Source organism: Lactuca saligna, chromosome 3, assembly GCF_052625555.1.
Source record: "Lactuca saligna cultivar CGN05327 chromosome 3, ASM5262555v1, whole genome shotgun sequence".
NCBI lineage: Eukaryota > Viridiplantae > Streptophyta > Magnoliopsida > Asterales > Asteraceae > Lactuca > Lactuca saligna.
The window spans coordinates 76,649,886-76,721,974 of NC_136419.1; the positions used below are offsets into that span (position 1 = coordinate 76,649,886).

Consider the following 72,089-nt stretch of genomic DNA (forward strand, 5'->3'; position numbering starts at 1 on the left):
TCCAAAGCAAGAAAACGACATAGTTTTCGAATGTTAAAAACCTATCATTATATTTGGATATTATAGGTAAATGTTAATTTGAAATCTCCATGGTTAATATGGATCTAATATGTAATTGTGAACTTATGTTAAAAGTGTAAGTCATCTAACTCAAATACAAACATGGTTCCATCAATTTAACGCTCAAATACAAACATGGTTCCATCAATTTAACGATGTCACAACAAGGCTTAGAAACATTTCTCTTTCAACTAAATCTTCAAGTAAACTCATTCAAAACACCACACACTCACTCAAATAAACTCATTCAAAACACCACACACTCACTTCTGTTTGTCATAATTTTCAATGATATGGGAAGCATCCAACTTTAATAATTCTAAAGAACTTTTTAGTAGCATTTTCTTGAGTTATAAGCTCTTTATACATTGTAGCACCAACCGACTCTTCCTTTCTCTTTATGTTTCATTTACATAGATTTAAGTTTATAACTTCAACCTTATTAGATCCCCTAAAACTGTTTGGTGACAAGAAATTCCTTGCGAAATTCATGAGAGTTGAATAATGCATGCCATCTTCATTTTCTAAGTTTTCCGAATAAATAGAATATTAATGGCGTTATGTAAAGAATAATGTAACATCCCAGACTTTCAATAAAATTTTTCATTTTTAAGTAACGAAATCATTTCCATAAAATATAAAATTACAATCACATTTGTTTTCAAAATTCATAACATCTAACAATTTATTCATAATATCAGAGTCTCCTCAATAAAAACGTTAGAGAGTGCATGTCGCGCCATCACGTCGGGTTCTTGCCTTGAGATCCTGAAGTACCTGAAACAACCAACAAACTGTAAGCTAACGATTAATGAATTCCCCTTAACATACCCCACACAATCCACAAAAACACATAAATCATATCAGTCATATAAGCTACATAAGTCATGCATACAAACATATAATGATGCCCTCGAAACCCTCCAAGGTCTTACTCCGGGTGCCATGGAACCCCACATGGTCTTAGTCCACTGCCATGGGAACCCCCACATGGTCTTAACTGCGGATGTTATGGAAACCCTCCAAGGTCTTACATCGAGTGTTATGGGAACCCCCACATGGTCTTATATCCAATTGCCTCGGGAACCCCCCAAGGTTTTCCATACAAGTATGACAAAGACAATTAGCATACCACATACCACATAATCAACTAGCATACCACATAACACATAATGGGCCAGCCTTGGTGCCTTCGACCCATTGGTATGGTGAGGAGACTCACCTCAAATGCGAACTGTAGCTGAGTAGGTCCAAACTCTGAGTATCAGCTATGTCACCTCCCTAATCATGAACAACTCCTTAGATACAACTCAACCCTTCAAACCCTTAAAAGTCAACTCTGGTCAATGTCAAATTCAACGCTCTGTGTTGACCTAACTCGTCGAGTTATCCCTGTAACTCGTCGAGTCCATCCCAAAGCCAGAATTGCGATGTTGCGATCCAACTCATCGAGTTCCTCTGTTTTCCAACAGAATCGGGGTAACCTCAACCCAACTCGTCAAGTTCCCCTGTGAACTCGTCGAGTTCTTCAATCTGTCAACTCACTTAATTCATTGAGCCCTTTTTCTCGAATCCAAAGGTTCCAAACTTCATATCCCTAACCATAGAGACGTCTAGAAGGGTAAAGTTTCCAGCTTTACCCCCAAAGATCATCTAATAAGCTTTAGACCCAAACCCTAGCTCCTTTGAGGAGGGTCTTGACCCATTAAGTCTCTAACATTTGCTTCAACGTTCCATATTACATATTCGAGGTCCTAAGGTGGCTTAATCACGTAAAGTTTCCAACTATACGTCCATGCATGCTAGAAACACCCTCTAAGGTTCATTTTTGGCTTCATAATGGACATATTGCATGAATGGGACATGGAGGCTATTAAAGTTTGCAACTTTAATCCTCTAGAGGTCTTATAGAGTCCAGATCTGCACCCTCAACCTCTGGAAGCCTCTTTTCTTTGGACATCCAAGCCAAAGTCCCAAAACTACAAAAGATGATATCTAATAAGCTATATGTCAAGGTTATGACTTTATACCTCCAAGATGCAACCTTTGATGTAGAGTTTCTGGATTCAAGATCTCTCCTCCAAGATTGATACTTCTTTCTTCAAAACTCCCTTCAAAATCTCCAACAATCACTCTAAAACTCAATGCACAAGGGAAAAGACGATCTAGGGTTTCTTCTAGACAAAGAGGTTGGTAGTAAGGCCATCCCTAGAAGTTAAGTTCTTTAAATAGGGTGCAACACCCAAAAAAAATTAGAGTTTTCATTCCCAGCATCAACTCGTAGAGTTGGGGCTTCCAACTCGTTGAGTTGGATCCTTAAATTTCGCGGCCAAATGGATTCCTACACGACGAGTTGGAACTCCCCAACTCATCGAGTTTCAGTCCAAACCCTAAAATGTTGAAAATTGAGTAATACATGAACCAAGTGTTACAAATAAAATGTCACCACCATTTCCCACATCACCTATTGGCACATTATCACCCGTCTTTAAATTTGCATCATCAATAATCACATTAGGCATATCATTACCTGGATCTATAGATGGTGACACATAGTCTATACCACTCATAATTTTATCCCCAAATATATTATTATAATCTTCTTAAGTTATAAAGAACGTTTTTTTCTAATTCCTTTAACATTTGGGTTTTCTGACAAAACTTGATAAATTAATGTTAATTTTCAATATAACCATAAATTAGCTATTTGTAAAAATAATTTAAATTTATTATCTTAATTTTTCTATCCCACCATTCATCTGACCACTTAAGTTTTTTTACTTCCATTCCAACCTAAATTAGTCTCCTTAATTTTTAATGACTTCAAGAGATTATAGTCTTTTCGCATTTCAGCATACTTGTTCTTTAAAGCTTTATAGTTATTTAACTTTGTATTGGCGGTTTTTTCAAAAATTGGTTGAGATATTTCCATTTAATTGGAGAAGTATGACCATTCTTTATAATATACTTCTTTAAGATATAGAAAAAAATAATAATAATAACCGACTTTTTCGCCCATTCGTACCATTTCCGCATTATCATTATTGGAGGCCATGTGCTTTAAGTTTCATTTTGTGCAATCGATGATTAAAAATCTATACGAGTACATGGGCGAATAGAACAATGATAAGGAACTTAGGATGTTAAGGAACGGCCTCATTTCATATTCTCTTTATAAATTTTGTCAAAAAAAAAAAAAAAAAAATTCCAAATAAATCAAAATGTCAGATTCACAAATAACATCTAATCCTACATAGATTATAATAAATTAACTATGCATTATGCATCAAAGGGAAGAATTTCAGAACACCGTTACTTGTAGTGAACCACAAATTAAAACCCTACCTAAAAACCTTAGAGCGACCGGCAAGGGCCTAAACGAAAAACGACGTTGTGACGTGGCAAGGCGCAACGGCGTCTTAACGGGGGGAACAACCCCCCCCCCCCCCCACCTCGTTGCATCTCGTCCTTCAATTCTCGTGGTCATCAAAACGGGAAAAATTACCGTTGTGGCTTTTATGACCGTTTGCAAACGGTCCACACTCAAACAAAACAAAATTATATATATATATATATATATATATATATATATATATATATATATATATATATATATATATATATATATATATATACTCATTTTATTTTAAATTTTACATCTTTTTTAACATTCTATCTATACTTTTATAAATTTTCTTACTCAAAAAATTGAGCAAAACCCAAACACCTTCCCATCATCAAACTCAAACACACAACTAAACACAACCTCGCCTCTCGGATTTGTGAGTTATGAAGGTTGTTTCAACCATTTATCATCTCAAGGTTTACCACAAATCTCATACCAAGGCGCCGCTTTCAATCCCGCTTCACCGCCACTACAGTTTCCCAACTCACATTACCTTCAACAAAATTTATTTGGTCAAAACCCAAATTTACAGCAAAAATTTTTCCCTAGTTTTGCTTCGATGCAACAAACAACCAATCAACCATCGCCTACAACACAACAATCGGTTGAAGTGGAAGCGGGAGGTAGTAAAAGAGGGAAAGGCAAAGGAAAATCGAAAGGGAAATCGATAGCGGTTGAGTGCAGACGTTCCACAATGGTGGACACCGGATGAGGAATATGCTTTGACGGCGGCTTGGTGTACTACTTCAAAAGACGAACTTCGAGGAAATGGAATTAAGAAAGGAGCTTATTGGGGGCGGTGCTCGACAAGTTTCACGTTATTTTAAAGAAAAATCTGTATCGCAACAATGACATGTTGAGCAGCAAATGGGGTCAAATAACTAAGCGGTGCAGCAAATTCAACGGTATTTACAACCGGTTTCAGGCGCAACAGCAAAGCGGAACCAACGACTTTGATTTGTTCAAATCTGCTAAGGAACAATATCGGGTAGAAATGGGACATATTTTCGACTTTGAAAAATCATGGGAGTTATTGCGAGCGAATCCAAAGTGGAACAAAACGCCTACATTGTCGGAGGTTCAATCCAAAAGGTCTCGCAATTCTAGCTCGGTTGACGTGTTGGACGTACGGACTCACATCGACCTTAAAGTCAGCGCAGATGAGATCTCGGATGATATCCAAGAGATATCCCCACCACGACAGCCGCCCGGACGCGAAAAAGCGAGGCACGCTGCAAGACATGCGGAGGAGGTGGAGACGAGAGAAAAAGAGGTGGCGGAAATGAGAGCGAAATTCGACGAGCACAATTTATTAATAAAAGAAAAAAATGAATTGAAACGTCGTCATTTGGAGTTCCTGGAAAGGCATGTGTGGGAGAAGCAGAAGCAAAAAGAGAGGAAACTAATGACACATTAGTTATCAATTCTTCGGACGAGCAAGGAGGAGACGTCTGCTGATCTAGCGGTGTTACAAGCGATGAATGAACAAATTCAGAAGAAATATTTGGGTTAATTAGGATTGTTATGTGATTTTAGTAGTAATTTGAATGGTATTTTAGTTATGATTTTAGGTTTAAAATTATGTTTTTTAATTGTAATCGTAATTTTAGATTTCAAATATTATGTATTTTTCTTGTTTTTAAAATTTTATGTTTTATAAAATATATATATTCATGCTAGTGAATAAAAAAGCACAAAAAGTAAGATAAATAATATATATATATATATATATATATATATATATATATATATATATATATATATATATATATATATATATATAGGGAAAAGTGAATATATCCTTAAGGGTACATAAGCTTAGGTACCCAAACTCATAATAATACATTGTTTTGTTTGATATATTTATTATAATATTGTTAAACTTCAATCCTTAACTTGATTTATATTCAATATTTTTAAATTTTCACTATTATCTTCCTCTTACATCACATCTTTTTGTCGAACACTTACTAGGTTATATATATTATTGTTGAAAATGACAATTATGTAAGAGGAAGATAAATATGAAATTTATAAAAATCTTTGAAATAATTTAAGTTAGAAGTTGAATTATAAGAACATTGGACAATTACAAAGTCTATATATGATACAAAACGATATAGTATGGTAAGTTTGGGTACCTAAGCTGATATACCCTTAAGGGTATATTCACTTTTCCCATATATATATATATATATATATATATATATATATATATATATATATATATATATATATATATATATATATATATATATATATATATATTCAAAAAGTTGGTGTTACATCTTGTTGCCTATTTTCCAATTTAGTGTTATAACATCATTTGTTTATGTGGCATGTGAGGTGACACAACTTGATATTGCATCTTATTGCTCTTAAACATGATAGACAAGATACAAGGATGTTCCAATTTTGTTGGCAAAAAAAATTCCAAAATATATGAAAAGGATGCGATGGAAGGTAACAAGAGAAATAAATAGTTAAGTTCATGGCAATTGTAGAACCTACTGATTTTGTTCATTTGTGAAGCTTGTGTTTTCTCTACTACTATACTTTACCAAATGTTGTAAGCAAGCACACTACTAGAAAATAGAGCAATAGCGATAGAACTTTAGCGATGGAAAATTCCATCGGAAAAAAGCAACAAATTTCCGATAGGCAAATTACTATGATATTAGCAACGCTTTTGCGACGGTTTCGCAATAGAATAAAATTTTTCAGTAATCCGTTACAACATTCCGACGGTTTACCGATGGAAATCAACAAGTTTGAAATTTCGTCGGAAATCCGTTAGTGAAAGTCCATTTTCTTTTTTACTTTTTTAAATAGTCGGGGCAATTTGGTAAATATACATGAATGTTACTGAGAGAAAGAACGCATAGATTTTTGCCCTACGCTTACGCTATCTCTTTCTAGTTCACTCGATACTCTGCTCCTCCCACCGCATCTCCGATCTGCAAGTGGCCACTACCTCCACCAACGACATCACCTCCGACATCACCTCCACCGTCACCCCCCGGCAGCAAAACCATCGTCCTTGACGCATCATACCTTCTCCTTCTAACAGGCGGTCCTACCTGCAACCCACCTCTGTGAACGACGACCAGCATCGCATCACTATCTTGCCGCCACCACCATCGTCGAAGTTGTTGTAGCTGGTGAACCTTACATCGATTGAGTTTTACATTGGATCCGATTTCAACCTTTTCTTCTCCAAGTTGTGGTAAAAAAACCCTAACTTATTTTTCTATTAGATCGATTGAGTTTTAGGTATATATTTTTTTCTAAATTGGATTATCAAATCCCCAATTAGCATTAGAATATATTCAATCAGATTTGGTTGATAAATAGTAAAATTCAAATGCATTTCTTTGCCTGTTGAACTAATGTGTTTCTAGCGTGATGTTCATTAAGGTTGACAAAGTCCTTGCTACTAACTACCTTAAAATTTGGGTCTAGAGCTTCTTCTCTATGTTTTTATTTTTCTAGGTTTGAAGAGCACACATAATTGATAGTACATTTAATTCATAGTAGGGTAAATACATCAAATGATAACAATTCTTGTTAATATACAAATTGGTTTAAGAATGTAAATGGCAATGTGGGAAAATTCTATATGTTAATATACACTTTCCTGTTTTTACTTGTGGGTGAACATGCACTGATTATATTATAGTTTTTGTTCATTCATTTAGAGATTACAATCAGTAGTATCATAATGTATTTCCATCTCCGGAGATCCGTAAAATTTCGGTATATTCCCCCAATCTCTTCATTAGCCTTAAGAAGCAACAAACTAACAATCATGACCAATAAAAATGATAATTAGTTGATGTTATGTTTTTATGTATTTTTGCTGAAATCACCTTGTGTAGTTGCACAAGTTCTCTTTGTAAATCCTGAAAATTTGAGCCACTACTCATCATTGAAAGAATGTATCTCTTTGTAAAAATCATGGATTTCTCATGCAAATATCATCATATTTGTTATTAGAATCTGCAAATCCTCAAGCATTCTCCAAGTGTTCTTGACTTGGAAACCCCTATTCTTCAACCATCCATCTCGGGAAATCATTCTAGGTGAGTTCATACCCCCTCTTTTCACGTTTTCATCTTGTTTTATGGGGAAGAATACAAGTTACAACATCAAAACATGCTTAAGCTCAAATGACAGCTTTCAACAGAAATGTTATGGCTAAATCACAAACTGTTTTGACCATATTAAACTCCATAACTTTTAAAACTGTTCAATATGCAAATACTTCTACTTTATACCTTTAAAATGACTACTTGAACATGTTCATACGATTTTTCTACAATTTATGGTGATTTTTACAAAACTATTGAAAGACCCAAACTTTCATACTATTTCAAAAAAAATTCTTAAGTTACTTCCTTAAAACATGCTACATGCATATTTATAAAACAATATTTTATATTGATAAAGTGATTACAAAAGATTGGATACAAACCGACTAAGTATTATTACATTTCATGTCTACCCAGGAATCTACTATTCATATACATACATGAACATTAAAATACAGAGAAATACTATTAACTATTCTAAATCTTTCAGCAGTATAAAACTATATTGGATACTCATCACCTGCAATTGTTAAATATTGAGAGGGATAAGCGATAACGCTTAGTGAATTCAATAAATAGATACAATATAATCTTATTCCTTATATATACCAATATGACAGAAGCAAAAGGGAACAAGAACAACAATAGCATCTGCGTATCATATGTCACGCTTTCAATATCAACCCAGGATTTGATTCAAAGATTTACGATCAATGAGACATAACAATTTCAATACTTGATATGCATCAATAAAGCTTTGGCCCAAATGGCACAAAAGACATATAATTTCTGATTATCAATATGATAGATTTCAGGTTTTCATACCCTGTTTAGCATTTCGGTAGATTTCAGGTTTTCATGCCCTGTTTAACATTTCAGTAGATTTCAGGTTTTCACGCCCTGTTTAGCATTTCGGTAGATTTCAGGTTTTCACGCCCTATTTAATCTTCTGTCAATGCCATTTAAATATAATTCATTCACTTACGGGGAATATGCTCTACATGGCCAAAGGCTTCGTACCATTACCAATGTAAATCTAAGTCTTTTCACTGATCACATGGTCAAAGGTATTACTTTTGCTATCAAAATAACAGAATAAAAATAACACGGAAAAATAACTTGGAATAATAACACTGAGAAGCACATAGCACATAGCACATATAACACATAACATACAATTGTTCCTATATATTGAACTCACCTTAAGTTAACCGGGGGTTAAAATAGTAATTTGGACAACACTTCGGCTTTAAATATGACTTTCTATGTTGAAAATCGGGAGCTTAATTGAAAACTGGGCTCTGCGAAGGTAGGGCTTCAAAACCGAAAAGATAAAATTTTCGGGCTTCTCGGGGTGTGTTTCGGGTGCTAAAATTCATACCGAGGATTCGGGGAAAGTCAAAATAGTGAAAATATGGATTTAGGGGTGAAAAATGGCAAAAATCCAAAATTAGTTGGCAAGTCTCGCAGCCTCCCTTTATATAGGGCGCGAGGCCGAAGTCGGCTGGGAAGGAACCAGGCAGCGAAGCAGCTCGGTGGCATCAGCAACGAGGGGCAGCGAGGTCAAACGTGGCTCCTGCGAAACGGAGCACGTGGCTCGCATGCGAGAGGGGGGCGGCGGTGGCGAAGCGAGGCTCGGACACGAGTATGGGCAGGTGGCGCAGCGAGGCGAGGCCACGAGGCTAGCCACGCGAGACCGAGACAGATGGAGAACACGCGTCGGATCCAGACTCTGCCACGACTTCGGTGACGCACCTGCTTCGTGCGAGGTGACGTGTATGTTACTATTCATGCGAGATTTCTCGGTAATTGAGCCATGAACTTCTAAAATCCATAACTTTCGCATACAAGCTCCGTTTTTGACGTTCTTTATATGCACGTGTAGCTAAAATTACGCTATACAACTTTCGTTTAGACTTCGTCGGCTAATTTTGACTTTATTTTTAATATTATTATTTTTAACAGACCGGGACAGGAAAATCCGTTAAAAATTCATAACTTCTTCATCCGACATCCGTTTTCGTCAGACTTTTTACCGTTCTACTACAAATGATGAGCCCTTCAATTCTCGTTTAGGATGTATCGGTCAAATATCGCTCGATCTAAAATTCGAGTTTTTAGGTGTCTACTACTAAGTTGAAATTTCGAAAAATCATAACTTCCTCATACGAAGTCAGATTTTGGCGTTCTTTATATCGAATTTCTCGGTTTAATGAATACTACGACTTTCATTTAGATCACTAAGGCTAAAAAGTAGTTTATCAAAAACCCACTTTTTACGTCATTCGGTGTCGTGCCGGTTTTGTCGTAGATCTTCGGTTGGTCATAACTTCTTCATTATAACTCGGATTTTGATGAGGTTTTCGCCTACAAGTTTTTAACGAGATGATTTACAACATCAAATAATAAAATTTTACTTATTTCAAATTTTATATTTTCTCTAAATTTTCATTATTTGGATATTAATTGGAATCTCATAAGATTTCCAATATTTTATGAGTGATTCTAAATATAGTTTTACTTCATTTCTAGTAAAAACTAGTTGTTAGAACTCAACACTCAATTTTATTCACTTTTAATAATAACAATACACAATTTCAGAACGTGTATGTTACAACTGTCTATCACTGTAGCAAAGATTTCGGACCAGTCGGTGAAAATGGTCATTTTGACACTAGTTGGGAATGATTAAAAATCATAATAAAAATTTTGGGTCTACTAGACACATTTTTCTGAACTTTCGGAGTTCACAGATATAGATTTCGACTCATGATGATTTTTCTGTGATTTTTACAAAAACAATGAAAGAAAAGTAAAATTAGTTACAAACAGTTTACAGGTTATTAACACTTTGTAATGTATTGAGCAAAGTGTTTATCTATGATGACTACATATTCACTTTTGATTTCTGTTAAGTTACACTAAATAACAGAAATATCCATTCATTATAAGGGTTCTTAGTCATTACAAACATATTAGATGAACTTTAATATGTATAGTTTATGATTTGCTAAATTACTATTCACTATGAAAAGGTTCAATTCTCACTACAAACAAGTTTTTCATTACTACGTACATTCATGATAAGTTATAATAGGTATAGTTTATGTTACATCAACTCTATGAACTTGCTAAGGAAGGTTATATTCCTACTACTAAAAAAAGGTTTTCAATTATACTTTACGTAAACTTGTTAAATCTAGTTGTGAGACACTACTTTATTGTACTCTTAGAGTACTGGCTAAAATCTTGTAGTTATAACCAGAGTCTCTTGTAGGGAGAGCGTGATACTTGTATATAGATCTATATTGGGATTGACAACCCACACCTTAGATGCATGCAACAACTAGACCGACAGGTCTGGGGTGACAAATGTCATAACATTCTGATGCCTGAAGAACGTCGTCACAGGCTGCTATGTCAGTCAGTATGGTTATAATAACTCACATAGGGAAATAACAACACACATAGTTTACGGGGATCTCTATTTTCAAAAGGGGTTTTATTTTCATAAAACTGCATACACTATTATAAGTATGGTAAAATACTTATACATTTTGGTCTTTGGGTCTTAAGATTGCAACTCAGTTTATAAGGAAAATATTGGATTTTTCTTGTGCATGCTTTACATTTACAAAGAAAGGATTTCCACTCTATATACAAAAGCTTATGCATTCACCAACGAAATCGTTGACACTCTTTCAATATGTACTTGTATTCTCAGGTAATCAATAAAAACAGGTGACTGCCAGCTTTTGAGGATGGAACGCTTAGGCGTTAGTCAAAACTTTTTGTCATTATATTGTAATCGATTTTGAAACACGTACTCATTATATTTATAATAGTTGTATTTACTTTGAGCACTATTATACTCGTTGTTGTGATACTATACATGAAGTCCTCCACCCACAGACGTTTCCGCCATCCTTGGTTTGGGGGTGTGACAATTAATATCATGGAAAAGCAAGAAACAAGATGTTGTTTCTCGATCTTCTATAGAATCTGAGTATCGAGCCATGGTTATTGCCAGTTGTGAGATTGTTTGGTTGAGATGGCTTCTTGTAGATATGGGCGTTCACATCTCTCAGCCTGTCCCTTTGTATTGTGACAACGAGAGTGCGATAATGATTGTCAAGAATTCAGTGTTTCACAAACGCACAAAGCACATTGAAATTGACTGTCATTTCACACGTCATCATCTCCAGAAGGGCACTATCTCCCTTCCTTATGTTCCTTCCTCTTTGTTGATTGCTGATATTCTTACGAAACCATTGACTGCTCCTCGATTTCATTTTTTGTCTAACAAACTCTCAATGCTTATTGTTGTTACAATGTGAGTTTGAGATGGGATGTTAGCCTAATAAGATTTTGGTCTTTATCTTGTATTGGGTTTTATTATTGGACCTTTTAGCTATGCAACTCTAATTAGTTAGTCTATATATTATGTATTTCCCTTTCATTGTATTTATACTTATCTTTGATATTAATACAAAACCCTAGCCGTTATATATCTTTTAGTTATTAGTTTACAATTCGGATAGAAGAAGAAAGAGACTAATCTAAAACTTCGTATCACTAATTTTAAAAAGTGTAATTAAGTCCATTGTAATAATATTTTTTTTTTGTTAAACGACTGCTTCAATGCAAATAGCTTTTGAAATTGAAGTTTTTTTTTAAGTAAAACTTTAAGCTTGTGTAACCGAATGAAAGTTTTTCGAAAAAACTGCACAAATGGTCCTTGTGGTTTGCTAAAAATTGTCACTTTGGTCCAAAAAGTTTTGGACAAGCACCACAGGTCCAAAGTTTTCATTGTGTTGCGAGTTTGGTCCAATTTACTTTAAAAAATTTTGTAAAGATGATTTTACCATTCTTTTTTGTTTTTTTTCAGTTTTTTTATTTATTTAATATTTTCATAATTAAAAGAAAAATAAAAAAAGAAAATAATTCTCTCTCTCTCTCTCTCTCTCTCTCTCTCTCTCTCTCTCTCTCTCTCTCTCTTCTCTTGTTTCTTGGAACTCAGATGATGTTCTTCAAACTTCATACCTGTGGTGATGGTTCAAATTTTTTTAGACCAAAGTAACAATTTTCAGCAAATCATAGGAACAATTTATGCAGTTTTGTCAAGTTTTTCTTTAATCAAGTATTTTATTAAAACCTATCAAACATTCGCAAGAATATGCCTTGTATTTTGCTTTTTCTAGTTTTTTTAGCTAATCCTTATCTAACAAATTTAGGTGATAGCAAAACAAAAAAGAAATAGAAAAAACAAAAAACTGAACATGATAAGCTGGTAACCTAGGTGGTAGTGTGACAAGTGAATAAGATGCTTAGATTTTGATATCATCATCATCAGTCATCTCGTAGATGGAGAACAAAGTGAAAGGGATCGATGGGGACATAAAGCCAAGTAATCATCAAACCAACTTGTGTTCAGGGGGGTTTTATCAATTCTATCAATACATTTTTTAATAACTGATATATAATTTGTTGTGAATTTGTATTAACATTTATTATTTGTGATAAAACAAAAGTTAAAAAGAAACAATGCATACTTTTACAGTTTTTCTGAACAGGTTTTGGAATTATTTTACACGATTAAATTCGTTAACTATTGAAACAATCTGTTACTTAATAAAATAATCATGTATTTTTTAAACCTATCCGCGAAGAATATGTATGATATATATTAACTGTAATTTTCTATAAATAATATGTTGCACGATCTAAAATTAATTTGAATACAACTAGCTAGCTTCACATATCAAGTCAAATTAAATATAAATTAACAAAATTAAAGTTTATCATGTCGTTATATAAGATGGGTATACAATTAAATTAATGATATGTTATAATACCAAGTAGTCGCGTTGACAACTTAGTATATTTTTTTACTGAAAATTAATATAAATGTATTGCTATAGGTTACTTGGTGCCTAAGAAAAAAGTTTCGCTTTGTTTTATTTTTTGGTTAGAAAAATATTCTTTAATTTATTTATTTAAATAAATATATTTTAATGAATGTTTAACTTTTTAAAGAGCATACAAGCAATATTTAACATTGTTTATCCAAAATGTACTATTCGAATCCTATTATAATAACGTACATAGGATACTTACAATCTTACATACATGAAGATATATAATAATTATTACATTCTAAATTTATAGAGTCAAAGTAATCATATATAATAATTATATACAGAAGAGGAAAAGAAACTGATGCAAGAAAAACTATTTTCTAGAGGCCATATAAGTAAATAAATATAAATAATATGATAAAGACATGTTTGGCAAATTAGCCAAATGAATATTTCTAAGTTAGTTTATTAGGTTATTTTTTTAATTAAAAATTTGTTGTTATCTAGTTGTTTGTCAATAAATTAAGTTAGAATTAATAGTGTTCCGTAAAAAAATAGTTTATAACCTAGATTGCAATGTTAAATGATATAGATAGACATTTAATATTTACCTAAAAGAAAAAAAAAATAGATTTAATTAAAGGTATATTTAAAATATTTAATCAAATAGCTTTATAAATTTATCAAAAACTATCTCAAATTAACTATCAAAAGTTAGCTTAGTTAATAAATTAAAAATAATAAACTAGTTTTATTAATAAATTAGCTTAGTCCAACGATACCAAAATATTCAAATCTTATATGATCTATGTGGAAACAAACTAACAAAGTTGGTATGAAATTCGTTAATCATAAAATATAATTCTTTAGATACCATAAAAATTAAAATAACTAAATAAATAAAAGGAAAAGAGACAAAAGAGGTGTTGATCATAAGCCCCAAAGAAGAAAACAAAGATGTTTGGAATAAAAACATGGATTCTACCAAAAGATTCAAACGAGGGAATCAGATCGCCTTGAGATTGATGGAGAACAGGAGGATGTAAGTTTTTGAAGACGACCCACCACTTTTCAAAAGATGCTATTCGTTTTATCGAGATGTTTTTCGACGTTTATTTATTCATATATCTTAGACAAAATTATATAAAAATAATATAACATAGTATTTTATTCTTCTCAAACTAGATAGTGTTTTTTATTTAGTTTATTGAATCCGATATCAGATGTGGAGTTTAAATTCAAACTTGACAATTGGTGTTTCGGCTCATTGTCAAGAAATGTAATTTGACTATATTAGATATTTTGTGTTTAGTTTATTATTATTTTATTTTTTTAATTTATACTTTTCAAATGTACCCTTACGATTAGTTTTAGGGGTACTATAATAATTTTAAACATAGCTTTTGTAGTATCAACAGATAAGTTGCGTTTGTTTTGATACCCTTCGTATCACTTCTCTCTATTATCACCTCTACGAGAATTCTCTCTAATTGTATTTGCAATCTTAAATCGATTAAGAAAAATAGCTTCATCTTGCGATGTTCAATCGGCTTGAAGATTCACAGCAAAGCATATTGAAACTCCAAGATTAGAATTTTGAACATGTAGAGGATATAGATGACAAACAATATGCCCAATGTCATAGATGTAGGAAATTGTTTACAATACATGGTATAGTAATGCAATATAATTATGTTCTAATGTTTTTTTTATTGTAAGTATGTTACATGTAAAAATATGTTCTAATGTTTTTTTTATTGTAAGTATGTTACATGTAAAAATAAAAATGTTGTTAATTCCCAAACTTTTCCACCACAACAAATGACATAACACAAGAGTTTGTCGATTAAATTTGTGATTGAAGAGGGCTCACATTTGATTTCTTTAGCTGTCTAATATTTTATAATGAAACAAATTACAACAAACTTGTCAAATCCAAAAATTAAATAAAAAAAAATTTTAAAAATGTAAGCCGACACATATATTATATGGAATTCGACTTATTTAATGATTGGTCGACTGATTCGACAAAATGTTTTATTAATAGTCCCCTTCTTTCATACTCCTTTATTTTTTTTTTATGCTACCACCATTTCCTTTATCACCCACATGCGTGTTTGGGTTGACTGGTTGCGGGTTGGCGGGTCAAAATACATCAACACGAACACGACCCATTTAACTATACAGGCCACGGGTTGGCGGGTTTGCAACATAAACTCATATATGACCTTTCAACCCACTTATTTATATAGGTTCACAAGTTGGCAGGTTTGTGAGTCAGATTTGGGTTCGTGGGTTTGTGGGTTCGTATATCAAATTCCATAAATAAATTTGATAATTAAACATGAATAAATTATTGATTCAAGCATATTCGAATTTTAGACACGTAAGTCTTAAACATCCAATTAAAATTAAAAACATTCATAGAAACATATTCAAACTAAAACATTAATACAAACGTTAAACAACAAGCATGTTGCATAGGTCAAATGGTCAATAGCATCCTATCCTAATGTATAAACTGTATAATACTTAAGTTTTAATACATTATATATATATATATATATATATATATATATATATATATATATATATATATATATATATATATATATATATATATATATATATATATAATTTTTTATTAAAATTCTAAATGGATTAGCGGATCGATCCATATATTTTTTGAGAATCTCATATATGACTTATTTAATGAATGTGTTGGCAGGTTGAAAAACTCAACTCAACCCCGTTTATTTCGTGTCGTGTTGAAAATTATTAGGTCTATCTGAACGTGATCATGTTGCATCATGATCTTGTTGTAAATCTCATTTTCGATATTTACACATAACCTAATTAAAAACAATCGTGTCATTAAATTTATTTCCACTTGTCTCAGTTTCATTCTCAATATCTTTCATATTCATTCCACTTCTTTTTTTTTCTACATGTTTCTCGGTAAACACCAAGCACTTTCATTAAGTCATGTATATGGCCTCTTACCAAGTTTTCCTGGGTTTTCCGCCTTATTTACAACACATAGCTCCTTCAATGGTGTCCAAATTAATGTTTTCTTTTGGTTTTTTCCACAATCCTTACCTTCACTTAGGACACAATATGCTGACATTAAAACAATATTTTCATTGCAATCCAAATTTATGGCCTCTTGTATTTCCTCCAATATTTTGTGAGATTCGAATATTTTCAATAACACGAAATTGAAATGAAATTTGAGAAAAATTAAGAGCTTTCATAGCTTTGAAAGTTTTCATAATCATTTTAAAACGAAATTTGGATCTATGCTATCAAAGAAATCAAAAGGGTTTAAAAATAAAAGATTTCTAAAAATACAAGATTTCAACGTATTTCAACTGATACGACAAAAGGTTTTATTAAAGGAAAATTGAATAAAGATTAGATCTATTTTATATACAAAAAACCGACATGGAAAATAAAAAGTATGTATAAAATTAACTACTACATGGAAATCATAAAGGATAAGAATAACTGATACCTAATGTAATATATATTTATTTACATTCAATTTCACACATCAGCCCCTACACTTTCCCTACTCTTCCGTTAGAACAATTAATTTTAGTCCAATTACTTCTGTGCCATAATAATAACTTTTCATTTTTTGGGTGTTTTCTTGTTCCCTGTTGAATTTACAGTTGTTGAAACATGAAACCTACGATGAAGAGGTCGAGGTTGCCTTGTTTTTCTGTTAAATCCTCTCACACATATCGATCCTGAAACAAATTATACACAAATCCAACTTAATTATTATCACAACATTTACAAAAAAAAAATTCCAACAAAAAAAATTTATTAAATTCATACCTCTCCAAAAAATATGCTGAATATCACTGGTTGATAAGGCTGATTAAAGAAAAAGTCACAAGGTTAATAAAAAAGGTTACGACACAAAAATGTCCCAAATTTGAAGTCTTCAATTTTGGTCCTTATTTCATGGTTTCGCATTGATTTTTTTATATTTTGAAAAAAGTTTTGATTTTGGACTAGATAGAATATAAATCAGAAAGTAAAAGGACCATTTTTGTAATTTTGTCTAAAAAAAAGTTGTAAAATACGAAATGTGTTAAATCGCACCTTTAAATATCGATGTTGCGGATGTCCCACAAGCTAAATCTCTCCTTGCTAAATTCCATAGAAAATGTCTTGGAACATCCATTGGAACATCGCTAGTTTCATCATCAGCAAATACCTGAATAATAATTAAAATTAAAAATATATACTATATTCATGATTATGTTGAAAAAATATAAAAAATTGGAACTAAAAAGATATTTAAAAACCACAAATTTACCTCGTTAACTTGAAAATATGTCCCGTTGAGAGGAAATTTCCCTCTATTTGCAGTTCGACAAGGTATCTGTTCGTTAATATAATTAGTTAGAAGAAAAAAAATTAAAATTTTAAAATATAATGCTTTAATAGAGAAAATGGAAGTTTAAAGAAATCCTCACCAATATTGTTCCTTTAACTGTTTCTTCTTGTATATTTTTGGATGAACTGATTTCTGTTATTTTCAAAACCAATATTAATATTCTTGAAAAAAAAAAAAGTAAATCATTTTTTACAAAAAAAAAGAAAATTTAATTTAATACCTGGCCATATGGCAAGAAGATATCGCGATGGATCTTCTTGTTCCCTTTCATCTAACTATATTTTCACAAAAAAAAAAAAAAAAAAAAAAAAAAAAAAAAAAAAAGGTTAAAATTTTTATATTCCAAAAAACGTTATATTTTGAGCATGAAAAAAATACGTACCCCAGCCAAAATCGGATGAAAATCCGGGAGCTCATAGCTGTATTTATTAAAAAATGAAAAAAAAAATGTAATATATGTGTCGAGAAAACAAAAAAAAAAATAAAGAATTAAGAAAATATTAATAAATAAAAAAAACGTACACAATATGTATAGTCCTCAACTTTCCTGTATGCTTTATAGGTCTTACTCTTACACGAAAAGAAGCAGCTTCATGACTCAACGCAACAATAGCTTTTGACACGTCATCAGTCTCAGGAAACGACAAATTATTCTTCTTATTTATCGTCTCCTTCAATGTCTCCTCAAATTCCTGTGTGCTTAATCTAATGGTTGGAATTTCATCTTCTGATTCACAAAAATAATCTTCAATATCAGGCAATTTCACTTCCACATAAGGCTCTGGAGATGCTGGAATTTCAATTATCGGTTCACAGTTTTCCACATAGGAATTTGAATCACAGTCGTTCATGTCCATGTCAGCAACCACCAGTGGTGGTGGTGGTTGTACTGGCGGCAATGGCGGCGGCGATGGTGGTGGTGCTGGTGGTGCTGGTATGATTGTGGTGGTTACAGTACTACTTCCTTTTGGTCCCGGAAGTGCAAGCCTAGCACTACATTTGGAAAAAAAAAATTACAAAAAATATTAATTAAAATTTATATTATATTATTATTTATAGTAATAGATGCGACATACCTTGCAAAAGCACTTGCATAATGTCTGCATTCAGCTCGCATGGGACACGCGTTACAATTTGGATTTAATTTTGTGCAAAACACCTATAAAAAAATATTGATATTATAAACTTTATGAAATAAATGGAAATAAATAAAGAAAAGAAAAAAAAAAAAGATAAAGAAAAGAAATGAAAGCGTACCTTTCCAAATGTGATTAACTGATAATGTAACTCGTATCTATATATTCAAAAGTCAACACAAGTCTTTCAATTAGATTCGTTGTAAAATAGTAAAATAATGAATAATTAAGATTTGTATTTAAAGAAATTGATTATTATTATTATTATTACAATGTTTTTTGATCGAGAGTGCATAGTCGAGGGTAGAGGTATTTTTGAATTGTGTCCACCATTGGGTATCTGAAAATAAAATAAAATATTATAATATTAATATAGTTTTGTAAAATTAAATAATAAAATATGGAATAATACGTGAAACTTACGAGTTCAAGAGATGAATTTGAACTTGTTCTGGGAGAGGTTGAAGTGGGACCCACCCTAGACGTGTGGCCACCCGTCCAACATTTGTGTCAACCTTCAAGAACAAAATGGAAGGGTAATATTGTAATTTTGTAATTTGTAAGAAAAAAAAAATTGAAACACTTACAGGAAAAGCATTATGATGTAGCGTTAGAAGCCGTACACACTCCACGCTTTTTAAACCGATTCCCGGTATACTCAACAAGAACTCCCTACAAACATATATGACAAAATTACCAATCTACCCCTCTCTATATATAATTATTTTAATTTTAATTCACTTACTTTGCTTTATCCGGTGGGATATCTCTTAACCACTCGAGATCAATAGATCCATGGTCTTTAACCATTCGGTTTAAAAAGTCCTGAAAAAGAAAGGTCAAAAAAAGTCAACTTATGTTTTTTCTGTTTATTTAAATGTGATTAAATAATTTTTTATAAAAAAGTTGTATACTTTTATTCTTATGGCTAACACGTTATTCATTCCACGTTCAACTATAAGATTAGCAATTTCTTGAACTGGAGTATTATAAACTGCTTCCCAATCAACTGCATCCATGAAATCTTCATTAATTTCTTTTTTTCCATTTTGGGAATAAATTTCTCTGAATTTTTCCCAATCTATTTTCACTTCCTCTTTTTGTTCTTTCTTGCTTTTCTTTTTTCCTTTTTTCTTGTTGACCACTTTGACTCCTTGTTCCATTGTGATTTCGGATTCGAGACTAGAAATTGGAGCAACAATTCTTGCCTCTTCTTCAATAGTTGACTTTCCTTCTTCAATGGTTGACTTTCCTTTTTTGTTGCTCTCACGGTTGTTGACCACTTTGACTCCCTGTTCCATGATGATTTCGGATTGGAGACTAGAAATTGGAGCAACAATTCTTGTCTCTTCTTCAATGGTTGACTTTTGTTCTTCAATGGTTGACTTTTGTTCTTCAATTGTTGACTTTTCTACTTCCATGCTTGACTTTTGTACTTCAAGGGTTGACTTTTCTTCTTCCATGGTTGATTTTTGTGCTTCAAAGGTTGACTTTTCATCTCCAAGGGTTGACTTTTCTTGTCCAAATGTTGACTTTTCTTGAACATGGCTCTCATTTAGTGCTGACTCATCAACATTGATGCTACAAAAGTTATTGAGATAATCGGCCTCCTCTGTCTCTAGAACCTTCCGGAAAGTATTTAGATTTTCATCAACAAATGTTTTGTCTTCAAGATTTGAAGCCTCACTTTCTTTGCACTTTGACTTTTCTTCTCCAAGGGTTGACTCTTCTACAACTTTGATTTCATCTAGTGCTGATTCATCAATATTATAGAAGTTTCTAAGACAGTCCACCTCATTTAGGTCTAGAAGGTTCCGGAAACTTCTTGGATTTTCATCAATGCATGATTTATCTTCAAGATTTGAGGCCTCTGTTTGGCTAAGCTGTGTATTTTGAGTCACATTGATTTCATTATCATATGAAGTAATTGTATTTTGGTCAATTTTGTTATTATTAAAGAACCCTTCATATATTTCTGTATTATTTTTGACTGATTCTTGACTAATGTTGACTTCAAAATGGTCAACAACTTCTTTGTTCTTGGTTGGAATCATATTGATCTCATCAGCATATGAAATACTCATATTTTCCTCCATTTTGTTATTATTGGAGAACCCTTCAACTATTTCTGTATTACTTTTGACTGATTCTTGACTAGTGTTGACTTCTTCATCATGGTCAACAACTTCTTTGTTTTTTGATTTGCCTGGAAATCTTGCAGCTAGACACATGAAAGCAGAGCTGAAAAGAAAGATTATTGTTAAGAAATTATTCTTTAAGTAAATTACAAAACTAGTCCCTCCACTTTCTGATTTGTACATGTTGAGTCCAAAACTGATACTTTTTTCAATTTTGGTCCTAATTTCAAGGTTGTATATCGATTTTGGTCCCTGGAAAGCTGGAAACTTGAAATAAGGACCAAAATCGATAAGAAAGCTTTAAATAAGAACCAAAACTGAAAAACAGAAGTTTCAATTTTGGACTAAACATGGTAAAAATCAGAAAGCATGGGGACTATTTTTGTAATTCACTCTTATTATAAAAACATGCTAAATTTAGCAACACTTTCCTTTTTCTCAAACTGGAAAGATGAAATACTTATTTTAGACATTATAAATATCAAAAGGTTTTAAATTTTTTTCGAATTTGACAAGGGCAAACATTTATATTATTAAATAATCAATGGGATTGCATGTAGAAAATTATTTAATGCCAAATTATCAATGGCATCACATTTGACACTTTCCCTTTTTCTCAAACTGAAAACATGAAATACTTATTTTTAAAATTCGAAATATCACAACGTATAAAAAAATCGAATTTGACAAGGGAAAACATTTCTCTTGCTAAATAATCAATTGGATTACATGAAGCAAATCATTAAAGGGATATTTCCAAAATCACATTTGAAATTCAAGATTTGTAAAAAAAAAAAAAAAAAAAAAAAAACATATTTATACCTCGAAAGATGATCCGTTACATTTTGAGTTAAATAAACACCAACCACTGAGTCCACCACTGAACCTTTCCATGGTGAAAATCGCCTATTACCTGTTCAATTTGACCAAAAAAAAGACCAAATTTCAAGAAAAAGCACACTAATTTATTTCAAGAAAATGAAGATTTACCTTGAATAAGATGCATTTTGGCAATAAATGAGTCAACCCTTCCACGAAATACATTTCTTTGTCTTTCCCACCATTCTTTTTTATCATTATCCATTTCTTCAAAGGGTTGACTTCCATCATTCTCCATTACAATTTTCCAAACTCTCTCTGACTCTTCATCAAGGTCAACCTTTGCAAGAATCTTTTTTTCTTTTTCTTTTTCTTTTTCTTTCTTAGCTTTTGTCTTTACAAGGGCACGATTGTCATTATTTCTTACCACAATCGCCTTGCATTCAGCATTTATGTCTAGTTTTGCTAACTTCTTTGTTATATACTTTGTCATTTCTCTTATATACAATTTACTATCTGCATCAAACATAGTAAAACATATAAACCAACTTTTTTTCATTAATTTTGACAATGTAAAAGAATGTCTGATCAAGATTACCTTTTTGTTTGGGTATCAAACTTTGACTTTTACGACTTTGGTCTCTTTTCCTACTTTGACTTTTACGATTTCGGTCTTTTTTCAAACTTTGGCTTTCAAGAAGAGGGACCTCTTGTGATTGGAGCCAATCTAAAGCAGCAACAGTGTTTTCAACTCCTTGACAATGCAGGGGTAGTGAGGTAAAATTGTCAATTTCATGAATAGGAACCTCTTGTAGAGGGAGGCATTCAGTCATTTGAAGAAAATTTTCCTCTTGACATAAAAGGAATCTTTCATCATAAAGAGATGTTGCTTTAGAAATAGGAAAGTCAACAAGATTCTCTCTTCTTCGAGTCTGCAATATAGATCGCTTCTTTTTCATGGGTGAAAAAATAGGAAGAAGAAGAAGATTGTTTTTTGCAACTTTTTTCTTGAGTTTTTTATGTGGTTCTTTCTTCTTCTTGCTATTTTCAAGAAACTTGAGCAACCAATTTGGATTTATAGTCACCTTTTTTCTCATCTTTCTTTGTTTCTTGAAAAGTTTTGGAAAATTGGGTCCACTTTTTCTACTACTTTGTAGACACTGATCTAATAATCTACACTTCCTTTCGTATACTTGCATCATTGAATTTCTTTTCTTTTGGCATGTATAGACATAAACAAACCTTCTAACATGTTTTTTAGTTTGTTTCAACTTTTCTATAACCGAAAAATCCAATCCATATTGTTGCTTGTTGTTATTATCATCCAACAAATCCTCTGAAGCTTCAATTTCAACACTCTTCTTCTGAAACCTACTTCTCCTTTTTGTATTTCTCTTTGAAGTAACAATCCTACCAAAAAAGTCATAATCTCCATTGTCAAAATTGAAGCTCAGATGTTTATCATGTGATTTTGATTCTCCTTCAACTGGATAGTTTAAATCCAAACGACGTTTGCATTGAATCATTGGAATAAGAGCATTTCTTGAAACCCTAGAAGCTTGTTCCACATCTTCAATGTTATAATTCACTGAGTTTTGCATACAAATGGTTTCTTCATGTAATTTTGAATCTCTTTGGTCAACATAACTGGTTGACTTTTGCATACAACTTGTTGGTTCTTTGAATTTCTCCTTTCTTGAACGAACACTCTTTTCATGTACACGATTTGGAGTTACAGGTTTTGGGGTTTTGGGTTTTGGGGTTTTAGGTTTTTGGACTTTCTTTGGCTTACTATCATCATATACTTTAGGCCTATGTTTTTTCATTCGGGTTCTTTTATTTGGCTTCTTGTTTAAGTCAATGCCATTGTTACGCCTTTTCCTACTATCTTTTGTCTCAGATGGAGAAGGAACTGAAGGAATTGAGTTGTTGATACCATAGTTTGACTCATGAACACCATGAGCCTTATTGTCATTACATTTTGTCTCCTCTTGTATACAACTTGTGTTATCTGCACAAAAAGAAACTATTTCAAATTTTCAATATTAGACAGGTTTAGATATTAGAAGCATCTTAACTAGAATACAAGATTGCATCATATGAATCATATAGATTGTAGAATAAAGTAAAGAAAGTAGTATGCTTTGACTCTCAAAAGTCAAACGGGAAAATGGGCACTGAATTGCTAACAAATATACTAAACTGATTCAAAAAAAAATTGCTTACTTTGATCAGTTGTACTACTTATAGGATCCTTTCCAGCTACACCCAAAACAGAAGACCTCTTATTTCCATTATCTTCCAAATATTCTGTAGTACCCAAAGAACTTGTACATAGAAATTCATCATTTATATTTTCCTTTTCAGTCCCTCGTCCAGAAGTTGATGCTACCTGAGTGTTATGTTCAGACCTAGCTGGAACTGGCTTTGATGGGGTCAGAGGTTCAAAAACACCATATATCTCCATGGAATCACCCAACCATGTACCTATTTAGAAACCCAATTAAAGATAAAGTGAGAAAAATACAGTTGTATCATTAAAAACGATATCGTTAGTTATAACACATCCAAAAGGTTTTGAAAATCTAGTAACCATTGAGTCATTAACACAGATTTAAAACTAACACTTACAAGTTACACGCATATAGTTAAGGAATCAAAACAGCAGACACGCATGTAGAAAAGATAAAGTAGAGAGGGATAAGTGCTTTCAACTTCGAAGCAAACTGAAGTCACATTAAATCGATTCGAGCTATGATCACCCACAGACTGTCAAATTTGTTAACTTTTTCAACAAAACTACTGTCGAAATCGAATTGTTTGTGTTTTCATGGGTTTTTAGTGATTACCTAATCTACTTCGAGAATTATCAAGGGGAAGAGACGAAGAACAATGTGTGTGCAAATTCAAAGTAAGCTGTGCGAAGCATGAATTGAAGTTAGGGTTTAAATTAATTACTTACTAAGATTTTTGGAAGCGAAGATTTTAGCGAGAGTACACCACAGCGGAAAGTAAAGGTAAAACCCCAAGGTTTCTGATTTCGGTTGCAAAGATGAATGTTGGGGGATAATAATAAATGAGACATCGTCAACGCCTCAACGGGTTGGATTTGGATACGACTATTTTCACCCCCAACTACGGTTCCCTCTTCCCTTAGTAATATTTAGATAATTATTGTATTAGATATAAGTTATTTTGTTTAATTAATGTTAAAAAGATAATTACATGAATAGATAATTATTTATCTTATTTGCACATCGATCGATATGGTGGTTGTTTTTAAATAAATAAAAGATACGATGATTTGGATAGATAATATATTTTTTGATTTGTATATATTTAGTAATTGAGCTTTTTTTTTTTTTTTTTTATATTTACCCGTTCAACTTGATAAACTGTACATATTCAGTTCTTATGACGGACTACTCTAGATTTGGTGGTAAAAATAACTTAATATGGTAATATATTTCTTACTTTATACACATGTAGTCCTTAATATTTTTACACACATGTCAGCACCAGACACACCCTTGAGTATGTTGGCCGTACCACTTTAGTACGTTGAGCGTAAATCTACTTTTTGGCCCTATAAATATGTCTACAAACTCATTTCATTTCTCAACAAAATCTATTTTCTTTCTATCGTTTTCCACTTCTAAATTCTTCATAAAATCATAGGAAAATTATTATTTTAGTTATTATTATTGTTAGGGCTATTATTATTGTTATTAATATTTATAATGGTCATATTTTGTCTATAACTAACACGTGTGCAAAAGTAGTCAAGGAAATACCAATTCTCAACGAATAATCATCTCAACTATGCTAAAGACCCGGAATACTTGGTCAAATAACGTTCATAAAGCTGGTCATATAGGATCCCGGAAATATCGAACATCTTGTTGGCTTGTTTAGACTATAAATGGAAACTTGTAATCTGCACGCAACACAATGTTTTTTAGTCTAAGCTTACTCTACGAAATTCGTTACTCTTTCAGTAACACCCCGTTTATTAAATAAATAATTAGACAGATTAATGAATGAATAGTAGCCATAAAATCTGTAATTATATAGCAATGTGTTGGTTTCGAGGAGTTAACTATCATCGTTTAGAAGTTGGGGGGTTAAAATTGTAAGTTCGGATTGGTTTTGTAAATATTTCTGAAGACGATGGCTACTTGGTAAATTATTGGGACTTAATTTGAAAATATTTTGGAGGCTAAGGGGTTGTTTGGTAACTGTTGGACTTAATATGAAAAGAATTATGGGAGCAGGGGTATGAAGAGTAAATTATGGGCCTTGATTGAAAAGATCCTTATGATGAGGGGCCATTCCTATCATTATGGCAACAAATTTAAGGGAGTCGGGTAAATAACCCTCCTGAAACCCTAACCCTAAGAGGATGCACAACCGCCACCTTATGCCTCCCACCATCGGCCGCCACCCTCCTTCTTCAATCACTGGCGTCGCCACAACTGTTGGAGTCGGGAAAAAAAACACCACTATTCACCTAGTCGTTCTCTGTCCTTTGTTGCTGCTGCTTGAGTCATGTCCGTCGCCGTCCGCCAAACCCACTCCACTGTTACATTGTTGCCATCGCCGCCATATGGCTCGTTACTGTTGCTTCGGTTATCGTTTGCCATCCCGTAGAGTTATTGTGTTCGTGTATTGCTGCTCCAGTCGTAGTAAGCGTTAATGTAGCATTGATGTTCCGTCGTTGCCGTCCTCCGATTCGTTGTTGTCGCCGACGACACCGGCTGTAGGCACAGTTGTTGCCTTCGTTCGTGTCCGATGCAGGGGCAAGGCCCCAGTTAGTCCGGATTTCGATCCGATGCAGTCGGCAAGTCCCAGTATGTGCTTTATATGTTATGGTATGATATGTGGTAGTTTGGGGGAGCTCATTAAGCTTTTTGCTTAAAGTTTCAGTTTTGGTTTCAGGTACTTCCGCAAGCAAGGGGAAGAGCTCGGGTTAATGGCATGGCACACACCACAGCCACAGTTTTATCATTGGAGTTTTATTCAGATACTTTGATATGATATTGACTTTAGTTTTGAATTGATACATTTACTATGACATTTTGAGACATATGATTCATGGCTTTTATCTTATAATATATGATATTATGGTGTTTAGTAATATTAAAATAAAATTTTTTGGGTTGTATTTTTGGGATGTTTCAACTAGTGAAGCCTATAGATGGAGAACCACTTATTCTTTATTTATCAATATCCTCAAACGCGGTAAGTGTCGTTCTGGTTAAGGATCTTAACGGGGATCAACATCCTATCTACTATGTAAGTAAAAATCTCCTGGATCCTGAAACCAGATACTCTCACCTCGAAAAATTAATTATTACTTTAGTAACTGCTTCTACCAAATTAATACATTATTTCGAAACACACACTATACATGTAAAAACTAACTATCCTATCAAGAATGTCATGAGAAAACCCGAAATGTCAGGAATGATGGCAAAATGGTCGGTGAAGTTAAGCTGTCACATCCAATAAAATTCATAAATATTTAAAACTTTTTTAACATCCTATATACTATGTAAATAAAAGTCTCCTGGGTCCTGAAACTAGATACTCTCACCTCGAAAAAATACTTCTTGCCTTAGTAACTGCTTCTACCAAATTAAGACACTATTTCGAAACACACACTATACATGTAAAAACTAACTATCCTATCAAGAATGTCATGAGAAAACCAGAAAATGTCAGAAAGGATGACAAAATGGTTGGTGAAGTTAAGTTGTTACAATTGTCTAATTCCAAACTTTTGTAGATGGGGACTATTAACATGAACAGTCGCATGATCTCCAAACATAGATAACAATAGCAGGAGCAAGAAACTATTTAATTACCGTTCCAAAAATCGAAATCTATAATTAGAATACATGTGGAAATTAATAGTAATTGATCAACATCGATATTGCAAGACTAATCCTACAATTTTTTTTGTGTGTCAAATTGAAGATGAAACACATATCACTATATTTTGAAACAATCAATACCAATATAAAACACAAAGATTATCAAACAATTAAAGCCCAATTTTGAAAAAATTGATATAAAACACATAGAATTCCTATTGAATTTTAGAGCATATGACATACCTTGATCAAAATTCTCCCTAGTTATCTTTAATTTGGCAATTGGATTGAAGGAATGTCGATATTAGCACCATTTTCTGTTCACCCCTAGCGTACACATAGTCAGCAACATCGGTTGGAGGAGGGATGAACGACACGAATGGGTGTAGGAGAAACATATGTCAGAGGTGGGAGGCAAAGAAGGCAAGCATGGAAAAGGAGGAGAAAGGGCAAAAATCTGGGCAAATGAAGTTCTAGCTTGGTCAATGTTAATTTTCTAGTGGATGGAACAATTTTGTGTACCAAGTAAGACATGTTGACCGAATCATATGCAAATCAAACACTCTGATCGGACCGACTCAAACAAAAACGTCTGACCTAACTCGGTCAGCACCTAATCAAATAGACCCTTAATGAGATTGGAACATGAATTAAAAGGCTGATAAATGACTTAATTAGATGGAAAACGACTTAATGGCCTGGAAATTAACTTAACGACTAGAAAATCGATCTTGGAATCGAAAACCAGCACCTACATCGAAACCGTTTTTAGTTTACATTGGTCCGGTTCTCGGTTCTTCCTTTCTCATTCGACTGGTTCTCGATCTGGTTCGGGGCAATTTTGGAACCGTGCACATGCCTAGTCGCCTTCATCTAATTTTATTCAAAAGCCAAACTCCAAAATTACTCACTAGGCCTAATGCCTAATGTTATTATCTTAACATGTACTCAAGTTGAAGGTTCACTAAAGATTGATTTGGATATTTAAAAGACCACAAATCACGTTGTAGTTGTTCGTTGACTTTGACTTTGATATTGTATTGTACACCTCGAATTATAAATCTTCATAATTGGACTGTTTAAACATTAAACAATAGATTATGACCAAATCTCCAAAACAACTTTTAAAACGATTAGTTGTTTTTAAAAGATAACTTAATAAATTTTAGCCTATATAATAAGTGTTTTAAGCATGAAAAAAAAAGAGGTATGTAACCCGACTTGTCTAAAATATGAAAATAAAATGAGAAAGTAAGTGATAATGAAGTGGAAACTTAAAAGAATGTTTTGAATTTAGGTTTGAAGAAAAATCATTATATGAGAATGTATAGTGAATGATGAAAAATGATGAACATATGAATGCCTTTTTGTTGTTTTTGTTTTTGGCCTTTTGCCATTTTTGGATGGGCACAATGGACATATTATGAGTGTCCCTTTTTGATCATCTTTGTATAAGATGTTGCGATAAATGTTTGTATAAGATATTTTTCTTAAAAAAATGCTACATTACAAATGTAAATGGACGACACTCTTTGATAGTAATAAAACCATGGATTTTTATTTATTTATTTATTTATTATTTTTTTTGTTATATGCATGTGTTTTTTATGTATTCCAATATATATCTTTGTGTGTCCATTATTATATATATATATATATATATATATATATATATATATATATATATATATATATATATATATATATATATATATATATATGCAAAAGTGTAATATCAAAACAAATTTAGATATAAATATATGTTTCTTAATCTACTTATTTTTAACAATAATCAAGAAATTAACATGAGAAAACAAAAACTTAAACGAGGAGTTCATGTCAGATTACAAAATAATTTTGATATAAGAGATATACATCAAACCGACCAATCAATTAAACATAATTCAGACTTATTATTTATCCAATTAAAAGTAAACATGCTAATGTCATCCCCAAGAAATTAAACAATCATTCTTTCATTCTGAAACAATAATGCATTACGAGCTTTCAAATTTTTTCGAAAGATTGAATAAACAAAAGATAATTGAAGTTATTATTATTATTTTATTCCCAATGTTCACCTTCAACGACTTGAGTAAATCTAAACATAAAACTAAAGTGAGTTGACTTTGCAAGAAGGAGGACTAACCATTTCTACAACCTTGTTGCATAGTCATATGAAAAGAACACAGGATTCACATCTTCCACCATGAGATGTTACAATACATACATGAATTAGAAGAGATCAAAACACATAGTTTTTAATAAATTTGCAAAAATAAGAATCTCTATTCTTGGGCAATCTCTTAACAAAGCTGTTTATTTTAGTAGGAATCCGATCAACCCACATAAAAAGAATTATTATTGCTCTCCATCATTATCCAAAATCCCTCTAACATGATTCATAACAACCGCATTCTTTACTTCACAACCATCTGTCCTGTCTGAAAATTAGAAAGATAATTTGTTAGGACAAAAAATAATTTTGCTTCTCTTCCCTTCACAACGACGGCCCTCAACTCTAACGAGTCTCCATGTCATAGCTAAGAATGACCCTCTCCACGACTAATCAAATTTTATTAAATTCAATGGCATAAAGATTCGGACAACTCACTTTCAAAGAAACATTCCCACACAAAACATAGAACCAAGAATATATTTTTTACTCTTTTTTCTACCACTTTTAACAAAATATTTACCCAATAATGCTTCTATGTTAACTCCATCTCATGTTAAAACATTATACTTAGAAAATATTTCTACCATATGATCCAAGACTCCCCAAACCACCCCATAAAGTCCGACTTCAAAAGCGCGGGCAGCTTTGGCTCAGGGTTTTTCATCCTCCAAACAGTCAACGACCAGTGCGACGTCGTTTGACCCCGAATAACCAGACACCTTATATTTCTCAGATTTTCAAGGAAGATCACCGGAAAAAATGGTGCACACTGCATTCGATTCGCTTGAACTACTCAATGGTTGCCCCACGAAGATCGACGCGGTTGAATCCTATGGCTCAAACCTACTAGTCGCTTGTGCCGACGGATCTCTTCGAATCTACGGCCCGGAATCCTCCACCTCATCCGCTGACAGATCTCCACCGTCCGATCGTCATTCTAAAACCCTAGAATTGAAGAGGGAACCATACGTGCTTGAGAGAACTGTAAATGGATTCTCCAGGAAGCCTATGCTGGCTATGGAGGTGTTGGGGTCCAGAGAGCTTCTGCTTTCTCTCTCGGAGTCAATTTCGTTTCATAAGCTCCCGAATTTGGAGACGCTAGCGGTGATTACGAAGGCGAAAGGAGCTAATGCTTACTCGTGGGATGATCGCAGAGGGTTCTTGTGCTTTGCTAGGCAAAAGAGGGTTTGCATTTTCAGACACGATGGTAATTTGTCCTGAAATACTAAGCTTAATCGCTGAAATCTTTATCACAACTTTCAATTCTTCTGTAGGAGGTCGTGGATTTGTGGAGGTGAAAGAATTTGGTGTTCCAGATACAGTGAAGTCGATGTCTTGGTGTGGCGAGAATATATGTCTTGGGATTAGAAGAGAATACACGATATTGAACGCCACCAATGGTGCACTTTCAGAGGTCTTCCCTTCAGGAAGAATTGCTCCACCATTAGTGGTGTCTCTTCCATCTGGAGAACTTCTTTTAGGGAAGGTACTGTATACAGTGTACACTCTTTCTTCTTTCTACGCCATCTTCTTTGAAATTTTACATATGCGAATCAACACTCTGTTCTCAGGACAACATTGGAGTTCTTGTGGACCAAAATGGCAAGCTCCTTCAAGAAGGCAGGATCTGTTGGTCTGAAGCCCCTGCAGTAGTTGTCATTCAGAAGCCTTATGCTACAGCTCTTTTACAAAGACACATAGAGGTATTGTAGATTTCTTATCTTCTTGATTATCTGAGGTTACTACTTAATAAACTAATACATTATTCTTATCTTGAGGTGTCCAGATACGATCTTTACGAGTCCCTTACCCATTAATACAAACAGTTGTTCTTCGTGATGTTCGCCTTATTCACCAAGGAAACAATGCAGTGATTGTTGCCCTAAACAACTCCATTCATGGATTGTTCCCAGTTCCTATTGGAGCACAGGTTTGTAAGAAATCTGAAATCCAGAAACAATCGCAATGTCCATTTATGTAATTTTATCAGTTCCTAAATCTCATATCACAATGCAGATTGTACAACTAACAGCATCTGGAAACTTTGAGGAAGCTTTAGCATTGTGTAAGCTACTCCCACCTGAAGATTCAAACCTTCGAGCCTCAAAGGAGCAGTCAATTCACATCAGGTAATATTTACCATTTGTACGGGGGTATTCTTGTCATTTTCATTGTTGTTATCTAATGTTGTTGTTCTTTAATACAGATATGCACACTATCTGTTTGAAAATGGGAGCTATGAGGAAGCCATGGATCATTTTGTGGCATCTCAAGTGGAAATAACTTATGTTCTTTCTCTATATCCATCTATTGTTATTCCAAAGTCATCAATGGTTTCTGGAGCTGAGAAGTTTTTGGATATGAGTGGTGAAGTTTACTTATCAAGAGCTTCATCTGGTGTGTCAGATGACATGGAAGCTTCTTCAACTTCTCATACACTGGAATATGATGAAAGCTCAGCTCTTGAATCCAAGAAAATGTCTCATAACACATTAATGGCATTAGTTAAGTTTCTACAGAAGAAGAGAAACAGTGTAATTGGAAAAGCAGCTGCTGAAGGAACTGAAGAGGTTATATCAGATGCTGTTGGACACACCCATGAAAGCAATCGATCCAAAAGATCAAACAAGGTAACAATTTAGTAAACATTATTTAGATTGAATAATATTAAAAAATTTGAACTTTTTATTTTTATTTTTAGGGGAGAGTCAACATCCCCCTTGACTCAGGTGCTAGAGAGATGGCATTGATATTAGACACTGCACTTCTACAAGCTCTTCTTTTAACCTCACAATCTACAGCTGCTTTGGATTTACTAAAAAGTTTAAATTATTGTGATGTGAAAATATGTGAGGAAATATTAAAAAATGGAAGCCATTATTTATGTTTATTAGAGCTTTATAAATGGAACTCCATGCATCGTGAAGCTCTCAAGCTTCTCCATAAGCTAGTCAACGAGTCAAAATCAGATCAAAAGTTCAAACCTGAGATGATAATTGAATATCTCAAAGTAAGTTTTCCTAACTTTTTAATATCATTATGTATATATAAACTTCTGTATTGTGTATTTGAATTGTTTTATACTTTTATGCAGCCTTTATGTGGGCCCGACCCAATGCTTGTTCTGGAATTCTCAATGCATGTTCTTGAAAGCTGTCCAAGTCAAACCATTGACCTGTTTTTGACTGGAAACATCCCTGCAGATTTGGTCAACTCTTATTTAAAACAACATGCTCCCAAAATGCAAGCTATGTATTTGGAATTGATGCTTTCAATGAATGAAAATGGGATCTCTGGGAATCTTCAGAATGAAATGGTATGTTATGTTGTTACTCTTTTAATTTCTGAGAGATTATTTAACTAATTGATTTAGAATGTTTGTTTGTGGTTTAATTTATAGGTGCAAATATATCTTTCAGAAGTGCTTGATTGGTATGCTGATCTGATTGGTGAAAAGAAGTGGGATGAAAAAAGTTACACAGCATCAAGGAAAAAGCTGTTATCAGCATTGGAGGGTATTTCTGGATATAATCCAGAGATTTTATTGAAAAGATTACCTCCAAATGCTTTGTATGAAGAACGTGCAATCTTATCAGGGAAATTGAATCAACATGAACTTGCATTGTCCATTTATGTTCATAAGGTATTATTATTATTATTATTATTATTATTATTAGGGACAAGGAAAACTCCATAAAAGTCCTTATATTTTAGCCTCATAATCGGTTTAGTCCTTATTTATATATTTTTTATTTGATTAAGTCCCAAGAACTGGCAATTGTAATTATTTTGACCATTTTATTTTGGTTGACAGGGTATCCCGCTTTCAAAGTTTATACACTTTTGGGCGAGATTTTAAATTTTATTACAAATTTGGATAACATTTTACACTTTTGGCCTAAATTTTAAAATTTTGTTACGAATTCATCATAAGTTTAGTTTTTTTTACATCCTTTTTTTTGATGAATTCGTAACAAAATTTTGAAATCTGGGCCAAAGTGTAAAGTTTGGACCAAATTTGTGATAAAACTGAAAATCAGGGACAAAAGTGTAAATTTCGTTACGAATTCATCATAAAGTTTGGAACAAAAAAGATGTAAAAAAACTAAAGTTATGGAGCGAATTTGTAATAAAATTTAAAATCTGGGCCAAAAGTGTAAATTTTGAACGTGGGATGCCTTGTTGACCCAGAATATAACTTTTGTTCCAAAATTTACACTTCTGGCCGATATTTTAAAATTTTATTACAAATTCGGTCCATAACTTTACACTTTTGGCTCAGATTTCAAAATTTTGTTACGAAATCATCATAAATTTAGTTTTTTCACATCTTTTTCTTCTTCATAATTTAGGACGAATTCGTAACAAAATTTTGAAATCTGGTCCAAAAGTGTAAATTTTCGACCAAATTTGTAATAATACTTAAAATCTCGTCCAAAAGTGTAAATTTTGAAAGCAGGTCGACCTGCTAAAACGTTCAAAACGATTACAATTCCCGGTTTTCAGGACTTAATTGAATTAAAAAAATCTATAAATACTAAATCAATAATGAAACCAAAATACAAGAACTTTTACATAGTTTTCCCTTACTCTTATTATTACAATAATAATATTTTATTTCTTACTATTCCATTAAATTTTCCTGTACTCCATATCCCAGCTTCATGTTCCAAGCCTAGCTTTATCCTACTGTGACAAATTATACGAAGCAGGACTTCATCAACACCAAACTCCAAAAACCAACATCTACCTCACGTTACTTCAAATCTATCTAAACCCTAAAAAAACAATAAAAAACATCGAAAAAAGAATCGCAAATCTCGTATCTTCATCATCATCATCATCATCGTCATCTCCAAGTCCTAAAGTCGGTTGGACATCCGTAAAAACCAAAGCAAAAGGATTAGGAAAAAAAATAGCAGACATCGAAGGCGCAGAAGATTCTAGAATCAGCCCAAGTGGAACCGATAGTGGGAAAAGTGATGGAGATGGAGATGGAGATGATTTTGGTGAGGAAGTCGTTTCCAATATCATGCTTGATGAGGTTCTTGATGTGTTGGGTCAAAGGTGGGACCGGGTCAACGGTGCACATGCACTCAAACTTTTACCTAAAGAAACCAAACTACATGTAATAAAATTATCCACTTACTCTTTACTCTTTATTTTATACAATGTTTTTGAATTTTTTTTTTTTTTATTTTTAATATTTTAGAATTTGCTTCCGTTTCTCGGACCTCTTTTGAGAAAGACGAGTGAAGCGCATCGGAACTTTTCCGTGATTAAGAGATTGAGAGAAAGTCAGAACCTCCAAGTAAGTTATAATAGTAATAGCAATGTAGTTTTTGTTGATTTTTTTAATTTTTTTTTTTTTAATATGTGATTTGGTAAAATGGTGTAGACGAAGGATGAGCTATACAGCCATAGGAAAGTGGATGTGAAGATCACGGGAGAGAGTATGTGTTCTCTTTGTAACAAGAAGATAGGGACTAGTGTTTTTGCGGTGTATCCAAATGGAAACACAATTGTGCACTTTGTTTGCTTTAGGGATTCGCAGAATATGAAGGCAACTGGAAAAGGGTCGTCCCTAAGGAGAAGATAGAAAACAAGAGTTTTCATTTGGTTGTTGCAAATTTAAGATATTTATTGTATAGGTGTGGTAATTGGTGTAAAGTGTTTTTGTGAAGAGTTGAGGTTTTTTTTTTGGTGTGATTGGGATTGTTTGTTTTGTGAAATTTGTAATTGACGAGTGTATGTTGTGTGTATAGACTCTGAGTTGTGTAGGTAAATCGTTGGAGAGTGGGTTGAAGGATTATGTTATGTGATTTTGATTGTGATAATTTTATTATATATTGTAATTTTCTTTTTAGAGACTAGTGGTTTTTTTTTTTTTTTTTTTTGGTTTTATAGTTGTATGTTGCATGTTTAATTTTGTAATGTAGACTGCGTGAAAATAGTTTAGGTTTTTGTTGACGTTTAGTTTTTAAGTTATTTTTTTTTTGTCTCCATGTTACCATTTAACTTGTTTAGACGCTTCACTTAAGTACTTTTGAGGGAGGATGTAATGCGAACAAGTTTAATGGTAATAAGTGGACAATTTAAATAATTAAAGGTGAACAAAACCTAAATTATGTTACCCTTACAATTAATTATCCCACATTTATAATTGTAAACCAAATGACCCAATGTTTGGTTTGATTCCAAAATTATATATTTTGTTTCAGAAAATCGGAACTTTTATTTATTTATTTATTTTATTTATTTTTATATAGTTTTACTTTTAGGTGTGCTAGACATGGATTTTTTATTTTTATTTTTTTTAAATAGCTTTTAGCTTTTAATATTTAAGAAAAAACTTGAAAAAATAAAAAAAGATTTATTCAACAGTAGAAGTTTTTAGCTTTTATTTTAAACAAAAACTCATAATCTAAAAACTACTACAACTAACTTTCATCGGTTTTTAGCTTTTCAAAGCGTTTAACTTTTGATTTTTATGTAATTTTAAACATGTAAAAGCTAACTATTTTTAACGAATATTTCTATACAAATAAAAATTATATATTTCAATTATCAACTAGTTCTTCAAACACATATTAACTCATCATGTGTAAGGATGACGTGACAAACTATTATTTTCATCTATTTTATTTGTTTCCATTTGATGGATATATCTCTAAACATAACACAGAGAAAAACATACATTTAACAAAAAACAATAAAAAATAAGAAATGTTAAGTACAAATACCTAATAATATGTGCTACTCATCCATTCTTCCAAACTTACCGTTTAATATAATCTATATTTATAACAAATATTGTATGTTTGCTTTTAGCGTTTCAAATGATTTTAATATAATCTATATTTATAACAAATATTGTATGTTTGCTTTTAGCAAAAGTTACTTTCAAATGACATTGCAAGTCACTTTTAATTTAACAAATAAGAAATATCAATGGTTTATATATAGAAAGAAATTGGAACCAAAATTTCATTTTTATCACTTCTATTTTTGTTAGTGTTTCATACTTTATATTTCCTATTTAACAAATTAATTTTTTTATTAATATTTAAAAATATTTAATAATAATCATTATTACTCTTTTTGTAAATGTATTTATAAGATCATTTTAATTATATAACTTTTATGATTAAATAATATGTTTTTATTTGTTAGTTTTCAAAATTAATAAAGTTTCAAGGGGTTTAGATATAAATTAAAAAATCTAAGGTCTTTTCTAAAACTACAACTTAAACTAAAGACATAAAATTGTAGTATTATATTTTGTCAATAGATTGATTGATACACACATTGACACGATAATTGAACCTTATTAGTATGTGTGTCAATTGAACCTTATTAGTGATCCTTGAACCGTACAATGATACTAAAATTAAAAAATTATTCACATATTTTTAAAAGTTTTAAGATTATTAACACTCATATATATATATATATATATATATATATATATATATATATATATATATATATATATATATATATATATATATATGTATTTCAAATAACTAAAGAATAAAAACATAAAGGTTTGTTTTGTAAGGTATGTCTAAGTCTAAAAGGAAAGAAAAGGAAAAAGATAAAAAAAGAATAAAATTAGGAAAGTGACAAGCCTGATATGGTTGATTTTGCATTAACGAAACTAATATAATGATTGTTTATTGATTTCATTGTAATACACGAATTAGTTCGTATGTATAGGAGGACCTGTCAAAAGGCTTTTAGTCCAACGGTATCGGATTTTATCCTTCCTCCTAAAGGTTGATGATTCGAGTCTTATTGGAGATATATGTGGAATTAGAAGTAATTTAGGAGTAAAATTAGATTTGGTGTTCTAAAGAAAGTATAGGATGACCCATTTTAAATACAAAAACTATGTAGTGTAATTTTCACATAAATTAGTCATTTTATTCCCTTTTTAATATAATAATATTTTTATATAATATTTTTTTTAATAATTTAATGTCATTAAATTAATCCCTTACACCTCGCTCCCGAGATGAAGTAAAGAAAAGAAGAGAAAGAAAAGAAAATAAGAAGAGAAAAGAAACGGAAAACAAATTTGTCTTTTGCGCTCCCGAGTTAGAGAGAAATAGAAAAAAAGTTAAACATTTTATTCTTTCTTTTCAAATCTTCCCAAATCCGAAGATATAATTAATACCTTTTATTTATTAACTTTTAATATATACTATTATCAATGTATTAATTGGATAATAAAAATATTAAGATTTTTTTTGTTATTTTAGACCTATTATTTTAGACTTCTAATTATCGTATTATTCTGTTGGTTTTTTGGATTTTCAGTTTAAAATCGATTTTTTACATCCTAAAACTAACCATAACTAAACCAAATAATGTTCGGTTAATTGGTTATGGTTAATTCAGTTACGGTTTATTCAGTTCGGTTACCGGTTAAATCAAATAAAACTTAACATGTACAATTAAATATTAAACTAAAATAAATAAAAACTTACTAATCTTTTAACAAATGAAAAAAAAATACACTAATACATATTATAAATTTAAAAATCAATATATTACAACTTTATTAAAACTTTGTTACAATGTTATTTGTCTAAAACATGTTCACGAGTACGATTGGTGGCCAATAACTTCTCATATACATTTAGTCGATCTTTATAGGGAGTAGCCCATCATGTTGCACACGTATACCTAAAATAATGTCACTGTGGCGAAATATTAGGCATCAAGCATCCTCAATCCAATGTAACTTTGACGTAACGATTGTTATTAACATATCCAATTGCTATTGCAACACGTTCATACCACACCTGTGGAATAGACCGAAGTGGTAGGTATGTTTGGCTTTCTGTGATAGTTAAAACATGTAGTATTTACATTGTATCTTGAAGCAATGAGGATACACATATACGTCATTATCATCTAGTATTCTTTTAAGTGCAGGACCGTTGAAAAAAATTTAAGCGTTGTAATTATTAGACCATAATTCGGTTCCAAACATGCCAACATATTCTGTCTTGTATTTCTTCAACTCTTTAATTAATTCATATCGAAAATTGATTAATATATCGGGATTTTCCATTGGTGGCGAACACGAACGCATGCATTGTTTGTTAGGGTTTAAAGGTGGATCAGCACGACTTTTTCCAAAAAACTTATTCTTTGAAGAAGGATGACCATGAGTATCACATTTAAATAAAACATTAAAATCACGTTTATAATTTTTTTATGTTGATAACATAATCAAAAGAAACCCCTGTTTGTTGCACCAAATCTAAAGTCTTGAACACTTGAAAATGATATAATAATCAACAACTAGCAATATTCGAGATGACAAACTTACTGCAAATATATATTAATGAACTTAAATTTTTACCATGTTGGTTTGAAAACTTGAGTCATTGATGAAGTAACTACTTTTTTTTTCTCGTTTTCATTTCCGTCGCCTTCATATACGTTTGTATCAACATTATTCGTCTACACAAAACTGATGCAGGTGGGTCTGGATATTTGAATGGTGGTGGGTCAAATCAGGATCCGGATAATAGTGGCTGAAAGGGGCCTTAGCCTAATCCAAGCTGGAATCTCTCAAAGTTTATCTTTTTTTTAGTTTATCTCTTTGTTCAAGTTAATCCCTATTAGTTAGTGTTTATTGTTTGTTCGGTTGCTTTTTCTGAGGAATAGGATCTAGTATTAATAATGCAGAATCACTGCACTTGTAGGGAGTTTTTTGGTTTTAGAATATTATGAAATAACGAGATTCCAGTTCCATTTTCTTTATTCCTTTTTCCGTGCCTGATTGATAAGCAGAATTACATCAGTTTGGTATCAGAGCCCAAGAAAGATTCGAATATGGAAGATCGGGGTGAACGAGGGCAGAGGAATCCACGTCGATTCGCCGGCAGAGGCAACGAGGACCGCCATCGTGACCCACGAGATGTGGAAGAAATAGCCAGGTTGCGACAACGGGTCCGGGACCTAGAGGTGCAACAAGAAGAACGATCAGAGGAAGGGACGAACACTGACCCTCACATCTGGGATGATGGGGACCCAGCGTACAACCCTTTTGCAACAGAGGGAAACCCATTCGAACGGAGAGAATAGAGATCCGATCCGTTACGACATTTGGGAATCAAAATCGACGTACCTGAGTTCGATGGCATGTCCGATCCTGACGCATTCCTTGACTGGCTCCAAACAATAGAGCGTGTATTCGAGCTGCGGGACATCTCAGAGAACTATAAGGTAAAATTCGTGGCCCTGAAGCTTCGTAAATATGCGTCGATGTGGTGGGAGACTGTAAAGACCAAACGACGTCGGGAAGGCAAGTCGAAGGTCATGACGTGGCTGAAAATGAAAAAAACTTTTGCGGGAAAAGTTCTTGCCGCCCAATTTTCGCAAGGAAGCATTTTTGGATTACCACAACATCATGCAGAAATCATCAACAGTGGAAGAAATCATAAGCGAATTTGATAGGTTACGAATTCGGTGTGGTGTAGAAGAGGAAGAAGAACAAATCATCGCTAGATTTTTTGGAGCGTTGAGACCCGAAATCGCCGACGTCGTACAGTTGCAACCTTACTACACTTTCAACGAAGTGTGTCAATTAGCTCTCAAAGTTGAGAGGCAACTAAAGTCCGAAGCCAAAACGACGGTGGTTAGACCCACTTTTCAGAGAACTGAGGCCACAAGACCTCCCACGGGAGGAACCCAAGCTACCCGAGCCCATTCTACACGAACCGACAACAGCTCTCGCACTACAACAACTCTCGCACTACAACTGCCGCCCCGACCCGAAATCCTCCACGATGTTTCAAATGCTCTGGATTAGGGCACTTTGCTCGCGATTGTCCCAATACCCATCTCGTCACTCTCGCCGAGGATCCACCCCCAGCTCCAGTCTACGATTCCGATGGCGGCGAACAGGAAGATAGCGACGCTGAAATTATTTACCCTGACAAGGGTGAGTCCCTCCTTACACAGCGTGCTTTGAGCGCAACCCCTGATTCATCCCCATCACCTCCCGTCAACGACAATAGGTGGCTCCGGAATAATATCTTTTGTACCAGGTGCACCGTGAAGGGTAAGGTCTGCACAGTCATTATTGATGGAGGAAGCTATGAAAATATGGTTGCCCAACTAATGGTGGATAAATTAGGGCTCAAAGTGGTGGATCATCCCGATCCCTATCAGCTGACGTGGCTGAAAAGAGGGAATGTTGTGAAGGTGAAGCACAAATGTCTGGTGCAGTTCAGTATTGGGACGAGATATGCGGATGAAGTATGGTGTGAGGTTATTTCCATGGATGCTTGCTATGTGTTGCTGGGTCGCCCATGGCAATTTGATCGGAGAGTGATACATGATGGGTACCTAAACACACATACTTTCAAGAAGGAAGGTATTAAGATACAATTAGTTCCCCTTGATATGCGCGGGTCGGAAACAGAGGCTTTGATTCTCACTAGATCAGCCTTTATGGATTTTACATGGTACACTAAACCCGATATCATATTTGCTCTGCTGATGGTTGAACCCAACACGTCCCCAGCAACAAAACCACCGGAAGTCTTACCCCTTCTCACTGAATTTCAAGATGTGTTACCTGCAGATATTCCGGGGGGTCTTCCGTTGGCATGCGAAATCCAACATTGTATTGATTTTGTACCTGGTGCAAGTATCCCCAACAAACCTGCATACCAAATGAACCCCACCGAGTACAAAGAACTTCAAAGGCAAGTTACTGAATTGCTGGACAAGGGCCTAATTAGGGAAAGTATGAGCCCGTGCGCTGTACCCGTCCTCCTTGTTCCTAAAGCAAATGGGACGTATTGAATGTGTATCAATAGTCGTGCAGTGAACAAGATTACTATCAAATACCGGTTCCCAATCCCTCGTCTTGATGACCTTCTCGATCAATTACATGGCGCGACCATTTTTACTAAGATCGACTTGCGTAGTGGCTACCACCAAATTAGAATGAGGCCCGGAGACGAGTGGAAAACAGCATTTAAAACACGGGATGGTCTCTACGAATGGATGGTCATGCCTTTTGGTCTGTCAAATGCGCCAAGTACGTTTATGAGGCTTATGAACCATATCTTTAAACCCCTCATTAGGTGTTGTGTGGTTATCTATTTTGACGATATCCTGGTATATAGTCAAAGCGTACAGCAACATCTGGACCACCTCAAATAAGTATTCAGTATTTTGAGGGAACAAAAATTATATGCCAATGAGGAGAAGTGTTGTTTTTTGGCGCATGAAGTCTTATTCTTGGGATATCTCATCTCAGGAGGGGGTATAAGGATGGATGACTCGAAAATAGCTGTTGTGGTGTCTTGGCCCATACCCGCCACGGTCCATGAAATCAGGAACTTCCTTGGGTTGGCATCATTTTATCGTCGGTTTATCCGTAATTTTAGCACTATTGCAGCCCCCATAACTGAGTGCCTAAAAGGAAAAATCTTCTAGTGGACTCCCGCAGCCACAATCGCCTTTCAGGAGCTGAAGCAAAGTATCACCAACACTCCCGTTCTAGCTTTACCTGACTTCCAGAAAATGTTCCAAGTCGAGTGTGATGCTTCTATGTTTGGGATTGGGGGCGTATTGAGTCAAGAAGGGCGACCTATAGCATTCTTTAGTGAGAAACTGTGTGATGCAAAAGTGAAATACAGTACCTATGATAAAGAATTTTATGCTATTATTAGAAGCTTAGAGTTTTGGAGACACTACCTTTTGCATACAGAATTCATCCTGTTCTCTGATCATCAAGCATTACGTTTCATTCAGGGACAACATAAGCTTAATCCACGCCATGCTAAGTGGGTCGAATTACTCCAAGACTTCTCTTTTGTCATTAAACACAAATCAGGGGTCACCAATACTGTGGCTGATGCTCTTAGTAGACGACGAGGGTTGCTCACCTCACTTAAAGTTCATGTTGATGCATTTGAGTGTTTCTCAACTCTTTATGCTGATGAACCAGACTTTGCGAGCATTTGGGAAAGTTGTCGGACTGGTCTGACCCATGGATACTCGCTGTATGATGGCTTCTTGTTTAGGGGCATTCGACTATGTGTGCCTTAGTGTTCGTTACGGGATGCTATTGTTTTGGAAGGCCATCAAGGAGCTCTGGCGGGACATTTTGGTAGGGACAAAACGCTACAATGGATCAAGGAAAGGTTTTATTGGCCCAAGATGGGGACCTCAGTTACAAGGATAGTCGATCGCTGCCGGGTGTGTCATGTTGCGAAGACACATCGTTCCAATGCCGGCGTGTATACACCGTTACCGGTGTCGGATGGCCCGTGGGAAGATGTTAGTATCGACTTTGTGGTAGGTCTTCCCCGCACTCAGAGGTAGAAGGATTCAGTTATGGTAGTCGTGGATCGATTTTCGAAGATGAGTCACTTTGTGACTTGTGCGAAAACTTATGATGCTAGTCAAATTGCACGATTGTATTTTGCAGAAATAGTGCGACTTCACAGCGTACCAAAAACGCTGACTTCCGATCGAGATGTGAAATTTGTGGGTCATTTCTGGAGGACATTGTGGAAACGCTTTGGTTCTCGGCTCAATTTCAGTAGTGCCCACCATCCCCAAAGTGATGGACAGACGGAAGTCACGAACCGAAGTTTGGGAAATCTCTTACGGAGTCTCGTGGGGTCTAACCCAAAACAGTAGGATTTGGTTCTTCCCCAGGCAGAATTTGCTTATAACCGATCCACCCATAGGTCTACCGGTATGAGTCCATTTCTTGTTGTCTATGGCCGGAACCCCTTTACCCCACTGGACTTGGCGCCATCTCCAGCTACTGAATATTTTAGTGCTGAGGGAGCTGATCGAGCAGCCAAAATCAAAGAGATCCATAAACAGGTGAAGGAGAAAATCACAAACAATAATATCGTGTACCATAGGCGGGCAAATTTAAAAAGAAAGCAGGTGGTTTTCCAAGAGGGAGATTTGGTGTGGGTGCATCTCAGTAAAGAGCGCTTTCCGGGTGGTCGTGGGGGAAAATTAAAACCTTGAGCTGATGGTCCATTCCGGGTTTTAAAGAGGATCAATGACAATGCTTATAAAATTGATCTTCTAGGGCACTATAATGTTTCGGCCACTTTCAACGTGTCTGATTTGTCCCCGTTTTTACCAGAGGTCGATGATCCGTTGGACTCGAGGACGATTCCTTTCGAAGAGGGGGAGGATGATGCAGGTGGGTCTGGATATTTGAATGGTGGTGGGTTAAATCAGGATCCGGATAATAGTGGCTGAAAGGGGCCTTAGCCTAATCCAAGCTGGAATCTCTCAAAGTTTATCTTTTTTTTTTTTTTTTAGTTTATCTCTTTGTTCAAGTTAATCCTATCAGTTAGTGTTTATTGTTTGTTCAGTTGCTTTTTCTGAGGAATAAGATCTAGTATTAATAATGCAGAATCACTGCACTTGTAGGGAGTTTTTTGGTTTTAGAATATTTTGAAATAACGAGATTCCAGTTTCATTTTCTTTATTCATTTTTCTGTGCCTGATTGATAAGCAGAATTACATCAAAAACACACGTTAGTAATTACAACTTGCAAAAACACTTTTAAAAACAAAAACGCTTACATAAAAATACCTCATAATTCGTTTGATCGTTGAATTGAAAATACTCTTCACAACCTTCATATGTGTTTGTATGAATATTATTCGTCTATACGAAACACACACTATAAGTTACAACTGATAAAAAAAGAAAATAAAAAATAAAACACTTATATAAAAATACCCGATAGTTCATTTGATCGTTGAAGTAAAAATACTTTTCACAACCTTCATATATGTTTATATGAACATTATGGATCTACACGAAACACACGGTACATGTTACAACTTACAAAAAAAATAAAATAAATAAATTACAGTTGTATAAAAATACCTTATAATTCGGTTGATCGTTGAATTGAAAATACTCTTTCCAACACGTCATTACGTAAATGATAAAAAAAAACCTTGCGCTTATAACTTTTTTTTTTTTTATGAAAACTTTCTACTTATAGTAAATATTTATAATATGTGAAAATAAAGTAAAAAACATAGTATAGAAAAATAAAAACGTGGATTATATATATCTTTTTAGTATGTCCGTCGCCTCCTTTTTATAGATTCAAAACATTTGTTAATAAGATCATTTAGAAGATAGAAAAATATCTTCAGTTCCTCCATTTTTCCACTTGCTTGTTGCCGAATATCAGTTTATCATTGTTTCTTTTTTATTTCTTATTTGCTTGTCCATGACTTGAAAGAGCAAATGTCAATCACTCCTAATGTCATTTCCTGTTTTTTCTTTTGTTGTTGCTATATAAATGAAAAAAAGACAACCACCATCTTGTATTGTAGGGGTATGGACAAAAAAAATACTGACTACTAAAAACAACTTGAAATATAAAATGCTTTTTTTTTTCTTTATGTTGGACTAAAAGTAATTTTTTAAAACCGAGAAGGATCTAAATGAAAACTCTGTTTAAATAAAAGGACTAAAAGTATAAATTTAAATAAAATGTAATTTGATTGATAAGATACCTATTTTTATCTACACATCATGGACATGGTCCAGTTTTGTGTTTGAAAAACCGATTAACAGGCCGGGTATAAAGTTAGTTACGTAACAATTTTAGCCCAGGCCCTTTCTCTAAGATCATCACGGAGGCCGGAGTCACGATCGGATCGGAGCATCATATTTTACGATGGATTTTGGATGTATTCGCGTGCTTTATCGTTATCGGATCTTCTTCTTCTTCTTCTTCTTCTCCTTCTCGTTACTTCAACTGAAAACTGAGATTTAGGGTTTGTTTGTGCGACATGATTAGGGCTATGATGGTGATCAACAACCAAGGCAAACCTCGCCTCGCCAAATTCTACAATTATACGGTATAATTTTCCTTCTGATTAGTTACTTTCCACCAAATCTAACGGATTTTAGTGCATTCTAACCTTAATTTCATATGATATTTGAAGTTGAAAGTTGCATATGTTACTCTTTTTTCTGTAAAACGTAGGGGCAAACACAAACTGTTAGTTGATTTTCATTCGATTTGAAATTGTGAATTGTGTTATGTTGTGTAATTTATTGCAAGGTTAGCCTGTGGAACAGCAGCAACAACTAATTCGAAGCATCTACTCAGGTTCATGTTCTCTCCGATTATTTATGTTGATTTTAGAATGCATAATTTGATGATGATGATGTTAGAAAGATCTTATTGTTTATCAACATATCATGCATTCTTAGGCTTATTACAATCGTAATTGAACCTAATATGGTTCATATTTCACTTTCATCAACAATTCAACACCAAAATGGAGATAAGAATCATTATCAAGATCTAGCATCATATACTCCATGATTTTGAACATTTCAGATTCTCTCTTGATTACAATTTGAAGAACAAAACTTATTTTTCTTTGTTTTGTTTCTTCCAGTCTTATGCTTGCAGCCTGAAAATGTAAGCAATTTCATTGAAGGAGGCGCGCTATTGGGTCCGGTAATTCTTTTATTAAAATCAAATATTATTGGTTTCTCTTAATTGTGTTTTTTATACATTGTCTTCATATATGATAAATGGTTACAATCACATAAACTAATCTCTTAAACCCTTTGCAGGATTCATATATAATAAATTGTTACAATCACATAAACTAACTTTTTAAATCCTTTGCAGGATTCATATATAATAAATTGTTACAATCACATAAACTAACTTTTTAAATCCTTTGCAGGATTCATATATACTAAATTGTTACAATCACATAAACTAACTTTTTAAATCCTTTGCAGGATTCATATATAATAAATTGTTACAATCACATAAACTAACTTAAACCCTTTGCAGGATTCATATATAATAAATTGTTACAATCACATAAACTAATCTCTTAAACCCTTTGCAAGATTCATATATAATAAATTGTTACAATCACATATTCGCATAAACTAACTTCTTAAACCCTTTTCAAGATTCATATATAATAAATTGTTACAATCACATAAACTAACCTCTTAAACCCTTTGCAGGATTCAAGACTTGTTTACAAGTTGTTTGCAACATTGTACTTTGTGTTTGTATTTGATAGCTCTGAAAATGAACTGGCTATGTTTGATCTTATACAAGGTACACACCAAAATCTAATTTCTTTTTTTTTTTTTTTTTTTTTTAAATCTTTCATGAAATTATATTTTTCATGATTTAAGTTTTTATCAACTCTTTCAGTATATGTGGAAACATTGGAGAAGTGCTTCAGCAATGTATGCGAACTTGATATTGTTCTCAATTATGGCAAGGTACTTCACAACATGTCAATTATTCTCCTTTTATAATTAAATTTTCAATTTAATTTATAATTATTTTTTTTCTTTGTTTCTTGTAGATGCATACTATCTTAGATGAAATGATTCTTGGAGGTCAAGTTGTGGAAACTAATTCTCAAAACATAATCAAAGCTGTTGAAGAAATTTCAAAGTAATCTCTTGTATCACGTTATGTACTATTGATACTGCACAAGTTACAACTCTTAATGCATAAGTTACAACTTGTACAGGTTGGAAAAAGTCACAGCTACTACCAAACTCATCTCCAAGTCCACATCTCTATTTTGGGGATAATTTTGTAACAATCTATTTTTAAGTGATTGCAAAGATTTTACAAAAAAAGAAAAAAAGAAAAAGAAACTTTGCTAAATTCTTTGAATTCTTTACATATTTAAAGCATATATTGGAAATAGAAGTGCGTTACAAAAATAACATAATTTCACCAAAAAAAAAAAAAGAAAAAAAAAACTAAAGAGCAAATTTATTCTTTTCCATGTTTTGGTGCAGTTGATTTTGCTTTTTGAAATTTGTCAACCATCTGTTAAATTACAAAGAGAAAGAAAACAATGGTTAGTTTATTTTTTTATATGAGAAAATAAATATAATATTAAGTGGTTGAAAATTGTTGTGACCTTGTGCAAAGTTGCCTTGAAGCAAAGCCTTGTGGTCCTTAAAAGATGCACCAACAAATGACTTGATGTATTTTTTTGAATTTCCCACATCTTTATAACAGGATTTTGTATCACCAGGGGTATTTTCGGTATTTTTAGTTTGTAGAACCATGGTCACACCTAAACATTAACCCATAAAACTAAGATATTTGAAAAATTATAATACTTTAAATTCAGGAAAACAAATCAAAATATGTATTTAATGTGAAGTCACAAACACCAAATTACATACCTTTGTTGTTATATATATATATATATATATATATATATATATATATATATATATATATATATATATATATATATATAATGGGTTGTAAATAAATATGCAAATACTATAAAAGAATGAAAGCGAGTTGTAATAATGTTTACCTTGAGAGGGAAATTAAGCAGAATATGAGTAGATGATAATTTGATCAATCGCCGTTCTTTTTTTTGTTAAAATAGAAGCATGACTTTTTCTCCAAGAAAACCTGGAAAGAAAGTTACGGTAGTAAAGGGGATCGCTCACATTTTTTGTTTCTATCGTTGCAAATTTGCAATAGTGTGTTTTATATCTAAATTTGTTCTAATTAAAGAAGTATATTTTGACAAACTTTTGGTTGTTAATTAGATTGTTTGATGGTCCTTTTGACATTATTGATAACATTTTTAGTTGCGGATACCATATAGGCGAATAACCTCGACCTCCCACACCCAATGACCCTTTTGATCTGATAGACCAATCAATGTCAAGATAAGTTTGACCATTGTTTGAGCCCAACACTACTCTCGGACTTTGATGCAAGAAAAAAAAATCAAAATATTGACGGAAATTGATCTTTATCCAAGTCGAATGAAAAAATCAGATATTTGAAAGTCATATAGCACTTTAGGGAATTGAAAAACATGAAAGTGAAGGAGATTTTAGGTTATTTAAGACCCATGAAGAGAGACTTTGAGGGTATAAAGAACGAGAAGAAGGACCTTCTCTATTGCCAGTAGCAGAGCCAAAATTTTTGATATGGGGTACAAACATTGTCAATATATTATATGTAGTTATTCAATATCGAACATTAAAAACATGTTAAAAATTCTTTAGCTAGGGGTACAATAACATGAAACATGTTTACTAATAATATTTTGTATATATATATAAAACAGTTTTTTGGGGGTACCCCCAATGCCCCATCTAATCCCACCACTGTCTATTGCTCATACATATCAAGTAGGAATTTTGATCTTAGCTAAAATTTGATAGAGACTTGTCAAACACATCAAAGGTAAGGGGAGGATATGGTAGTCTGGTAGCTAAGGACGAACTTATACTCGATAAGGTGTCACTAGAAGAGAAGAGTCGTGTTAGGCTTCTTGCATGGTGAAGGTTTCTAGGTATTGTATCTCGATAATGGTACTAGCAACCACATGAACGAAGAAAAAAAAATCAAACTTTCATGATCTCAAATAGATAAATGTAAAAATAAAGGGCTTTACTTTGTGAAAAATTTGGTCATTATGTGTTAAGAATGTCCAAACAAGAATTGACATGAGGAAGTGAACATCACTAGAACCAATAACAACTAAGAGCATGTTTTGATGATGACAATTCAAAACAATATATACTCGATAAGGTGTCACTAGAAGAGAAGAGTTGTGTTAGGTTTCTTGCATTGGATGAAGGTTTCTAGGTATTGTATCTAAACAATGGTTTTAGCAACCACGACTGAAGAAAAAAAAATCAAACTTTCATGATCTAGACAAGAAAGTGACAGGACACACGCGGTTTGGACATGGTTAAGAGATCGACACTAAAGGCAAATGTCGATCTTGTTTTATTGCAAAACCGAAGATCAAAAGCTACTTAATGAGGTATAATCCATTCTTAGACTTAAAAATAATATCATATGTCTTGGTAAACTAATGAAAAATGGGACTCAAGTTGATTTATCTATATTAACATTTTACATGTATTTGACAACAATAACACTTTACTTTTAAAAGTAAAGAGGTTTCCTAACCGAATTTACAAAACACGTTTTTTAAACAGGGCGATTGATGAATCTTGCCCTTCGGGCGGTAGGATGTAACGCTCAACAAGGTGAATTCGTCTAATGTTGGAGCCTGAATGAACTTGAAAAGAGGAAGCAACATCAGACGTTCACCGGGTGATGAGCCCGGGAGAACGCTTTGATGCTTAAGTTAGTTACGAGATTTGGGACGTTATGATCGAATAATAAATCTATTGTGATTGTTGAGAGCGTACCCGTTAGTGAGGAAAACCGACCCGCTTTTATACTACTAGTGCATTGGGGAAGCGGGGACGAGGACAGATCAAATATGTCCCCATCTCATCATCATTAATGTGCTCGATGCCGAAGGTATAAAAGCGATACTTATGAACTGTCAGTAGTCTTGTCATTCTCATTATCTAAGTGCGTAGGACCATTTGTCCATGACAGGCTCTTCATATGTTGTTCCCGATGACCACTTGACTTGAAACCTATGAATGCTAGTTCACAACATTTCTCAAAAGTAAAGTGGTTCGGCTTTGTCCTGTGTGATTCGGTATCCCAAATGCGTTTGTTCGGATTGGTCTTCAGTGGATCAGAGTTTATTTTGCAGAGCCACTTCGATTTGGAGGTAACATACCTCATTAGCAATCAATGTGTGTTTTATCAACCAAAGCGGATCATGATTGGTTGTGGCATGCGAGACTTCAACATGCCAATTTTTATGCCTTGAAAGATTTAGGGGAGAAGAAAATGGCTCGAAGTTTTTTAAAAGGTTCACATATAAAGAAATTAGATGATCAAATGGACAAACGCTTTATATTGGGTCGAATAACGTGAAAAAGGATGTCGAGTTTTTGACTCACAAAAAGGAAGCTATGGATAAGCTGATACATGTTTTTTTATGTACAATTTGTGAAGGTTTTCGTGCAAAAACAATGTATCGATTTCAAAGAAGTATCACAAAAAAGGAAGAAATCATGCTAATGCAAACAAGTTTTGCTAAAAGGATTTTAGGGGAGTTTGGTATATATGTAAAAGCTCGTCCTATAGATCCAAAGATGAAGACAAAGAACTTGTCATTTAGTCAAGGATGTCGTGGATTTTAAAAACACTAGTGGCATGGTTTTTTTATCTCGTGAAAATTTTTATCAGACGACAACTTCAAAAACAACGGACTGTGTGTGACAACCCGATATTTCAACTCTTTGTAATGGCCTAATAGGTCAAGTATTGTAAACATTTTCGAGTTAATAAAATTAACTTTGATAATAAAATGTCCAAAAAGTTTCTATTTAAATTCTTCTATGTTTAAATCTCATTAAACCATGATCGTACGTAAAAAGAACGCCCAAATCCGACTTCGTATATTGAAGTTATGATTTTTCCAAGTTCAGCTTAGCAACAGACAACTAAAAACTCGAAACGGAGATCGAGCGACATTTGGCCGGAATGACCTAAACGAGAATCGGAGGTCTCGACAATGGTATTTCAACGGTAAAAAGTCTGGCAAAAACTGACGTCAGATAAAGAAGTTATGAATTGTTAAAGAAATTCCTTAATCACGTCATTTTAATAAATAAATAATAAAAATAATTTCAGAATTTGCCAACGGAATCTAAACGAAAGTTGTAGATCGTAGTCTCACCATCGCGGGGATATAAAGAACGTCGAAAACGGAGTTCGTATGAAGGAGATATGAATTTTTGAAGTTTGATAAATAATTTATATATAATTTTTATTAAAAATTCGGTATTATCCGAAGAGGAGTCAGCCTAGGGCCGAGGTACGCGCCGCGTACTCGAGGGCACGGCCTCGGATCATCCACGTCGCCCTATGCGAAGCTACCCGACCCGCTGTCCCATCCGACCCGCCCCATCCGAAATACGTAAGCGATGACGTACGGGTACGCGCTGCGTACGCCCATATGCCCCGCGTTTGGAGGCGGTTCAGCACCCCTATAAAAGGGATGCGAGCCTTTCCGAAAAATTTGTTCATTTTCTCTCTTTCTCTCACGATCTTGCCTCGATTTCCGTGCCCGTTCAAACCCGAAGCTCTGGTCTTTTTGCTCAAGTCCCGAGGGTCGATTTTACTCCCGAGATTCCCGAGAATCCCAAGAAAAATCCGTTTCCCGAGACGAAACTCTGCCCAGTTTTCGATCTCGCTATCTTCAAACTTCCAAGTGAGTTCATACCCCTTATTTTACCTTTGAAATGCTTTTAAATGTTTTAAATACTTTATGGGGGGGGGGGGGGGAATACAAGTTAAACACTTATAGTTATTGCTTCGATCACATGTGATTGCATCAATCACATGTGATTAATAACTAGGAAACCAATGATTTTATCACTGTTCAAACTGTTTTACTTCAAAATGTTTTACAAACTCTTTTACTTATCAAATGCTTTATTGTAAACTTTGTTTTACTACCTATAAATTTGCATGCCCATATATGTATAGTTGTATAAATAATGTTTAAAGGGCTTAGGAAAGCCACCTGTCCTATTTCCTTTTCCTCGATTTGGATGTGGTCTGGTGGAATTTCGGGTGACCATCCGAGGGTCGTTTCAATATTAGTTATATATCATATATACATGTATAGACATAAAAGTACTTCCATATTCATACTTATCAGCACATCCTTAGTAAGTTACCATCGCGGTAACACGGGATCATACTACTACAATTTCTAGATCAACGAGTCAGTTCATTCAGGAGTCAATACTTATTACTAAGAGAACATATACAACGATACTAGAACAAGTAACATTTTATTGCATATACACGAATACGTTAACAATTGTGATCCACTGTATGGGAGCATGTCTTAATTGTCATGACCCGAGTTGTAGCCAGAGTCTCTTGGAGGGAGAGCGTGAGTTTGCGTATAGATCTATACTGGATTGACTATCCTACACCTCGCTGCTAGCTACAGTGGGACCGACAGGTCTGCGGGTGCCAAACGTCATACCTTATTTTTCGACTATACGTTGTCGATGTTACCAGTCGATAGTATGGTGCAATTTATCACATGATACCTTAATATAAACCCGGTTTAAGGTAGTTAGTACAGCAGTAGTTCCTATAAAACAAAACTACAGTACTACAATAATTTACCCATTACATTTTGGTGATAACCTCACTTAAACTTTAATGTACAAACTATATTTTGATAAATGATAGTTACACTTGGGAAATTACACACTTTTACCTCAAACGAGCATACAAAACAGTTAAGCCTTGGTAGAGGACTACTTTAACAGAAAATATAGGTTTTTCTGAGAGATTCAAACTTTTACAAACACTTACATACATTTACAACTCATACTTGCGACAGGTTCAAACGTTTTGATAACAAACCTCGACACTAAAATACTTATGAATTCACCAGCTTAATGCTGATAAACTCTTTCAAAATAACTTGTATTCTCAGGTCATCAGTAGACAGGTACCGATGCTAGCTTTTGAGAAGATGGAGCGCATTCAAGACTCATCATACTATTTTGATTTAAATTATATTTTTGGTGTCTAAAACTGTACGGAACACGCTTGTATTAAAATTTTATATTTAATGCAATGGATGATGTTGTTTGCTTATTTACATTTACTGTGTTGTGATACTTTACATGACGTCCTCCGCCCCAGAACGTTTCCGCCATTCTTGGTTTTGGGGTGTGACAGATTGGTATCAGAGCATTGTTTATAGTGAAGCAAGTATATCAACCCATAAAAGATATACTAAACTATAAACCCATTTGGGATTAAAACACTCTGACCAAGAGTCTATACTTTAAATCCTAAAATAGTTAATTAAGTATACTAGTCTGCATTCATACTAAAACCAGTGTCACAATGACAAGAACAAGAGTATTACGATTGTTAAATATCACAGGTAAGCTAGGGGATGTATGGTCAGTCCTGGGAATGGCATAGCCTGATCAACTATGCTGGTCCGAGGAGTGATTAGCATATGCCCTAGAATAGTTGTGATGTGTTAACAAGTCAAAAAAAAACTTACCAACAATGCCACAAAAAGATCAGTGGAACTTAAACTTAAAATACTATAGGTGTATTTTGTGCTATTAACTACATACATATCTTTATACCTCTCTTCTCGCGTAGATTTAAATGGCTGGATTCCATCACGACGACCCGTACTTTCCAAATGAAGGCAACATAGGAATGCTCGAAGCAGAGTCTGACAATGAACACCAAATTCCGTTGGATGATCATCAAGCTGAAGGCTTCTCAGATGGATCAGACTCTGAGCCTGAAGTCAACAACCTACCACTCGTAGGTTAACCCCCGAACAACAACCCTCGACCATCTTTTCCAGGTCCTACTCCCTTATGGGCAAACAACTTGAATCGTTGGAGTGATGAACAGGGTCAACCCTTACCATACTTTGGGGACCGAAGCTTTTACAACGTCAGCAATGGTGGCTCTGCTGACCGAGCCCTGCCTGTCATTATCCGCAGAATAGCTCGTAATGTCGAGCAAGGTAGAGCAGCCATCGACCGGGTCATGGAGATTGATGCCAACTCAGGTGTCAACACAGTCCGCATCCGCCGTCTTGAAGAAGACATGCAACGGACCTGGAGAACCAATGAAACCCTACAGCAACATCTGGTTGCCTCTCAAGCTGAAGTCATGGAACTCCGAGCTCGTCAAAGTGCTCATGAGCAACACCTTCAAGAGGTGGTCCGTCAAATGAGAGACCTTAGGGTTCTCCCGAGGAATATTCATCGCCGTTAGATGATGTCTAGTACATCATTATCTTTAGGGTTAAGGATTAGCCTTTAACATCTGTGCTCTCAGTAGCACTTGTCTGTAAAATATTCCTAACTTTCAGTACTCTAATTAGGAATCTAAGAACTGTCAAACTTTTCTATATGGTATGATGTAAGACCTACTGTTAGGTCGATTTTTCCTTGAACTTATTACATCAGTAATACCAGTATTATTGAAATCTATCTAAATTGTGGGAAAAATCTATACACTTGTGTTTACCTACTAATATTTCTTGTTGTGATTTCAAACACTCATTCAACTGTTGGGCTATGGTTAGTTAGTCCATGTATCACTCTCACGTTGCTTACAAAATGATTCTTACCATTTTTCTTACCTTTATAAACTTATAGCTGAAAGATGCCTCCTCGCAAATCTCCTAGGAATAATCCTGCACCACCACCTCCTCCGCCTCCGGTCATCGATACTGCAGCCCTAAATGCTGCCGTAGCTGCAGCAGTGGCAACTGCCATGGATCAGTATCACTCTTCTGATGCCAGCAGAGGTGGAACCCCTGTGGAATCAATCCCGGTTGAAACCCCTGTGCGCTCGAGAGAGTGCTCTTACAAGGATTTCACCAACTGCAAGCCGAAGTCCTTTCATGGGACCGGCGGAGTCATTGCTCTCTCGCAATGGTTCGAGAAGACTGAAGCGGTCTTCGAAATTTGTTCATGCCCAGCTGCGAGCAAAGTGAAATATGCCGCATGCACCTTTGAAGGAAAGGCCCTGCTGTGGTGGAACGGCCACGTTAAATCTCTAACTCTCGTCGTAGCCAACGACATAGGATGGGAAACGATGAAAGACCTCATGATTGAGGAATACTGCCCGAGGGGCGAGATCCAGAAACTAGAGCAGGAGCTTTGGAGCCTGACCATGAAGGGCACCAACATTGTCGCTTACACCGCCAGATTCAGCGAACTGGTGGCCCTCTGCCCTAATATGGTTCCCACTGAAGGGAAAAAGATCGAAAGGTACATATGGGGGCTTGTGCCTCCGTATCAGGGGAATGTTCAAGCATCAAACCCCGCTACCTTCGACAGTGCCAAACGATTGGCACAACGACTCATTGACCATGGAGTCAAAACCCCTGCAACCACAACCACCCTAGCCATCCCGGAACTCTCCAAACCCGCTGATACTAAGCGGAAATTCTGGGATGAAAAGAAGAAGCAACAGGCTGCCAAAAAGCAGCAAATTGTGGCAATACATGCCGCAATAACCCCTGCTGCTGCTACTACCACTCTGGTGGGTGGGTATGCTGGAAGTTCGCCCAAGTGCAACAAATGCAACTACCACCACAATGGCCCCTGCCATGAAATGCAGTGCTCTAACTGCCACAGGAGAGGACACACAGTCCGTTTCTGTAAATCTCCGGCGAGACCGATCGCCCAAGTCCCCGGCTCTGGCGCGAGCCCGACCTGCTATGGATGTGGCGAAACAGGCCACTATAAGAGGGACTGCCCCAAGGCGAAAAATGTTGGCGGAGCAGGGAGGGTACTAGCGATAGGCCACGGAGAAGCAGTTGCTGACCCGACAGTGGTGACTGGTACGTTCCTCCTCGATGACTCCTATGCATGCATTCTATTCGATAGTGGAGCGGAGCGAAGCTTCGTAAACCATAAATTTACTCGCATGCTTAATCAACCACCGCACGCACTCAAAGAACTATTCACAGTAGAAATGGCTAATGGAAAAACTGAAAGTACGAGTAGCATATATTTAGGTTGTACCATAACTCTAGATAACCATTCATTCCCAATCGACCTCATGCCAGTCTCAATAAAAAGTTTCGACGTTATCATTGGCATGGATTGGTTAAGCCTTCATTGCGCCGACATCATGTGCTACGAGAAAGCAGTCCGTTTAAACCTTCCGTCTAACGAAACTCTTATAGTCTACGGCGACAAACCCGGTGCAAGTCTTCGCATCATATCAAGTATTCAAGCACAGAAGTATCTACGTAAGGAATACCATGCATTCCTTGCTCACGTCGTCGACACGAGCCTCAAAACGAAAGAACTAAAGAACATCCCTGTAGTGAGCGACTTCCCCGACATTTTCCCAGAAGAACTACCCGGGTTACCTCCGCAACGACAGGTCGAGTTCAGAATCGACTTAGTCCCAGGAGCTACCCCAGTAGCCAAGTCGCCCTACCGTTTAGCACCGGCTGAGATGCAGGAACTCTCTGGTCAACTTAACGAACTGCTCAGCAAGGGCTTCATAAGACCAAGCTTCTCACATTAGGGAGCACCGGTCTTGTTCGTTAAGAAGAAAGATGGATCATTCCGTATGTGTATCGACTACAGAGAACTCAACAAACTGACGGTCAAAAATCGTTACCCTCTGCCTCGCATAGACGATCTATTTGACCAACTCCAAGGGGCGAACTATTTTTCTAAGATTGATCTGAGATCCGGATATCACCAGTTACGAGTACTAGAGGAGGATGTTCCAAAGACAGCCTTCCGAACTCGTTACAGACACTACGAGTTCGTGGTGATGCCATTCGGATTGACCAATGCGCCAGCAGTCTTCATGGATCTGATGAATAGAGTATGTCAACCTTATTTGGATCAGTTCGTCATCGTTTTCATTGACGACATCCTGATCTACTCCCGAAGTAAGAAAGAGCATGGCGATCACCTGCGACAAGTTCTAGAGACATTACGAAAAGAGAAGCTTTATGCGAAGTTCAAGAAATGTGAATTTTGGATCCGGAGAGTCGAATTCTTAGGACACGTGGTAAGCGAAGAGGGAATCCACGTGGACCCATCCAAAATTAAAGCCATTGAGAACTGGTCAACACCTAAGATGCCGACAGAAATTCGTCAATTTCTAGGTCTTGCTGGCTACTACCGCATATTCATTCAGAGCTTCTCTCGAATAGCGAAACCTCTTACAACCCTAACCCAGAAAGGTGTGGTCTTTGACTGGGAAAAGAAACAAGAAAGAGCGTTCCAAACACTCAAACGAGCCTTGTGCACCGCACCAATACTATCCCTTCCCGAAGGAATAGAAGACTTCGTAGTCTATTGCGATGCATCGAACCAAGGGCTCGGGTGTGTTCTGATGCAGCGAGGTAAGGTCATCGCCTACGCCTCGAGACAGTTGAAGACACACGAGGTTAACTACACGACCCACGATCTTGAACTAGGAGCAGTGGTGTTTGCTCTGAAGATCTGGAGACATTACTTGTATGGAACGAAAAGCACTATCTTTACTGACCACAAGAGTTTACAACACATTTTCGATCAAAAGGAGCTCAACATGAGACAACGACGGTGGGTCGAGCTACTCAGTGATTACGAATGCGATATTCGGGTAAAGCCAATGTAGTAGCAGACGCCCTAAGTCGGAAGGAATATTCTGGTCGAAAAATCAAGTCATTGTCAATAACCATCCATTCACACTTGTCTAATCAAATTCAGATGGCCCAACTTGAAGCCATGAAACCTAAAAATGTGACGAGTGAATCCCTCAGAGGAATGGACAAGAATTTAGAAGCCAAGGGTGACGGAGCCTTATATTTCATGGATCGGATCTGGACACCGAAAAACGGTGGTTTCCGAGACTTGGTCATGACCGAGGCGCACAACACTCGGTATTCCGTCCACCCAGGTTCAGATAAGATGTATCTGGATCTTAAAAAGCTATACTGGTGGCCTAATATGAAAGCAGAGATTGCTACCTTCGTGTGTAAATGCCTTACTTGCGTAAAGGTTAAGGTCGAGTACCAGAAGCCCTCTGGTTTATTGCAATAACCAGAGATCCCAGAATGGAAGTGGGAGCGGATCACTATGGATTTCATAACCAAGTTGCCCAAGACAGCGGGTGGACTTGATACCATATGGGTCATCGTCGATAGATTGACCAAGTCTGCACACTTCCTACCTATCAAAGAAACCGACAAGATGGAGAAACTGACTAGGACATACATTAGGGAAATCGTACGGCTACATGGTGTGCCTATATCTATTATCTCCGATAGAGATAGTAGGTTCACCTCAAGATTCTGGCAATCACTACAACATTCCCTAGGAACAAGGCTGGACATGAGCACAACCTACCATCCGCAGACTGACGGACAGAGTGAGAGGACCATCCAAACTCTGGAAGATATGTTGCGAGCCTGCGTGATTGACTTTGGGAAGGCATGGGATACTCATTTACCCCTTGTCGAGTTTTCCTATAATAACAGTTATCACACGAGCATCAAGGCTGCTCCATTTGAAGCTCTCTACGGTCGAAAGTGCAGATCCCCTCTATGCTGGGCTGAAGTGGGTGATACCCAATTAGCCAGGGGCCAAGCTTCAGACAGTACTCTCACCGGTCCGGAGATCATTCGGGAAACGACAGAGAAAATCGTTCAAATCCGTGAACAATTGAAAGCCTCTAGAGACCGACAGAAGAGCTACATAGATAAACGAAGGAAACCTTTGGAATTTCAGGTGGGAGACCGAGTCCTTCTCAAAGTCTCACCCTGGAAGGGCTTGATACACTTCGGCAAGCGTGGGAAACTTAATCCGAGGTACATAGGGCCTTTCGAAATTCTTGCAAGAGTCGGCCCCTTAGCTTACAAACTCGATCTACCAGGCGCACTTCGTAACGTACATTCTACATTCCACGTATCTAACTTAAAAAAGTGTCTATCCGATGAGACTCTCGTAATCCCACTCGACGAGATCGAGATCAACGAGAGCCTCAATTTTGTAGAAGAACCAGTAGAAATCATGGACCGAGAGGTCAAGCAAACAAAACAAAGTCGCATACCCATCGTGAAGGTTCGCTGGAACGCTAAGCGGGGACCTGAATTCACATGGGAACGCGAAGATTAGATGCAACACAAGTACCCACATCTGTTTCCCTAATCCACGAGTATTCTCTTACTTTGAATTTCGGGACGAAATTCCCTCTAACGGGGGGATGACGTGACAACCCGATATTTCAACTCTTTGTAATGGCCTAATAGGTCAAGTATTGTAAACATTTTCGAGTTAATAAAATTAACTTTGATAATAAAATGTCCAAAAAGTTTCTATTTAAATTCTTCTATGTTTAAATCTCATTAAACCATGATCGTACGTAAAAAGAACGCCCAAATCCAACTTCGTATATTGAAGTTATGATTTTTCCAAGTTCAGCTTAGCAACAGACAGCTAAAAACTCGAAATGGAGATCGAGCGACATTTGGCCGGAATGACCTAAACAAGAATCGAAGGTCTCGACAATGGTATTTCAACGGTAAAAAGTCTGGCAAAAAACCGACGTCAGATAAAGAAGTTATGAATTGTTAAAGAAATTCCTTAATCACGTCATTTTAATAAATAAATAATAAAAATAATTTCGGAATTTGCCAACGGAATCTAAACGAAAGCTGTAGATCGTAGTCTCACCTTCGCGGGGATATAAAGAACGTCGAAAACGGAGTTCGTATGAAGGAGATATGAATTTTTGAAGTTTGATAAATAATTTATATATAATTTTTATTAAAAATTCGGTATTATCCGAAGAGGAGTCAGCCTAGGGCCGAGGTACGCGCCGCGTACCCTCGTACCCCCCGCGTACTCGAGGGTACGGCCTCGGATCGTCCACGTCGCCCTATGCGAAGCTACCCGACCCGCTGTCCCATCCGACCCGCCCCATCCGAAATACGTAAGCGATGATGTACAGGTACGCGCTGCGTACGCCCGTACGCCCCGCGTTCGGAGGCGGTTCAGCACCCCTATAAAAGGGATGCGAGCCTTTCCGAAAAATTTGTTCATTTTCTCTCTTTCTCTCACGATCTTGCCTCGATTTCCGTGCCCGTTCAAACCCGAAGCTCTGGTCTTTTTGCTCAAGTCCCGAGGGTCGATTTTACTCCCGAGATTCCCAAGAATCCCGAGAAAAATCCGTTTCCCGAGACGAAACTCTGCCCGTGTCACAACTAGAAATTTTATGTCTTGTAATCACTATACTCAAGTAAATGTTGAATTCAAAAACTCAAGAGCATGTATGATGCTTACTCAATGGAAAACTAAACCCCAATTCACTACATCAAGCAATTGGAAAACCCTAGAAGTTCTTGATTAGGTCCATTTTGGGACTAGGACTTCCTTATTGGACCTAAATGGACCAATAAGCTTCCAATTTGACTATTATGGGCTTAGAACCCTTACATGGGCTCTAATTGGACCCACATCTATTTATTTCAACATTTTGGGCCATATTGGGCCTAGAATGAAATAAATTCAAAATTTTGAACCATGATTAACCTAAACTAGCCCAACAAAGTGTAAAAATCATATTATATTTTTTTTAGGTTAAAACTCATCCAACTTAATATACACATGGGCTTGTGGGCATTAAAGCCCAAAATTTCCCTTTTTCCCTCCAAATTCTCGGCCCAAGGCCCAAGCCCAAGAAGAAATGAAGAGGGTTGACTTGTAAGTGACACCTCCTTATTATCTTTTGGATCTCCATGCAATCTATTCCATGTATCCATGCACATCACTTCATGTCTATTTCTCCCTCTCTCTTCTTGTTTCGGCCATGAGCAACACACACACACACACAAACCTCACACAAACTCTCTTTAGATCACTCAAGACTTCTCTCTTCCTCTCCATCTAAAATCTCGAAATTTGCTTGTGATTCAAGTGGATTCTTCAAGATTATCATCATCCTTTGGTAAGTTTTTCCATGTCTAAGCTTCAAAACTCCCCCCTCACATGAGATCTCTTAGTCTAAACAAGTTTCTTTGGTGATCATACTCCTAGAAAACTCCATAAACTCGAGATCTTCATCAAGGGGTGCTAGGGCCGAAAAATCACTTCATTTCTTCCCTCCTCTCTTCAATAACCGAATCAACACCCAAGGTGAGTTTCATACCCCCTTATTTTCAGTTTTTATAAGTTTTTGTGGGGGAGAATACAAGCAAAGGTGTAGATCCATCATTATGTGTATGTTGTGGTTGATTTCTATGCTTATATGTATGTTTTGTATGATTTTGATGCTAGATCTAGTTATGAAATGCTAAAAACCGAGATATGTATTTCATTATAGCATAAAATATACTACTACATGCAAAGTATACTAAGAAAAATAGCCAAATGGCATGACAACACTTAATTTGGGGTAAAAACTCATTTTTTTTGACATAAAATGTTGAAAATACAAAGTTGAAGGGCCTAAAATGAAATATTTCGAAATCTGATGGGTGAGATGAGTCAAAACAGTTTACATAATGTATTTTCTGAAGAAATACTATTTGGAGGGTTAAAAACATAAATTCCAAGCTTATTGGGCTAAAGATGACATTTTCGGCCCAATGAGGCCCAATATGCGAAATTTTCTGTTTTGGAGGACCAAAACTGCATTTCTCTGTAAAACAGTGGACTATAAGTGTTCCATGTACTTTTCAAAGGTTTAAAATGCTTTTCAAATTTAAAAAGGACCAAAGTTGCAAAATTTTTCCAAAATGGGCCAAAAATGTAAAAATTGCGAAAAAGAGGGGTTATAACCGAGAAAACTGCAATTTCAAGGACTTAAGCTGTTTTCTATGAAAAATATGCTGGAAAATACTTATTTCAATAATTTTTGGTATTAAAATGTCAAGAAAATTGATTTAAGGACCAAACCGGAAAGTTTTTAAATAAAGGGGTGAAAAGGGTAAATTTTACAAACAAGGAGGGACTGAAAACAGAAAATTCTCAAGGCTAGTTCAATACATGCAATTTGACCAAATGATGGTACCACGCCTATCGACGAAATACAATACATTACAATACCAAAAGTCGTTGTCAAACGAATTGGTTCGGTCTCGAACCAATAAAAATCTGAAACTACTAACACGACGACACTATGACATTACGACATTTCGATTCATAACTAATAACGATTTGGAAGTCACTATACATGCGAGTGTGCACAGACGTCTACACACCATCTTTGGGCCCCAAAAGTGTAAAATCTTGTTTGTTGAGCCTAGCTAGCCCAATGACCTGATCTTAAGGCCCGAAGACATCTCTCTTACGAAGTGTTGGGTTTTACCGATCCGACATAACGTAAAAGGACTTTCAATGGCAAACATGCTGCTGGTCCCCAAGGGTCCTTCAGTGCTGCTAGTAAAGTTTGTAACTCACGATTGCGGGTTGGGCTTCGGGCCCTTCGCAATTGCAATGGTCTTGAACGACGCGGGGAAATACCGAGGGTGTCGCACCTTCTCTTCTTCCCTCCGGTCGTGGGACTACACAAGTCCGGGAGGATTGAGTTGTGTGAAGAATTACGAGTGACGCCTAAGGGATCGCTTGTAAGGTTGTCGATTGGACGTTTTCATTAACGCACGTCACAACACTTCACCACCCACTGTATTCTCAATGCCTCCGGAGCTCAACGATTTCCTCTAACGCAACGAAATAACGCTACACAAACTAAGTAAAGCAAAGTGATAGGAAAACGTCGGGTTTTCCTAGGGTTTTCAACAAGTACAATTATGAATTACCGGTCGAATTTCACAACTCTTACGCTTACATCTATAGAATTCAAACAAGCATACTCATGGATCATCACATATTTTTACACTATTCTATTTTTAGAAAATATCGGATTTTCTGATGGTTTTCAAACAATGCATTGGATTTCAAACACTACTTATGAACTCACCAACATTTCATATGTTGACGTTTTCAAAATACTTGTATTCTCAGGTAACAGATAAGGTGAAGGATGATTTGTACTCTATGACGTTTTGCTGTGGTTTAAGTAGTGTCAAACAGTTATTTTTGAGAATGTAATGTTTTGAACAATGTAATGAATGTAAACGCTACCAGTTGTATCATTCCAAATGTTGGTGATGTATAATGTTATGTTTCATGTATATGCATTGTGATGGTATTCAATGAGTCACGATAGCCCTCGGACGTTTCCGCCGTCTGGTTCGGGGGTGTGACAGGTTGGTATCAGAGCTTTGTTTATAGTGAACTAGCATATCTAGCCACACATGGATATGCAACTATAAAACAAAAAGAGGGACTAACATAACTCTGAACAAAACAAGTAAATAAAACACCCTTGTTTGCACTAGGAATAGGAACATAACGCCGAACCAAACAAAAAATAATACTAGTGTCTCGGTTAATTCAGGACTGTTCTTAGTGATACCAAGGAGTGAATGTAGCCTGATCAACTACATTCTCTCCAAAGTAAAACTAACACACGTCCTGATGAGATCGGGATTTCTAGGGAATCTAGAACTATACCCCTACCACCGAAAAGAGAACGCCTGTTTAGCTTGTGCAATAGCGGTAGAGTCATAGGAAAGTGATAGCTTATTCGTATACTTTCTCCCAGTCTTCATGGAAGAAGAGCATCAGGGCATTCAGTTTCACCAAGCCTTAGGAGCACACGGGATACTCGAAGATGAACCACAGGGGAATCAGGAGGGAGTCCACGGCGTTGAACCTGACGAATACATGGATACCGACTACGAGTTCGAGGAGACCGACGATGACATGGGGGAGGATCAGGCCCCGGATATAGATCACGTCGCATCTCCTGTTAGCAAAGCGCAACAGGATCACCACGTCCCACCAGTGAATCCCGCGAGGGAAAATCGCTCCCCAGAAGCCGAGATTGCCGACTTGCGGCAACAACTGTTCGCCATGGAAGCACGTGCCGTGCAAGCAGAGCTGGAGAGGGATGATGTCATTGTAGACATGACTGAGATGGCTCAGCTGTTGGCTCAGCACTTCGGCATATGATTTCACCGTTATAGTAGGACGCAGCTCATCTCGGTTAGGGATAGACTTATCTTAGTAGGTCGTTAGGAAATATGCTATGTACTCCGACTCTATGTTTAAGTGACTACACTACTCATAGAGTCGTTATGCTGTCGAACTAGTATCACTCATGTATGCTCCTACGAGCAAATTTTCATGTATCAAATGCGGATAATATTAATAAATTTTTACGTGTTTTATTACGATATTGCAAATTGCTATGTGTTGAGATATTATTATTGATTGGTCAATGGTAGTAGTGTTTAAGTTCGTACCATGCACCTAGTCAGTAGGATCACGACCTCACCGAAATAACATACCCTCAACATCTTTCCGTATTGTGACAGAAAGATGCCTCCCCGACCTGCTCGCGGAAACCCAGGACCAACCCCACCTGAAGTTGACTCAACCGCTTTCTAGGCAGCTGTATCTGCAGCAGTCACTGCAGCGATTGCGCAAATTCAACAAGGGAACAATGGAGGAGTCAATGGGCAAGGAGCCGGAAGTTCAAACAATGGAATGAATCAAGGAACCACCAAGACATGTACCTACAAGGACTTCACAAACGCCAAACCACGAACTTTTAATGGCACTGGAGGGGTGATCACTCTTAAGCGATGGATCGAAAAGGTGGAGTCGGTATTCGAGATATGCGACTGCCCTGAGCACATGAAGGTGAAGTTCGCAGCCTGCACTTTTGTGGATCAAGCACTCACCTGGTGGAACGGACATGTAGAATCCATGACACTCCCTGTAGCCAACTCTATGCCGTGGACAGAGATGAAAGAAATGTTAATGGCAGAGTACTGCCCACGAGGCGAAATACAGAAGATGGAGCAAGAGCTATGGAACCTCACTGTGCAGAACACGAATATCGATGCCTACATATCGAGATTTAGCGAACTATCTCTGCTGTGCCCGGGTATGATCACCTCGGAAGGAAAGAAGATTGAGCGATTCATCTGGGGACTAACATCACCAATTCAAGGGAATGTGATAGCTGCAAACCCCGAAACATTTGACAGCGCGAAAAGATTGGCAAAAAGGCTGTATGACCATAACAACAAGAAGGGAGAAAAGCCAATGGAGGCTGAGAAGACGAAGGAAGGAGATGGCAAGAGGGGAAAGAACAATAAGAGGAAGGGGCGCCAGGGCCCCGACACCTCCAAGAAGCAGCAGACAGTGGCTGTTAATGCTGTTACCGCATCGGTTCCAGCCGCACCCCATGCTCCAACCTCAGCCACTTCAAATGCTTCCAGACCTTATTCTGGTAATCTTCCCAAATGCAACAAGTGCGGTTTCCATCACAATGGAGAATGCAAGGATTTTCAGTGCACCAGTTGCAACCGAAGGGGACACACTGCAAAGTACTGCAAGACCTACCCTCCCCAGAACCAAAATCCGGGAACCAACAACAACAACCATCGCAGCAACAACAACACCCATGCCGGCGGCAATAATGCCGGGCCTAGCCACACCTGCTTCGGATGTGGGAGGACTGGACACATCCGCCGAGACTGTCCTAACAACAACAATTTAAGAGATGGAGGAACGGGAAGGATGTTGACCATGGGTCAGAGTGAGGCTATTCAAGACCCCTCTGTTGTTACCGGTACGTTTCTCTTAAACCACGCTTATGCATGCATCTTATTTGACACCGGAGCGGAGCGAAGTTTCGTAAGCAATAAGTTTAAGCACTTATTAAAACAACTGCCCCAAAAGCTAAATGAAGCCTATACGGTGGAAATGGCCAATGGGAAAACCGAATCCACTGGGGAAATCTACACCGGATGTACCCTAACTCTTAATCAACACGTTTTTCGAATAGATCTAATGCCAGTGTCAATTAGGAGCTTCGATGTGATCATCGACATGGACTGGTTAAGCCCCCACCATGCCGAAATTATGTGCCATGAGAAGGCCGTCCGTCTTCATCTTCCAAATCACGAAACCCTAGTAATTTACGGAGACAAATCTAGCATGAACCTTCGCCTCGTTTCGTGTATCAAAGCACAAAAATATCTACGAAGGAACAATCTGGCGTTCCTGGCTCACGTGGTGGATAAAACCAAGGAGGAGATTAACGTTCGAGACATTCCCGTAACATGTGAATTTCCGGACGTGTTTCCTGAAGATCTTCCGGGAGTTCCCCCAGAGAGACAGGTTGAGTTTCGAATCGATCTTATTCCAGGAGCAACTCCTCTTGCTAAATCACCCTACCGGTTGGCTCCTGCCGAGATGCAGGAATTATCCAGCCAACTTAGCGAACTTTTGGACAAGGGATTTATTCGACCTAGTTACTCGCCATGGGGAGCTCCGGTGCTCTTTGTCAAAAAGAAAGACGGATCTTTTAGAATGTGTATCGATTACAGAGAGTTAAATAAACTCACAATCAATAACCGCTACCCACTCCCACGAATCGATGACCTATTTGACCAGCTCCAAGGAGCTAGTTATTTTTCTAAAATAGATCTACGGTCCGGATACCACCAACTCAAAGTCCGGGAAAAGGATATTCCAAAAACCGCTTTCCGAACTCGCTACGGACATTATGAATTTGTCGTAATGCCCTTCGGTCTAACGAATGCCCCTGCCGCATTTATGGACCTAATGAATCGAATCTGTCGACCGTTTCTCGACAACTTTGTCATTGTTTTTATCAATGACATCCTCGTCTATTCTCGAAGCAAGGAAGAGCATGGCCAACATCTTCGACAAGTCTTAGAAACTATACGATCAGAAAAACTTTACGCCAAACTCTCCAAGTGTGAGTTCTGGCTGCGGAGCGTGAACTTCCTAGGTCATGTAGTCAGCCAAGATGGAATCCATGTAGATCCCTCTAAGGTCAAAGCTGTAGAAGGATGGGCAATCCTGACAACGCCCATGGAAATTCATCAATTCTTGGGTTTAGAAGGCTACTATAGGAGGTTCATTCAAAACTTCTCTAAGATTGCCAAGCCACTTACCTCGCTTACGCAAAAGGGCGTACCATTCAAATGGACAGACAAACAAGAGATTGCGTTTCGAACCTTGAAACAAGCTCTCTGTAGCGCACCTATACTATCTCTGCCTGAAGGAACGGAAGATTTTGTAGTCTACTACGACGCGTCAAATCAAGGCTTAGGTTGCGTTCTCATGCAACGTGGGAGAGTGATAGCCTATGCATCCCGCCAGCTAAAGACGCATGAAGTAAACTACACGACCCATGACCTAGAGTTGGGAGCTGTAGTCTTTACCCTAAAAATTTGGAGGCATTACCTTTACGGTACAAAGTGCACCGTCTTCACGGATCACAAGAGTCTCCAACACATCTTGAACCAAAAGGAGTTAAATATGAGGCAACGAAGATGGGTTGAGTTGCTAAATGATTATGAGTGTGAGATTAAGTACCACCCAGGCAAGGCCAACGTGGTAGCTGATGCATTAAGTCGGAAGGAGTACTCTAATCGTTGTACGAAAACTCTCTCGATAACCATTCAATCACACCTGGCCACTCAAATTGCAGTAGCCCAGTCAGAGGCCATGAAGACGGAAAATAGAGCAAGCGAAGTATTGCGCAGAATGGAAAAGAACCTGGAGGCAAAGGAGGATGGAGTATACTATTTCATGAACCGTATTTGGGTCCCTAAATTTGGAGGGTTTAGAGATGTTGTCATGAAAGAAGCCCACAAGACGCGATACTCCATTCATCCCGGTTCCGATAAGATGTATTTGGATATTAAACAACACTATTGGTGGCCTAACATGAAGGCGGAAATCGCGACCTACGTCAGTAAGTGCCTTACGTGCGCCAAAGTAAAGGTGGAATACCAAAAACCCTCAGGATTGTTACAGCAACCGGCAATCCCTGAGTGGAAATGGGAGGGGATTTCTATGGATTTCGTGACCAAGCTACCCAAAACGTCGGATGGATTAGACACCATATGGGTAATAATCGACCGACTGACGAAATCTGCCCATTTCCTGCCAATTAAAGAATCGTACAAGATGGAGAGATTGAAGCGTTTATACATTCGAGAGATCGTGAGACTCCACGAAATACCAACATCTATCATCTCGGATAGGGACAGTAGGTTCATGTCCCGATTTTGGCAATCACTCCATAAGGCGATGGGAACAAACCTCGATATGAGCACCGCTTATCATCCACAAACGGATGGTCAAAGCGAGCGAACCATCCAAACGCTCGAAGATATGCTCCGCGCATGCGTGATAGACTTTGGAAAGTCTTGGGATACCCACCTACCCTTAATCGAGTTCTCATACAACAATAGTTACCATTCGAGCATCAAGGTGGCTCCTTTCGAAGCACTGTACGGGCGTAAATGTAGATCACCGTTATGTTGGGCTGAAGTAGGTGACACCCAGCTAGCAAAAAACCCATATGTCGGACAAAGCACTAACGGGACCGGAGATCATCCGTGAAACCACGGAAAAGATCGTTCAAATCAGAGCTCGATTGCAAGCATCGCGTGACCGACAAAAGAGCTACGCTGATAAACGGCGAAAGCCCTTAGAATTTCAGGTCGGTGATCGAGTACTGTTAAAAGTCTCGCCTTGGAAAGGAGTCATTCGTTTTGGGAAGCAGGGAAAACTAAATCCACGATACATTGGACCTTTCGAAATCGTCGCCCGAATTGGTCCAATAGCATACAGACTGCAACTACCCGCAAAGCTAAACGGTGTACACCCCGTGTTTCACGTCTCTAATCTGAAGAAGTGTCTCTCAGATGAAACACTCGTCATTCCTCTTGACAAAATCGAAATCAATGAGAAACTCCTGTTCGTTGAGGAACCAATTGAAATCATGGACAGGGAGGTGAAGCGTACTAAACAGAGCCGCATCCCGATCGTGAAGGTACGGTGGAACGCAAAGCGTGGGCCAGAATTCACTTGGGAACGCGAAGACCAAATGAAGCAAAAGTACCCTCACCTATTCTAGCATTCTCAAATCTAGCTTTCAAACAGAATTTCGTGACGAAATTCCCTCTAACGGGGGGATGATGTCACAACTAGAAATTTTATGTCTTGTAATCACTATACTCAAGTAAATGTTGAATTCAAAAACTCAAGAGCATGTATGATGCTTACTCAATGGAAAACTAAACCCCAATTCACTACATCAAGCAATTGGAAAACCCTAGAAGTTCTTTATTAGGTCCATTTTGGGACTAGGACTTCCTTATTGGACCTAAATGGACCAATAAGCTTCCAATTTGACTATTATGGGCTTAGAACCTTACATGGGCTCTAATTGGACCCACATCTATTTATTTCAACATTTTGGGCCATATTGGGCCTAGAATGAAATAAATTCAAAATTTTGAACCATGATTAACCTAAACTAGCCCAACAAAGTGTAAAAATCATATTATATTTTTTTTAGGTTAAAACTCATCCAACTTAATATACACATGGGCTTGTGGGCATTAAAGCCCAAATTTTCCCTTTTTCCCTCCAAATTCTAGGCCCAAGGCCCAAGCCCAAGAAGAAATGAAGAGGGTTGACTTGTAAGTGACACCTCCTTATTATCTTTTGGATCTCCATGCAATCCATTCCATGTATCCATGCACATCACTTCATGTCTATTTCTCCCTCTCTCTTCTTGTTTCGGCCGTGAGCAACACACACACACACACACAAACCTCACACAAACTCTCTTTAGATCACTCAAGACTTCTCTCTTCCTCTCCATCTAAAATCTTGAAATTTGCTTGTGATTCAAGTGGATTCTTCAAGATTATCATCATCCTTTGGTAAGTTTTTCCATGTCTAAGCTTCAAAACTCCCCCCTCACATGAGATCTCTTAGTCTAAACAAGTTTCTTTGGTGATCATACTCCTAGAAAACTCCATAAACTCGAGATCTTCATCAAGGGGTGCTAGGGCCGAAAAATCACTTCATTTCTTCCCTCCTCTCTTCAATAACCGAATCAACACCCAAGGTGAGTTTCATACCCCCTTATTTTCAGTTTTTATAAGTTTTTGTGGGGGAGAATACAAGCAAAGGTGTAGATCCATCATTATGTGTATGTTGTGGTTGATTTCTATGCTTATATGTATGTTTTGTATGATTTTGATGCTAGATCTAGTTATGAAATGCTAAAAACCGAGATATGTATTTCATTATAGCATAAAATATACTACTACATGCAAAGTATACTAAGAAAAATAGCCAAATGGCATGACAACACTTAATTTGGGGTAAAAACTCATTTTTTTTGACATAAAATGTTGAAAATACAAAGTTGAAGGGCCTAAAATGAAATATTTCGAAATCTGATGGGTGAGATGAGTCAAAACAGTTTACATAATGTATTTTCTGAAGAAATACTATTTGGAGGGTTAAAAACATAAATTCCAAGCTTATTGGGCTAAAGATGACATTTTCGGCCCAATGAGGCCCAATATGCGAAATTTTCTGTTTTGGAGGACCAAAACTGCATTTCTCTGTAAAACAGTGGACTATAAGTGTTCCATGTACTTTTCAAAGGTTTAAAATGCTTTTCAAATTTAAAAAGGACCAAAGTTGCAAAATTTTTCCAAAATGGGCCAAAAATGTAAAAATTGCGAAAAAGAGGGGTTATAACCGAGAAAACTGCAATTTCAAGGACTTAAGCTGTTTTCTATGAAAAATATGCTGGAAAATACTTATTTCAATAATTTTTGGTATTAAAATGTCAAGAAAATTGATTTAAGGACCAAACCGGAAAGTTTTTAAATAAAGGGGTGAAAAGGGTAAATTTTACAAACAAGGAGGGACTGAAAACAGAAAATTCTCAAGGCTAGTTCAATACATGCAATTTGACCAAATGATGGTACCACGCCTATCGACGAAATACAATACATTACAATACCAAAAGTCGTTGTCAAACGAATTGGTTCGGTCTCGAACCAATAAAAATCTGAAACTACTAACACGACGACACTATGACATTACGACATTTCGATTCATAACTAATAACGATTTGGAAGTCACTATACATGCGAGTGTGCACAGACGTCTACACACCATCTTTGGGCCCCAAAAGTGTAAAATCTTGTTTGTTGAGCCTAGCTAGCCCAATGACCTGATCTTAAGGCCCGAAGACATCTCTCTTACGAAGTGTTGGGTTTTACCGATCCGACATAACGTAAAAGGACTTTCAATGGCAAACATGCTGCTGGTCCCCAAGGGTCCTTCAGTGCTGCTAGTAAAGTTTGTAACTCACGATTGCGGGTTGGGCTTCGGGCCCTTCGCAATTGCAATGGTCTTGAACGACGCGGGGAAATACCGAGGGTGTCGCACCTTCTCTTCTTCCCTCCGGTCGTGGGACTACACAAGTCCGGGAGGATTGAGTTGTGTGAAGAATTACGAGTGACGCCTAAGGGATCGCTTGTAAGGTTGTCGATTGGACGTTTTCATTAACGCACGTCACAACACTTCACCACCCACTGTATTCTCAATGCCTCCGGAGCTCAACGATTTCCTCTAACGCAACGAAATAACGCTACACAAACTAAGTAAAGCAAAGTGATAGGAAAACGTCGGGTTTTCCTAGGGTTTTCAACAAGTACAATTATGAATTACCGGTCGAAT

The 72,089-nt window shown here is 36.0% G+C and overlaps 3 protein-coding genes and 1 long non-coding RNA gene across 5 annotated transcripts; 2 read left to right on the forward strand and 2 right to left on the reverse strand.

Moving 5' to 3' along the window:
- Nucleotides 1-16,860: 16,860 nt before the first annotated feature.
- LOC145036911 (DNA glycosylase/AP lyase ROS1-like) lies at nt 16,861-25,008 on the reverse strand. 2 transcript variants are annotated; one of them, XM_078985437.1, is made up of 20 exons: nt 24,882-25,008; nt 24,146-24,406; nt 22,518-23,930; nt 22,091-22,435; nt 21,923-22,013; nt 19,877-21,203; nt 19,708-19,787; nt 19,550-19,634; nt 19,386-19,477; nt 19,234-19,302; nt 19,084-19,120; nt 18,903-18,985; nt 18,349-18,819; nt 18,209-18,245; nt 18,047-18,101; nt 17,906-17,958; nt 17,746-17,811; nt 17,529-17,643; nt 17,259-17,297; nt 16,861-17,167 (listed from the first exon to the last, which is right to left on the reverse strand). In XM_078985437.1, the coding sequence occupies exons 2-20, from the start codon at nt 24,384-24,386 to the stop codon at nt 17,049-17,051; spliced, it is 4,818 nt and encodes a 1,605-aa protein (XP_078841563.1). In that variant the 5' UTR covers nt 24,387-24,406; nt 24,882-25,008; the 3' UTR covers nt 16,861-17,048. The 2 variants fall into 2 exon arrangements, with proteins under 2 accessions (XP_078841563.1, XP_078841564.1); XM_078985438.1 differs by having other exon boundaries at nt 22,518-23,945; nt 24,882-25,003.
- A 5,603-nt stretch (nt 25,009-30,611) lies between these two features.
- On the forward strand, nt 30,612-35,840 carry EMB2754 (Vacuolar sorting protein 39). The gene is made up of 12 exons (XM_078985439.1): nt 30,612-31,181; nt 31,249-31,460; nt 31,546-31,677; nt 31,761-31,904; nt 31,991-32,103; nt 32,181-32,604; nt 32,676-32,984; nt 33,069-33,290; nt 33,375-33,617; nt 34,635-35,102; nt 35,187-35,285; nt 35,373-35,840. Exons 1-12 carry the CDS (start codon nt 30,734-30,736, stop codon nt 35,571-35,573), a joined length of 3,015 nt encoding a protein of 1,004 aa, XP_078841565.1. The 5' UTR covers nt 30,612-30,733; the 3' UTR covers nt 35,574-35,840.
- A 9,725-nt stretch (nt 35,841-45,565) lies between these two features.
- On the forward strand, nt 45,566-47,614 carry LOC145036914 (AP-3 complex subunit sigma-like). Its single transcript, XM_078985440.1, has 7 exons — nt 45,566-45,874; nt 46,086-46,128; nt 46,424-46,485; nt 47,016-47,112; nt 47,212-47,282; nt 47,369-47,460; nt 47,540-47,614. Exons 1-7 carry the CDS (start codon nt 45,806-45,808, stop codon nt 47,601-47,603), a joined length of 498 nt encoding a protein of 165 aa, XP_078841566.1. The 5' UTR covers nt 45,566-45,805; the 3' UTR covers nt 47,604-47,614.
- Nucleotides 47,604-48,748, reverse strand: LOC145036915 (uncharacterized). The gene is made up of 3 exons (XR_013678583.1): nt 48,353-48,748; nt 47,942-48,100; nt 47,604-47,847 (listed from the first exon to the last, which is right to left on the reverse strand). It is a non-coding gene; the product is annotated as an uncharacterized LOC145036915 (long non-coding RNA).
- Nucleotides 48,749-72,089: the final 23,341 nt, after the last annotated feature.

Coding starts and splice junctions, on each gene's coding strand:
- LOC145036911 (XM_078985438.1), bottom strand. CDS start 24,386: ATGGAGATATATGGTGTTTTTGAACCTCTGACCCCATCAAAGCCAGTT. Junction 22,436..22,517: donor TTTGATACCCAAACAAAAAG/GTAATCTTGATC, acceptor TGTTTGATGCAG/ATAGTAAATTGTATATAAGA. Junction 19,478..19,549: donor TACATCATAATGCTTTTCCT/GTAAGTGTTTCA, acceptor TTGTTCTTGAAG/GTTGACACAAATGTTGGACG.
- EMB2754 (XM_078985439.1), top strand. CDS start 30,734: ATGGTGCACACTGCATTCGATTCGCTTGAACTACTCAATGGTTGCCCC. Junction 32,605..32,675: donor GATCCAAAAGATCAAACAAG/GTAACAATTTAG, acceptor TTTTATTTTTAG/GGGAGAGTCAACATCCCCCT. Junction 33,618..34,634: donor TGTCCATTTATGTTCATAAG/GTATTATTATTA, acceptor TCCATATCCCAG/CTTCATGTTCCAAGCCTAGC.
- LOC145036914 (XM_078985440.1), top strand. CDS start 45,806: ATGATTAGGGCTATGATGGTGATCAACAACCAAGGCAAACCTCGCCTC. Junction 46,486..47,015: donor GAGGCGCGCTATTGGGTCCG/GTAATTCTTTTA, acceptor AACCCTTTGCAG/GATTCAAGACTTGTTTACAA. Junction 47,283..47,368: donor TTGTTCTCAATTATGGCAAG/GTACTTCACAAC, acceptor TGTTTCTTGTAG/ATGCATACTATCTTAGATGA.